This window comes from Wolffia australiana, chromosome 1, assembly GCF_029677425.1.
Source record: "Wolffia australiana isolate 7733 chromosome 1, ASM2967742v1".
NCBI lineage: Eukaryota > Viridiplantae > Streptophyta > Magnoliopsida > Alismatales > Araceae > Wolffia > Wolffia australiana.
The window spans coordinates 17,345,662-17,417,750 of record NC_135835.1 but is presented as its reverse complement, the minus strand read 5'-3'; the positions used below and the strand labels follow the sequence as shown (position 1 = coordinate 17,417,750).

Genomic DNA, 72,089 nt, shown 5'->3' with positions numbered 1-72,089 from the left:
GTTTCAAGAAAATCAAATCAAATCTGACGGCAGTGGAAGAATCCTCGCAGAACACTGGACAAAGAACACTCGACACCAAAGAGTTCAGGCGTACCTCAGCACCGTAGTGCATGATGAGACTGCGGGAAATTCAGGTCATGACGTGACTGGGTGATCCGCGCGTTGTATGGCCCACTAGACGAAATATCTGGATGTTCTGGGCATTGAGCGGCCCTGGCAATGAATTGACCGAGCGGGCCGCCATGAGCAGGACGGCCGGCGCTGGGCGCTTGGCACGGGCGGCTCTGAGCGGGGCTACCGATGCTAGGCGGCTGATGCTGGTGGCCCTGAGCAGGCGGCCGAAACTGGGTGCTTGGTGCGGGCGGCCCTAAGCGGGGCGGCCGGCGTTGGGCGCGAGTGGCCCTAAGCGGGGCGGCCGGCGTTGGGCGCTGGCACTGGCGGCCCTGAGTGGGGCAGCCGGCCCTGGGCGCTAGGCGCTGGCAGCCTGAGTGGCGATGGCGCTGGCGCTAGGCGCTGGCGGCCTTGAGCGGGGCAGCTGGCGCTGGGCGCTTGCGGCCTTGAGCGGGGCAGTTGGCGCTGGGCGCTAGGCATTGGCGGCCCTAAGTGGGGCGGCCGGCGCTGGGCGCCAAGCGCTGGCGGCCCTGAGCGGGGCGGCCGGCGTTGGGCACTGGTGGCCTTAAGCAGGGCAGTTGGCGCTAGGCGCTGGGCGCGGGTGGCCCGCAGCGGGTGGCCGGTGTTGGGCGCTATGCAATGGCGGCCTTGAGTGGGGCAACCGGCGCTGGGCGCTAGGCGTGGGCGGCCTTGAGCGTGGCGGCCGGTGCTGGGCGCTAGGCACTGGTGGCCCTGAGTGGGGCAACCGGTGCTGGGCGCTTGGCGCGGGCGGCCTGAGAGGGGCGGTTGGCGCTGGGCATTTGGCGCGGGTGGCCCGAGAGGGGCGACCAATGCTGGGCATCCTGGTGCGGGAGAGAGAGAGAGAGAGAGAGAGAGAGAGAGAGAGAGAGAGAGAGAGAGAGAGAGAGAGAGAGAGAGAGAGAGAGAGAGAGAGAGAGAGAGAGAGAGAGAGAGACGCAGAGAGAGATACAAAGAGAGAGAGACGCAGAGAGAGAGAGAGATACAAAGAGAGAGAGAGAGAGAGAGAGAGAGAGAGAGAGAGAGAGAGAGAGAGAGAGAGAGAGAGAAAGAGAGAGAGAGAGAGAGAGAGAGAGAGAGAGAGAGAGAGAGAGAGAGAGAGAGAGAGAGAGAGAGAGAGAGAGAGAGAGAGAGAGAGAGAGAGAGAGAGAGAGGGAGAGAGAGAGAGAGAGAGGGAGAGAGAGAGAGAGAGAGAGAGAGAGAAGGCTAGGGCAAGTCCTCCAAGAAGAGTTAAAAGAAAACTCAATTATTGAATTATGACTTGCCTAACTGTTTCTTGGAACATTGGCCTATACATATATGCCTTGGAGGAAAGAGAAAATACAATTCATAAAAATAAAAATAAAGACGAGCGACGTGATGAGCGACGTGATGAGCGACGTGGTTTCGTGTCACGTCAAGGGGTAGTTCTGGATCTGCTTTGGCGACGTGTCAGGACGCGTGAAGGGGCGTGTGTGGGTGGAGACGTGCCTGATGCTGGCGTGTGGACTTGGTACGGTGACGATGGCGGCGTGTCCTTGGCAGTGGCGTTGACTTCGAATGATGGTGGCGGCACTTCTGGTGTCGATGCGTTGACACTGTCGCCACTAGAGTGACATCCCAAACTATTTAGGTTTTGGTTGTTTTAGTCATGCACCCAACATATACACCACTATTGTAGCAATCATGGACGAGCTCAGGGCGCTCGCAAGTGTGTGCCGTGGTGGCATTGTGCATTGCAGTGAGGTGCTGACTAGGAACTCCTAGAGGCATCCCACAAATATGGGGCATCTTTCTGGTAGTCCCTAGAGCAGCAATGCAATCTCTTGGTGGTGGTGGTGACCAACATTTGGCTTCATGCGTTACATGTCAACGTGTGTGCTTGATTTGTGCTAGTAACAAGGGACACGCCATAACCAATGATTGGCATGTGCAACTGATGCACATGATGGAAATATATGATGTCAGACGTCATTGATGGTGTCGTCTGATGGGTAAATCACTATAGCGAATGTAACTACGTAAGTGTCAATGACCTAGGTGGAATGTACGCGCATGCCCCGACTCGTGGGGATTTACCGAGCTCCAATCTCTGGATTGGGCAATCGGGGATGGCGACGATGACCTTCTGACCCTCGTCGGAGTGATGACGGTGACTAAGGCGCCGAATGGAAGATTCCCTTAAGCCTGGCACATAACGGATGGGCTCGACCCGTACCTAAGTAGACACAACTCGTAGTTTTCTCGATAATTTCTCTCACATGAACTAACCCGAGTGCGGTGGAGTGTAGTCAAAAATATACTGTAGAAAGTACTATAACGGACAAGCAAGGGGTACGATGTACCTCATCAGTAGCGGTGTTTGTTGTCAGTGTCTTTGACGGTGCACAGGCCAGTGCAAGCAGGTAGGGGTGGCATGTCGTTGGCGAAGGGCACAGTGAGGCTCAATTGGCAGCGTTGTCGTGATGCAGAAGAAGTAGTCAGAGGTAAGACGAGGTCAAGGATGAGGGGGACACCGGGTGGTGAAGCGGCTCAGGCGAATGATCGAGCCTAATGGAGCGACCATTGGATGGTCGGCCCAACGAGTACGGATGCTGTGAGCAATGGCCTCGACAACACAGAGTGCGGGTGGCGTGGTGGAACAAGAGCTGTAGTGCTGATTTGGTTGGCACGATAGTGCTAGAACTTCGGCACAATGCCGGAGGCAAGTGCGGTGTGAAGAGCCCTACACGATGGTGACATTGAGGGGCAACCACAGTCACACCTAGAGGGCATGAACCGTCGGTAGAACTGTCGATCAGTGTCCCTTGGATAACCGACGACCGGTGGATTTTTTAAGAAATTTTTAAAGTGTTAAAATCATTCAAAATGCATTACATTAATTTTATGGGTTTTTTATTTAAAATTATTGCTATAGTTCCTCTGTTACCAAATACTTCAACTTTCAACGGGATCCGTCGAACAATGCTGAAGTTTGATGCTGGAGTCTACCGGACGATGCATGAGCACGTTGGTGACAGGTGTAGAGTCCATGTGTCGGTGATAAGCCAGAAGGGTGAACAACGACGAAGACCGCACATATGGATCACCGATGTAGCAGGAGGACCAATCGCGGATGGTACACTTCAATCTAAGGCGTCGCGCAGGTGCAACGAATCGATCAAGGTGTCGATCGACAACGGTGGAAATTTGAGGTATCTCTAATTGTGCGAGGAGCAATTTACGTGAAGATCGTCCCTTGGCGTCGGTTGGGCGATGATGCAATCGAGGGTTGATGACTCTCAAGGATCAACAAGAGTGACTTGTGCGGGTCACCAATGCAGCGGGGTGACTTAGCCGGTGGCACCAATGACTTTCGGTGGTGCGACATGCTTGACCAGATGCTCAAAATGACTCATGGAATAGAGCAATCACGATGGCTTAGCAATCGTCACGGGCGGTCCACGATGGAGTCGTTAGACGATGCAAACACACGTCAAGGCGTTTGTCAGTGATGCAACATCGACAAAGAAATACAAGATGAGTAGATGGTGGCGTAACCGCTGGCAGAGCAAGATATCGACGAGCGGTGGTGTTCGACGGGGCGGGAAAGGACCCGGCTGTGGCAATGGCAAGATCTCTGCTTTTCTCCTACTCTTCCTTTCTGCTTCCTTCTTCTCCCTCTCCTTCTTCCTCTTCCTCCTCTTCCTCTCGTTTCTCTAGTTGAGATCTGAGAATGAACAAAACATAACTGCTACACACAAATCCCAGATCTAGTCTGATGTCATGATGGGCCTTATATAGGGCCATGATGGGCCCCTTACAATGGGTCCAACAAGGGTGAGCTGATGTCGTATGTCGTTGGGGACATCATTTGGTCAGCACCGAGTATGATGGCTCAGTATGGGTGATAGATGGTAATATCGAGCGTCGACGGTGTCGTCATCCGATGGATGAAACCCTAACAGATTGATGTAACTACAACGTGATGAAGATTCGTCCTACGTGCATGCTCCGACTCGAGGGAGGCGCCGAGCTCCGAGCTTGGACAGGGTTTCCGTCTGACGGCAATGGTGGCCTGTCAAACCCGGTCGGAGCGACGAAGGCATCTACGGCCGAACATAATCAATCTGTAGGGCTCGCACATAGCGGACGGACTCGTCCGTATCAGTAAGATATTCCTGACATCGTAGTTTCTCTCAAATTGCCTCTCTCACCCACCTAGCCCGAGCGGTGGAGTCAAGACGAAATTATAATGCAAACAATAATTAAATGAGCAGCAGGAGAAGACGGCATACCTCGTTGGCGCGTGACTCGTCGTGCAAAATTGTCGACAATCGGTGGCAGACAAAGAGGGTGAGGCAAAGAGGCGTCAGCGAGCTTACGGCGGCTTGACTGGCAATGAGTTGCCAGAGTACAGGTAAAGGTTGGAGGAGTTGAGGAAGGAGAGAGACACGGAGAGCAATGGGTGCCGGCTCCAGAAGAGGCTGAATCCGCGGTGCACTCCAAGGCGAATATGCACGGCAGAGTCAGACCAACATGCGAGCAACGGTGAACGGTGGTTGGGAGGCGTAGGTAGATCCCACGGCTATCGCTAGGGGTGGCGTTGACCGATGCTGTGATCAACGTCAGGGAGGAAAGTCCCAGTTCTATGGAGAAATTTGATCAAATACTTGGCGCGGTTTGGCGTGGGGGAGTCTCTAGCCAACCTGGGCACAGTAGTGACGGTTTTGATCGCAGGGCTGATGGAGTCAGCAAGCATTTATGGCAGATCCACCGGTAGATGGCTGTCAGGCCACATGGACAGGGGACTCGCGACCAAGGACTCCGTCAATGTGGGTGGAATCAACCAGCACAGGCTCAAGATGGTCAACCAGTCAAGAAGAGACATGAATCTCGTCTCAACTCGTTAGCTTGCCGATTGAAATGTGACGGCCTCTGAAACAACATCAAGCCCTTTCTTCGTTGGCAGAATTGATCACGACAAGTTGAAGCTGAATCAGTCATCAAGAAGGGACGAGAAATCTGCCCCTGCTCGTCAGCTCGCCGACAGAATGCAGTATCTTCTGGATTGTTAGTGGGGCCTTTCTCCATTAACAGAATCATCCAACGCAAGTCGATATCAATTCAGCCAGTCAGGACGAGATGGAGACTCTGTCTCTGCCCATCAGCTCGCCGACAGGATGCATCAACCTCTAAATTGTCGAATGTGAGGGTGACTTTGGCTTGTGGTAATGACCGTGGAGACCACCAGATGCAGTGCGGCAGGGGCCACCGAGAATGGGAAATTTTGAGTCCAATTTTGGTGAGCGCGCCGAGCGACGTGGTGCCGAGAAATTGGCTCAGAATTTGGCAATTGGAGGATCTTTCCACCGTCCCTGTTCTATCTTTTTCCTTGCTTCACTGTCTCTCTTCTCCTTCAACTCCTCCTCCCTCTTTCTTCTTCTCTAAACGAGGGATGGAGACCAAGACAGAACAAAACACACGTAAATTCCTCTTCTTCCTGGTCTAAGGGGCTAGGGCATCCCCCTCTTCCCTTATAAGGAGGGAAGAGGTCAATTGGCCCCCCCTTAGTCGGTCAACAAAAGAGACAATTCAGGTCCATGAGGGGCCCTTATAGATTGGGCCCCCATTACACATAGAAGGGGGAAAATTAAAAATTAAAAGAGAAAAAGGGGGAAAGGACTGGATGGCCTTTCTCATGGCGATGAAAATTCGTGCACGGTATGCATCGCGGAGCGACAAAAATAGGGCGAATACAAAGAAAACACAAATTATGACTAGAAGAAAAATGATGAAATCAAAAGGCAATAACAAGGATCTTCATTCAGTTTTCGATGACGGTGGCAGGTGGCGCTGACGGCGTCCTCGATGAACTGTGATGGTGTGCACCATCAAGAGCCCAATAAGAGACCCCCCTATAACAACACAAATAAAGAAAATATTAGATAAAATGCATGAGAATAAAATGGTACAGATTGATACAAAAACACTGTGATACGAACGCGTCACGACGAATAGGGTGCACTCATTGTGACGAACACAAAACAGAAATTAAACGACTGAAAACAGATAATTAAAATGAGAACACATGCGTGACCGTGCTCTACCCGGGGTATTTTAACCCGAGCGTCTTCACGGATGCTTTGGCGTGCCGGTCAAGCTGGACACGGACCGACGGTGATGCTGATGACATCGATGACGACTCTGATGACGTTTCGTAGATGTCGTTTGGTCACGCTCCATCAATATATGTGGTTGGAAAGTCAATCGTACATTCTGTATCTCGTTCCATGTTCATTTATACTATAGATTCATTATAGTGCATGTGTGATGCTTATAATAAAGTTTATGAATACATGATCAGACTTAGTTAATTATGATGAGGTCGTAATACAAAGATCACTAGTATTTGAGCATGCATTTTAAGTATTTATGTTCGAAGGATACTCAAGAAGCACATCAAAATATTCGGATAGAATAACACTATCTAGACTCACTCATATGATGAGTATGGTTCTTCCTATAGCCATTTGTGTGAAGACACTAAGGATAGATAGTAGGTGCTCTTTGGCAAAAATAGTTCACTAAGATGATTCCTATAAATCCCTGGATGGTATTATACAAAACTATCAATCAGGTTGACTCACGTCATGTTTATGTGAGTGTTCCTTAGACCTGAGACACCAAAGGCATCTTATGGAAGGAAAATTGTATTTTTACTATGACCTGTAAGTTCAAAATCATGGAATTCTAAAGAGTCTTAGTTCAAGTGCATCGAGAAGTTCAAGAAGACAAGTACATGATTGAGATGGGATCATCCACCCTTGATATAAGAGGAGACATCTCATGGAAAGTTGGAGAAGAGTTTTTTGATGATTTTTTAACATATCACTACTAACTTGGATGACAGATTAGGTTTGATAGTTGACCATACCCTATGTTTTCTCTAGGAATGTCATGTAGATTAGGGAATATAGATGGTGGCATGGACGCCAACACATCGACACCGGACGCGCCGCCATCGTCAACCGAAGTCAACGTCTCTGCCACAGACACACCGCAACCATCATCGGACAAATTCAACATACTGGCGTTACACACGTCTCCATGCACGCACACTCCTTCACGCATCATGACACGTCGCCAACGCCAGATCCACAATTGCCACTTGGCATGATATGAAGCACGTCTTGCGTCTTTAATTTCTCATCTTTAAGTTGTATTTTCTCTTTCCTCGAAGGCCTATAAGTATAGGCCATTGTTTCAAGAAACAGTTAGGCAATAATTATTCAAGAATCGAGTTTTTGTTTAACTATTCTTGGAGGACTGCCCAGCCTCCCTATCCTTCCATCAACCCTAGCGCCGCCGCCGCCGTCGCCATATTGCGGCGCCATCCTCCCCCCCTCCTTCCCTCCCACTCCCTCTCTCTCTCTCCCTCTCTTTCTCTCCCCCTCTCTCTCTCTCTCTCTCGCCTTCCCAGGGCTGCCGCCCAGGGAGACCGCCCAAGACTGCCCAAGATAGCCGCCCACGGCAACCTGCCCTAGGCCGCCGCCCAAGCCGCCCAGGGCCGCCACCCCAGGCCGCCCAAGGCAGCTGCCCTAGGCCGCCCAGGGCAACCCGCCTTAGGCCGCCCAAGGCAGCCACCCCAGGCCGCCCAAGGCAGCTGCCCTAGGCCGCCCAAGGCGCCACCCCAGGCCGCCCAGGGCAGCCGCCCTAGGCCGCCCAAGGCGCCACCCCAGGCCGCCCAAGGCGCCATCCCAGGCCGCCCAGGGCAGCCCGCCCTAGGCTGCCCAAGGCAGCCATCTCAGACCGCCCAAGACGGTGTCCGCGCCTACTTACTCCGTCCGTGCCTGTTTTTCCGTCTCGCTCTCCGTCAGGGCCGTACAACGCCCAGAACGCCCAGTCTTCTCGTCTAGTGGGTCGCTCAACGCCCGGATTCGCCCAGACTTGTCACGATAAGAATTTCCCGCAGCCTCTTCACGCACTACGGTGCCGAGGTACGCCTGAACTCTTTGGTGTCGAAGTGTTCTCCATCCAGTATTCCACGAGAAGTCTCCACTGTCATCAGATTTATTTTGATTTGGATTTTCCTACCATTCTCTTCGAGAGTTTCTATCGACACGTGAATTCGAGTATTGATTTTGGTGCTTCGGCATCGTCGCGGCGGGTGAAGACAGTACTTCCGCCCTCGATGAGGATCGGAGCTGCACCACCAGTATTTTATCTGCTTTAAACTCCGAATTCAACCGTGTGGATTTATGTGGTCTGTTTGATCCCTCCCTTACCCAATCTATCCATTACCTTCCACCCGTCCTTATCATTTCTCCGTCCCTCTAGTCGTCCATTTCCTAGTCGTCCTACATCAATAGATATATAGAACTTGATGATGTACATGTTCCATGAGCAGGTCGACACACACTTTATATATTTCAGAGAACAAGGCATAGCTTGACACCGTACGGGTTGGAGACTTGACTTATCATTTGGGTTAAATCGATCCAACATGAATTCATCTACATGATGGTATAATTAATTAATTTGGAAGGTGAATAAAGGTTATTAATCCACTAAAGTTATATTGATGCATGGGCCTATAAGGTCACACGCAAATGGTCTTTTGGATGTTAGGATATATACTTATAGTAAGGGGTTTTTCATGAAAAATACCCTACTTGGTAACAATAAGAGAAAATGTTGAATGGAAATCACCCAGACCAAAAATTTTCAAGGCTCTTCCTCTTCATCTCCCTTTTTGCTTTAGCTCCTGTTCATTCTTGATGCAATCAAGACGACATAACAATGACAATTGCATATAAATGGGGGTTTTAAAGACAAAAGAGAAGATTAAATGTGCTAGGAATTGCATGGATACATCTAGAGGCTGGACACTCTAGCATTTCAACACGTCTCACTTGAGGATCACGATAACCGAAAATTTGGTTTAATAATTCTTTTAAAGGCTCTGATGCGTGCAACAATATTTATAAAATTTTTTGTACTTAAAATTGTGCAAGGGTCAAATCCATAAGGAGCAGGTAATAGGAGAAGTAAATTCAAATTAAAATATATTTGAAAATAAAATTTTACATGATTTTATATTTTTATGTTTTTTTATCTATTTCCTAAAGAATAAATCAACGAAATAAAAGAAAACCAGTCAAACATGTTTTAAATAAATAAATAATTTTTCATGTTGTTTCTAATAAGTTATAATAATTTATTATTATTTTATGAATATTTTTTTATTTTTTAAGGCAAGAAATAAATTGGACAAATTGAACATTTTACCGCACTTCCATCGGTTAAATTGTGGTAGAGATGGGTAGTGGACCAAAAAGGCTGTAACTTTTGCTTCAAGAGGAACCTTTTAGTATCGTTTTATGCGATGGAAAGCTTCAAGTCTAGGTTGTTATCTTGAATGTTTATCTAAAGAAAATAGGAAAAATTTTAAAATTAATATTGAGGATATCACACAAACCTTGTTGACACTTACCCCAAGGGCCAAGTGGTGCTCTTTCTCCAAGAATCTTGATCACCCTTAAACTATTTTATCCCACAGTCATCCAAGAAAAAAAAAAGATCAAAGAAATATGATGCACTAGGCATCCAATAAAAATTTTTCAGCATAAATCCCGTATGAGATATGTGGAAAGGAGAAGAGGGATTGATTTAGTTTTTTTTTTGAAAGGAAGGGATACATGCCCTTATATAGGGCTGAGAGAGAGAGGATGCGTGATTTATCCCATGTGGGACTAAGAGAGATAACCCTTAGTGGGCTAAGGGTCTAGTGGGCCTAACAGGCCATGCCACCTACTTTCTAACAAGGTACAAAGAGAGGAGAGAAAAGATTCAATAGAAGTGCCTTAGCTTTCCAGCCATTAGATTTAATTTTAAGGGTTTGGATGGCAGGGATTAGTTTATTTCCAGCTTGGATGCACATTCCTTGCTTCCCAGATTTTAAAACAAGCCAATTAAAATCTTTGTGGGTAAGTTCAACAATTTTTGCATTTAGCCGACTCGATTCTGAAGTAGTTTTGAATGAGCTTCTAGAGTAGGCTTATTGTGTATTTGGCCTCTTCTTATTATCTGTGAGATGGCTTGGGTTTCTGATGTAGCCAAAAGCCCACTTTATGAGGCCCATTAGCAACTAGAAGTCTAAGAAGGAGATTCTTCTAGAGCTGACAAGATCTACAGAAAAGTACATAGAGCCCCTCGAAATCCTCTGACAGATTTTATCAGACATGATTTTCTCTGATAGGATTCACTAACAGATTCATATCTGACAGAATCCTCTAACATATTCTTCTTCTACCAGGATCTGTAGAATATCTCTGCTCTAACTTGTCAGAGTTGCATATCTTCTGTTTCGTCTCATCAAGACCTTCTTATTCCATACAAATATCTCCTTGCAGCTTTTATAAGCCCCAAAATCTGTTGAATATATTTTCTCAGGCATGTTAGGCTTCTTATCCTTTGTTTTAGCTTGTTAGAGTTATTTTTCTCAATATTTTGAGTTATCCTTTCATGGGTAGAGTCATCATGGACAACCTTGCACTTGTTGTGTCCTATATAAGCAACCCAATGTACCCTTTAAGGATCATCATTGAAGTCTATTATTTTGTTTAAACTCTTGTTTCTCCCTTTTGAGTGTTCTCTTTGCTAGAAAGTGCTTTAGTGCTTGTGGATTCAAGCACAACCCCTTGTGGATTTGGCTACTTCAAGTAGAACAAGGTGTATGGATTCGAGTCCTCTTCCTACACTGTTAGTGTCTAAGGCTGTGTTAGTTTCTCCTTCCTCCCATTTGCATTCCATATTCACCATTGTATTTACCTAAGTACTGTTTTCAAATAAAACTCCAAGAAGATGTGAGAAAACTGCTTGACTATATGAAGTCGAGTGGGATTATTCTCAAAAATCAATACTATATATAAAAATATAGCTTAGGAAAATAAATCATCATTTTCTCATTTTATCTATAAATGTTGAATACTTCAAGTGCAAATCTAAAAATATGCGATAAAATAGAAGTATAAAATCATAATTTTATTGATCTAATTTGATGATTTTATACTTCTTTTTTATCCATGATTCCTAAAAAATCACCATGGATACAATTTGTGCCCATGCGATCTGATTATTCATTTTTTTTAGGCCTCTAGAATTTCCATTTCAAGTCTTCTACTATAGTGATAACACCCTAAATTCGGTCTTTATTTCATGCTATTAGCACAATTTTATGCATTTAAAGAGCTTAAAATGGGGTTGTTATCATCTATTTACATGAAAATACTATTTTCAAGTGATTTCTGATTTTTCCCTAATTTTCTGTTAATTCTATGAATTTTAAGGGATTTATTTGAGCTTGAAATAATTATTTTTGAATGAAAATGGCAAGTTTAATATTTAATTTCGAGATTTATCAGTACAAGAATGAATCGGTGAATTTTATAGAATTTTCTAGGATTTTTTATGATTTTTCTGAGATTTATTTGAAGAAGAAATGCATTTTTTCTAAGAAAAAAAGTATATTTATAAGGAAAAAATGAGTATTAAGATTATTTTCGAACTTTGGAGGGCCTTTTTGTAAAATTTTGTTGCAATGATACACTCAAAACAGCTCTCGGTCGTGGTTGCAGGCGTAAAGATATTATTTAAAATATTCTAGGGTTTTATTGCAATTATTTAATATTTGTTTTAATGTTTTTAGGAGAAACCAGAGGAGAGAGAGTGCGCAAGGGGCATATACACAATTACTTTTGGGCGGCGTCCTACAGCAATTCCAGGATTTTTAAGGACTTTTATGCAAAAAGGAGAATTCAAAATGCGCTAGCCAATGAGAGAGCGACACGTCATGGCGTGTTTAAAAAAGAAATGAATAAATAAATCAATTTAAATCCAATGGATTAAATTGGTTTAAAATTGATTTATTAATAATTTTTGATCCTGAAGTCCGATTGAGATGATTTTTTATGGATCTGTTCGTCTTGATCCCCTCTTTGTATCTGTATGGTTGGATCATTCAGATCCAGCCTACATTGATAGATAAACATTAATTACTAAACGGGGGTAAAATGGTGATTTTTACCATGTAACCTAAGTATAAAAGCTAAATTTCGAGAGGGGGAGCTCATTCTTGATGGTGCTCTATCACAGATGCAAGGCAGAGAGGAGCTCCAGCTTTGATCAACCTATTTGGTACTTTTTCCTTCATTGTATTTGAATTTTTTGGTGTATTTTGGATGTTGTTAGTTGAATCTCGTAATCGTTCTTCTTAATTTCTTTCTGAACTTCTAAATCGCTTGGCTTGAGAGGCATGTACAAGCCCTGACTAGGATTGAGAGGAGAAATTGAGAGATTTACCTGGCTATTCAATTGCATTTCAAGAAAACTATAAAAAAACATAAAAAGGGTTAACTTTCTAGGAGATTGAATTTCCCATTCCATTATTCAATAGAGTAGTTGTTCCTGAATTATCAAATCTACAGAATCAACCAAAACACATCTAAATATTCTTCTTAATCTCTCTAATTGACTTCTTTGATCCTTTCAATTGGATCAATTAATTCAATTTAGAGCCCCTTATTTCTTCTACTTCTCTCATCTATTCTACCCCCCTTTCCAAATTTCTCATCTAATTAGGGTGACTTAATCTCTGTTGAAGGTTAAAATAACCCCAATTAGGTTCAAATTATTCAAGAAGAATATCAATTGGATTCCTTACTAGCTTCCCTTGGAAGACACTCGTACTTATCACTACACATCTTAAGTAGATTTTTTATAAACTTTATTGTATAAGCTAAAATTGACAACGACAAGGGTTTAAAATTGCATAAAATTTACCCCTATAATTGGCTTATCATATAGGAATCACTTTTTTTATTCATCCAGATCAAGGCGAGAGAACCCAACGTCATGTGCCTAGTGAACATCTTGGTCTGAGGTGGCGACTACATAAAGTTGATGCTAATCTTTGTGTGCATTCAACTCAAGTAGTTATCTAAAATAAACATACGTATTATTTATCATTTTTATGGATTTGTTAAAAAACCCCTAAATAAATACTCTAATGGAACATATTTACATTTTTCTTTCGATTTTTATCACCGTCTGTGTTTTTTTGCAGCTTTCTTTAAGATGACGCACGATAACACCCTAAATTCGGTGTTTATTTCATGCTATTAGCACAATTTTATGCATTTAAAGAGCTTAAAATGGGTTTTTATCATATATTTACATAAATTTAATGTTTCCAAGTGATTTTTCATTTTCCCCTAATTTTCTGTTAATTTTATGAATTTCTGAGATTTATTTGAGCTTGAAATAATTATTTTTAAATGAAAATGGCAGGTTTAAAATTTAATTTCGAGCTTAATTATTATGGGGATGAAATACTGAATTTTATAGAAATTTCTAGAATTTATTTAGGATTTAATTGGATTTTCAAGATTTATTTAAGTTAGAAATGAATTTTTTAAGAGGAAAAGGATATATTTATAATGAGAAAATGAGTTTAAAAGCAATTTTTACTCTTCTAGGGGCTTTTCGTAAATTTTAATTGCAATTATACCCTAAAAAACAGCTCTCTGTCGTGTATGCAGCGTAAAGATATTATTTAAACAGTTACAGGGTTTTATTGCAATTACTTAGTATTTTTTTAATGGTTTTTATGAGAAATCAAAGGAGAGAGAATGCGCAAGGGGCATATACACAATTACTTTTGGGCGGCGTTCAGGAGTAATTCCAGGCTTTCTGAAGGAATTTTTTGCAAAAAAGAGAATTCAAAATGCGCCCGCCAATGAGAGGGCGACACAGCATGGTGTGTTAAAAAAAAAGAAACGAATAAATAAATAAATTTAAATCCAATGGCTTAAATTGGTTTAAACTTCATTTATTAATAACTTTTGATCCTGAAGTCCGATTGAGATGATTTTTTTATGGATTTTCTCGTCTTGATCCCTTCTTTCTATCTATATAATTGGATTATTGAGATAAAGCCTACATTGATAGATAAAAATTAATTACTAATTAGGGGTAAAATGGTAATTTTTACCATTTTACCTAGGTATAAAAGCCGAATTTCGAGAGAAGGGGGTCATTCTTGATGGTGCTCTATCAGAGCTGTAAGACAGAGAGGAGCTCCAGCTTGGATCAACCTATTTGGTACTGTTTCCTTATTTGTATTTGAACTTTTTGTGTATTTTGGATGTTGTTAGTTGAATTTCTTAATCTTTCTTCTTGATCCCTGTCTGAACTTCTAAATCGCTTGGCTTGAGCGGAATGTACAAGCCCTGACTAGGATTTAGAGGGGAAATCGAGAGATTTCCTAGCTATTCCAAGTGCATATAAAAGAAAACTATAAAAAAAAACTTATAAAAGGGTTAACATTCTAGGATATTAAATTTTCCATTTCATTATATCCAATAGAGTAGTTATTACTGAATTTTTAAACCTAAGGAACCAACCAAAACACTTCTAAATTTTCTTCTTAATCTCTCTAATTGAATTCTTTGATCCTTTCAATTGGATCAATTAATTCAACTTAGGGCCCCTTATTTCATCTACTCCTCTCATCTCTTCTACCCCCCTTTCCAAATCTCTCATCTAATTAGGGTGATTTAATCTCTGTTGAAGATTAAATTAACCCCAATTAGGTTCAAACTATTCAAGAAGAACATCAATTGGATTCCTTACTAGCTTCCCTTGGACGACACTCGTACTTATCACTGCACATCTTAAGTAGAGTGTTTACAAATTTTATTGTATAAGCTAAAATTGACAACGACAAGGGTTTAAAATTGCATAAAATTTACCCCTATTTTTGGCTTATCAATGCACGCCATCAAGGTTCATTGAAGACGCCGTCCGGCCCAACTGCCCCCGTCATGGAAGACCGGATGAAGATGCTCGTTATCGTTTTTGATTTCCATCATTTCTTTGTCATGTTTTGTGTTTTTCGTATTCGTCGTTTTGCTTTCATCGCATTCGCGACGCGTCATGTATGTTCTTCTTCGTCGTCATGGGAAGGGGCCCCTAGTTCTTTCCACTTTCCATTTCTTTTTATATTTTCAATTTTCCCTTTTTATTTCTTTGTAATGGGGGCCCATTCTTTAAGGGCCCCTAATGGATCAGTCTCCCCCCCTCCCCCCCCTGTTAACCCACTTAGGGGGCCCAATTCCCCTTCCCCTTTATAAGGGAAGAGGGGGCGCCCTAGGTCCTCAGAACAGGAATTAAAGAAGAAGAACATTGTGTTAGTGTCTTGGTCTCACCCCCCCTCCATCGAGAGAAATCAACAAAGGAGGGGGGGAGGGGGAAGAGAGGAGATCTTTGAAGACACTGGGTAAGGAAGATCTGCCGGGAGGAGACAAGGGGTAAGGGATCTGTCGACCTTCTCCCTCATCACTCACCACTCTTCCACCCCAGGATCCTTCTACCTAGGAAGAATCCTCACCCAAACGCAGCAAATTTGGCTGCTCTGCCCGTAATTAGCCGGTCCATGGTGAGCTCACCACCGTCGATTTGCGAACTCTAACGAATTGTGATCCAAATTGGATCTCTTCCTAGGGTCTGAGGATACCTAAGGGGTGAATATCCAGGTCGTGCGCTGCCCAGGATCTCGAATCGTCACCCGGTACCGCCATCGCCAGGATTTCTGTTGGTTGCCATGAATATGAAATTTACCGAACGGGAACCCATCAATGGTGAATTCTATTGGCCAGAATTCATCTGGGTCAATATATCGCCTGGTCAGAGTCGAGTGGTTGGGGAATTTTTCTTGATCAGGAGACACCCCCCCCGCCCCATTGTGAATTCCATTGTACGGGAGTCTGTCACTAGGGGCTGCCCTGATCGTGAAGCCAACTGAACAGGAACCAGGGAATCAGCACATCCTCTTGAACGGGAATCAGTGAACGTGGATAAGTGCTGCAACCGATCGGGAATCCGTGAAGCAGCCACTCGTGAAGTAGCACGTTCTCTTGACTGAATTCTCTTGTCTAGAGGGCCCTCCTCGGCCATGAAATAACTGACCCGGGCCCTGGTCAAAACCTCTCTTGATCAGGACTGGCATTGGACGTGAACACCTTGACCAAGAGCTCCCTCCTGACCGCGTCGCTGAAGCAACGGTCCTGCCCTCGCCTTATGCCGGCTCGTGAAGGCCAAGCCCGCCATCGGTTACCGGCTGTTGTCCGGATTCGCGCCCCTGCCTGGAAGGAACATTGCCGCTCGCACCCTCTGCACGCCTCGTTCGGACTGGCTAGCACACGTTAGCCCCAACGAGCCCAACGAAGTTGCTCAAGCCATGTCACCACTGTGGTCGTTTCTCGACTCTTCTCTTCCTCCGACCTTTACACATAGCTCCGACATCATCATTCGCTCGTCAAGCCACCGTCGGCTCTCCAGCGCCTCTCCACCCCACTCGCTTCGACCGCAGCCAACCGTCGATGAATTCTGGACCACGAGCCACGCCGACGAGGTATGCCATCCTCTCCCGTCACTCGTTTAATAATCGCTTACAGTATAGTTTCGTCTTGACTCCATCCTGCTCGGGCTAGGTAGGTGAGAGAGGTTTTGAGAGAAACTACGACATATTTGAATGTCTTACCAGTACAAATGAGACCGTCGTTACATGCGGAGCCCTACGGTTTGACTCTGTTCGGCTGTAGATGCCTTCGTCACTCCGACAAGGTTCGAGAGGTCACCGTCGCCATCACCCGACGACCCCGTCCAAGCTTGGAGCTCGGCGCCTCCCTCGAGTCCAAGCCTGCATGTACGACACGTAGGACATTCATTTATTTGCATCGTAGTCACATCGACCCGTTAGGGTTCACCTGTCAAACGACGACACCGTCGATGTTTGATATCACTACCTATTATCGATACCGAGCCATCATACTCGGTGCTGATCGGACGACGTCCCCGATGATATCTGACATCACTTTGTCTGTAGACTATGTAGTATGATTCAAAAACTACGCTGATAGAACTATTTGGACCTACCATTGTCAAGGATATTTTTAGCATGAAATATACCAAAGATTTATTGTCAACTTAGCCAAAAATCTACGTTTACACGTAGCTTGGTCTTAAACGGCTGAGAAATTAGCCTTTTATGATTATAATGATAATACTACAGCAAACGGAGGACTATTTTGAGCGAGCTCAATGGACAACGGGGATTGAATGTATATTGGAGGGCATCCTTTGTTGAAGGTCTACATGCACGTTGTGTGCATGGTGGGATCGACTATGGGCACACACTTCTGTTGCAAGGGTGGAGCCATAAAATTGACATGCTAGTCGTAGGTCGGGGGAGATGACTAGGAAGGTTAGGTGCGAATCTTTCCTTCCATAACTGATGTAACTATTGAGTGCCAGTTTACTTGAGATTGTGGAATTGAGAAAAAACCTGTGAATACTACTATCCAGAGAATTCTATGCCTAAAATATAAGGTGGAGATGATCTGGGGAAAATACAATGGACTATATTCCTGAATTTAAGAAGATGAAGCAATTACAGAGGAGTGGGACACCTCTTGTGCAAAGGAGAACACACAATTGTGTGAGATGATGTTTAACCTCTTCGTAGAGGTGGAGGAGCTAAAAAATTCCTTAAAAGAGGCACTTAAAAGAGTGCGATTGGCATTGAGTGCCAAAAACGATCTCTTTTAGTGTCCTGCAAAAGGAAAATGAGGTCAGAAACTGTCTACGACATGAAGAGGTACTTTTGAAGGTCCCCTACCTTGGTAGATGAGATGCTAAATGTGTGAATATACTTCCTTTTAAATGACACCAAGCTTTGATGGTTCTAGTGTTCAAACGATGCAAGATGTCCGCCACTAGAATCTTGAGACATGTTCATGTAAGAACTCAAAGAGAACTTCATGTCCTCCAATGACTACAAGAGTTTTAGAAAGGAGGTAAACCACCATTGACAGATGATAACATGCATATTTAGTATGTTAATATGATCATATTTACATGTTTATTTGCATTAGTTTGCTCATACTTGCATCTTATCAAGCATAAAATGATTAAATGTATTTTTAGAATAAATTTCTGAATTGTCTACATTTTGTGTATTTTTTGGAAATTTTTTGACAATAAATTCTAAAAGAATATAATTTTTGAGACGGAATATGAATTTTCTGGGATTTTTTGACATTAAATTAAAGATATGATTTTCATAAGTCAAAATATATATTTATATGTATTTTTGGGATTATACTTAAATTAATATATATTTTTAAGTATATTTTTAATACCTTTTATTCATGTTGCCACATGTTGCCATTTTTGTTACGTCTGCCTCGAGAAAGAGTCTTTCTTTCTTCCTTTTTTATTTATTATTTCACCCTTTCCTTTTTGTATTTTTGTTTTTTCTAGGTGCACGTGGACTCCAAAAAGCGCACACATGGAACACGAAAAGTGCGAAATCTCAAGCGCTTTGACTTCTTAACGGAAATGGAAAATGAGAACGCTGATGAGGAGAGAGAAGGAAATCAAGGGCTAGGATTGGCTCAATTTCAAACGACCATATTTTTTAATCCACAACTCCGACTGAGCTGAAATTTTCAGCATTGCTTCGACTTCCTCTCTCCTCTCCATCCATAATCCGAACCTCAAATTTTACTTCTTTATATCCTCTTATCTTGTCTCTCTATCCTCTCCATCATAACATTCTACATTCAACCACTACCATCATTCATACCATCGACCATCATCGTGTCCTTCACGTTCACTTACTCTTTTCATTTAAGTAAAATTAACATATAAATTACATCTTTTTTACTCGATATCACTAGCTCACATAATATACTCTCATCTTCATATCTTTTTGCGTTGATCATCACTATCATAAGAAATTAATTCCTTTATCATCGTTCCCTGTGGAGACGATCCGTACTCATCACTAACTAAATATTCATCATTAAGTATGGTTAAATATATTTTTATTGAATAATCTCAATTACCAAGATGAATTAAAACACCCTTTAATTGAGGTTATTAACAGACGAGAATGGTAAGGGACTACATGAAGAAATTTGTGTATCTCTTATTGAAAATTATAGAGATGTCAGATGCAAAAAAGCTTCACAAATTCATGGTGGGCCTCTTGCCTTGGGCGCAAGCCAAGTTGAATTTAGCCATTGTGAAAAAATCCAGGTGGCTTACGCTGTTGTGGACAACTTGGTGGATTACTGAGCAAAAAGACCGTCAAACCTAGGGAGAGTGCTGGTAGCCGTGATGGTGCCCACTTGGATCCCCCCAAGTATTCTGGTCAAGTCGGAAATAACTAGAAGGGTTGTGGAAGCAACGGTCACGACAATGGGAAGACAATCACCAAATCAGCAATAGTGACCTTGAGTGATCCACCCAAGTGAGAGTTCTTTGAGTATGATAGGCCTCACTGCATGGCAGACTGCCCCCATAGCAAAGCCAATGCTATGGTCAGCCCGTAGGAAGTCCATGAGTATTCTTGGGTTGAGGGAGCTCACTTGAAAGCTAGAGAGCAATTTTCTTAGCATCAAAAGTTGAAAATGATTCCAAATTGATCTCTAAAACACATCCAACATTACATACATTGTGAGGAATGTGTTTCACCCTTTACTTAATCCCTTGGAGAGTGTGTTGAAGACCTTCACATGTCTAACCTCTAGAAGTATCCATGCAACCAAGGTGCACTTAGATCTCCACTTCTTGTTCTCCAACTCTTTCGGAAGCTTTCATCGATCATCTCACCATGAAACACTCTTCTTGGTTGAAGGGAGAAAATGAGACGGGTATGGGTATCCTGAGTACCTAAAATGGTTACCCCTTCTCCATCCCCTATATTTCCATAATATCCATGAATGCCCCTATATCTTGTGCGTGTGACCCTCTAGGTCCATATATTATTCCAGCCAATAAATTGAACAGCCCAATAACAATTATTAGCCAACATTATTAATTAACTATATATAGATATTAATTAACTAAGTATTGATTTAACCCAATCAATAAGCTAAGTTTCTAGCATGTGGGGTGCCAAGCTACATCTTGTGCTCTAGAAGATACACAATCATATTTGAACTCTTATGGAATCTTTAGAATCATTGGTTACCATATATTTTTAATCCTTCATTTATGTGAGACTCCCAAAAAACATAAGGTACTGCTAATCGTTAAACCCTAGCCTGTCATTTAGCTAGTAATGATGTATAAGGGAGTTCATTGGAGAATGCCTTTTCCAATATCCTCACTACCCTTTATAGGGATTAACTGTATCATCTTCCTTGAGTCACTCTCCTCCTATATTAAGTCATGTATTGACTACTAAATCACCTCCTTGTACTTCTTACAACATCATATCTAAGATTTATTTGAATCCCATAATTGGACACTGGTAAGTCGAAGCCAAAATATAATTGTCCATCCACAATATGTTCTTGGTGTCTTAGGTCAATAGATCACTTATAACATTGTGACATGAATAAACCTGACTGATGTTTACTAATAATACATTTCAATATTTATAAAAATAAATTCAGTAAACTATATCTCTAAAAGGCGTCCAACATTTGTCCTCAATGTCCCCACACTAACACCAGCATGATTAGGCATACTTATGATATGAATGGAATCAAATAGTGTTGTTCTATAATATAATTTGACTTTTGTCTTGATTATCCATTGAATAGGAATATTTAGAATAAATTTTAAACACTAGTGATCACTATAGTGAAAACTTCATTATAAACATTAGAAGGGAAAATAATGAATAATTATTTCTTTCAATGAACTCAAACAAAACATAGTGGTGTGATTGGGCCACATAATATCTATTAGCTGCACCCTAGTGGGGTTTGGTCCAATGCCCCCAAACATAATCGATAAATGAGGTCAAGGTCCTCAGTGCTAATTTGTGTAGGGGCTGGCATAGATTGCAGCTGAATGGAATTATTTGGCCCAAAGGTAAAGAGATTACTGAATTCATCCTTATAAATCTTCGTGTATCATACCAAATTATTAATTAGGCTGGTTCACAACACGATTGTATGAGTGGTTCTCATACTTGAGACACCAAAGACGTCTTGTGCGTGGACAATTGTACTTTTAATATGAATTATTTGTTCCCATTCATGGAATCCCAAAAAGTCTTGACTTGGTTGTAGTAAAAAGTTCACAAAGATGACTAAGTGATCCATATGGGATTTTGATGGGGGACCATCGCGACGACATCCACACGAGAAGAGTTTAACCGTGCCGCGCTGCTCAAGCTGATGTCCGTAATTCCAGTTTCAAGTATTTGGCATGATGTAGGACAACGTCAGGGACGATGTTCGGCCGTCACCAAGGTGGTTGGCCTCGGTGTCATAATCGACGATATCGGACAACGACCAGGGGATGTCGTCCAACAATGGATCCTAATGGTAAAGACCTACGATGCGATGCAATGGGCGTGAGTGTTTAGTACATGCGACTGCTGACAAGCAAAGTGTTCCGACTTCCAGGACGTCGATAGAGTCGCTCGGTGATGGTTGATAGACCTCCTGAACCTCGTCCAGGGGACGAGGATGCTACGGTGCCGAACGAGAAATTTCCCGCCGGGTAGTGCTTGCACGGAGGGGCGGACCTGACTCGTACCAAACAGGTAAGACGCTAAAATTGCGGCATGTTTTCACTCAACCTTTCACGCTCACCTATGTCTAACCCGAGTGTGGAGGCAGCAATCAAAAATGCACTACAAGAAATAAGAGACGGGGACAGAATGGCGTACCTCGTCGATGTCTAGAGAATAATCGTCTTAGTCTCGTGCGAAGTTCGGATGCTGCGTCGTCGGCGACAAGGGACGCTGGCGGGCAAACGACGGGTACGGTGCGCGGGTAGGCACCAGGCGTCGTTGGACACGGCGGGCGCCTTAGATGACCTGAGTGCGCACGGCGGTGTCGCAGGATCAGGTCAGAGTGGCTGCGCGGGCAGTGGTGGCTTCGGCTGCTGTCGCACAAGCGAAGCGCACGACGCGGCACGACGAGCGCACGAGCGAGGCATGCGGCATGACGGCGTGGCGCGGCATGAGTGCGGCGGGCGGCGGTCATAGGCGGCAGCGGCGTTGCGATGGCAAAAGCGCGGGCACGGCGCGAGGTGTGGACGATTGCAGACGGCGGGGGCGATGGTGGGGTTGGCCGGCACGACGGTCGGCGGCCGAGCGGCTGCGGCGGCTGCGGCGGTTGGCGGCTCAACGGCTATGGCGGCGTCCCCGACGCGAGGACGGGGGGTGACGCCCTAGCATCAAAGGGGAGGTAGCTGGTTGGGGCGACGGAGGATGGGGGCGCCAGTGCAGCGGGGCAACCGTCCGTCGGTGGCGTGCGGGCACACGCGATCAGCGTGGGCGGCGGTAGTGGCAAGCCAGAAGCGGCGGCAGCGTGCGTGCGTGCGCGCGTGCACACGTGCGTGAGCAACACGGGCAGGCGGCGGCGGCGGTCCTGAGACGGCGGCAATGGCGGGAACCTCCGGTCTTCTTCCTCCTTCTCTTCCTCTCCTCCCTTCCCTTCTTCTCTTCATGGGTGACCCCCTTAAACACACAACAAAAGGAAAATTCAGAAGGGGGGAAAGATGTGGAGCGAGATTCTTATAGAACGAATCTCCCTCGCTACGTATGGCCTTGACGGGGACCAAAAGAGCGAATGACGAAGGTCAAAACAGCGAACGATGAACTAGGAACCAAAACAGCGAACGAAAATGATAAGCATAAAAGCGAAGATACTGTGCCTGTTACCCAGAATACTTGAATCCGGTCGTTTGTACTGTCGCCTTGGCTTGCCGGGCATGCTGAACGCGTACCGGTGGTGATATCGGTGGCGACGGTGACGTTTTCAAAGACGCTTACGTGGTTGCGGGTTGTGCTGCGCCATCACGGCATAATCCTCATCCGTAAGTGTCACATGATATTTCTTTGTATTTTTAAAATTTCGTCAAATGATCGGATTGAGCCATTATGTTTGGGCCTCGTTCGTTATTTTTCTTTCATCTGTGTAATATCCGTTTAAGGGAACATCGTCTCGCGATGGTTTTACCCTCATTGTCGGCCACTTGGGCATCTTCCCTTCCTATATAAAGGGGTGGCATGCTGATAAGCCAAAAATAGGGGTAGTTTTTAAACCCTTGTCGTTGTCAATTTTAGCTTATACAATAAAATTTGTAAAAACTCTACTTAAGATGTGCAGTGATAAGTACGAGTGTCGTCCAAGGGAAGCTAGTAAGGAATCCAATTGATGTTCTTCTTGAATAGTTTGAACCTAATTGGGGTTAATTTAATCTTCAACAGAGATTAAATCACCCTAATTAGATGAGAGATTTGGAAAGGGGGGTAGAAGAGATGAGAGGAGTAGATGAAATAAGGGGCCCTAAGTTGAATTAATTGATCCAATTGAAAGGATCAAAGAATTCAATTAGAGAGATTAAGAAGAAAATTTAGAAGTGTTTTGGTTGGTTCTTTAGGTTTAAAAATTCAGTAATAACTACTCTATTGGATAATGAAATGGAAAATTTAATATCCTAGAATGTTAACCCTTTTTATAAGTTTTTTTTATAGTTTTCTTTTATATGCACTTGGAATAGCTAGGAAATCTCTCGATTTCCACTCTAAATCCTAGTCAGGGCTTGTACATTTTGCTCAAGCCAAGCGATTTAGAAGTTCAGACAGGGATCAAGAAGAAAGATTAAGAAATTCAACTACATTGATAGATAAAAATTAATTACTAATTATGGGTAAAATGGTAATTTTTTCCATTTTACCTAGGTATAAAAGCCGAATTTCGATCATCTCTATCGGACTTCAGGATCAAAAGTTATGAATAAATGAATTTAAACTAATATTACCCATTAGATTTAAATCATTTATTTATAATTTTTTTCTTTTAACCGCTCGCTGAGGTGTCGTCCTCTCATTGGCAGCGACCTTTCAACTTCTTCAGGCGGGTGCATTCTCGTTGCACCACGTACCCCCTGGCGAAAATAAAAAAAGAAAGAGAAAAGGTGAGAAAAATCAGCGCCGTAAATTTCGCCAAGCACCTAAGGTGCGTTTGTTCACTGCGATATCCATTCGCAGCTCGCCACGTTACCGCCCGTGTGTGCGCTTTGTATGCGCCGCACGGTAAACTTATCGCCTAGTGGCCGCTATCACTACCCGCCGTAGGATTCTCATCCGACGACTGTGATGAGGCCACATCGTCGCCAACGAGGGTCGCACTGTCATTTTACATATCAATCCTTTTTAAAACATAAAATTGCCACCCGATGCCACCAAAAAATAATTGTGTATATACCCCTTGCGCATTCTCTCTCCTCTGGTTTTTCCTAAAAACATTAAAACAAATATTAAATAATTGCAATAAAACCCTAGAATAATTTAAATGATATCTTTACGCCTGCAACCAGGACCGAGAGCTGTTTTTGAGGGCATCATTGTAATAAAAATTTATGAAAAGCCCTTCAAAGATCAAAAATAATTTTAATACTCATTTTTTCCTTATAAATATATCTTTTTTTCTTAAAAAATGCATTTCTTCCTCAAATAAATCTCAGAAAAATCCTAGAAAATCCTGAAAAATCCTAGAAAATTCTAGAAAATTCACTGATTCATCCCCGTACTAATAAATCTCGAAATTACATATGAAACTTGCCATTTTCATTCAAAAATAATTATTTCAAGCTCAAATAAACCCCCTAAAATTCATAGAATTAACAAAAAAATTAGGGAAAAATCAGAAATCACTTGAATACAGTATTTTCATGTAAATACATGATAATTGTGCTAATAGCATGAAATAAAGATCGAATTTAGGGTGTTATCACATGCCCAAAAACAAGCAGGTTAACATCTTTGAAAATTGAAAAGTTTCTTTCATCTTTAGAGTTAGCATTTTCCCTCTAGAAAGAGTATTGGTAATTGTAGATCTATGACGAAGTGAGATCGTGGAGTCTTTGCCGTTTGCACCTGCCTACCCACGTCGAGACAACTCCGTGGAGAGGATCACCAACAACGATGTCTCTTCCCCGCTATTTGGCTCTTGGAAGTTTTTCAAGAACTCGAACTCGTGGGCGGTAGCTGATCAAGAAATATCAAGAAAAGCTTCTGGCCCTCATTCTTGAGGATCACCAGCATCTTTATCGCCAACATCAACGTTGATATTGGCTCTAGCGTCATCACACCCTCAGCCGAAGGCACGGCCGCGCCTCCATGGCCCTGCTTCCTTCACGCCCCATTACCTCCAATGCCGTCGCCATCGTCTTTGTGGTCGACGTTTCTGCCTAAATTGTTCGCATCTCTGCACGCCAAGATCGCACGCCCCATCTTGAGTGTGGTTCCCGCTGTGCCACACTCTCGACGCGATCACCGCTTGGAACGTGTGTTGGAAGCCTGACATCTGCACCATCTTTTCCCCTCTCATTATGTGTAGCGCTCGGCTGCACACGCTACCAGTCGTGTGTTCCTAGACGACAGCACATCAATTCATCCCGGGCGGATTATTGTCGTCAATGCTCCTCTCTTACTGCGCGTGTCATTTGCAACAGCTATCGAGCCACCTTTTGCCGACCTCCACCGGGTACAATACGTATCATATCGTGCTCGTGGTAATCAGTTTCACTAGAGTTCCTCTACGACGGTGGGATATATCTCCGATTGTTTCAACCATGCCAGGTTTGCTTCGTTTCCCCTTCTTTTTGCCAGTATTATTACCTCTTGCAGTGACGTCTCCTGCTATCTGTTCCTCTGCGGCGTTTGAAATATCTGCATATAGGCTAGCCACCTTGTAGGATATTCTTGTGTAGAAACTAGTCACTTGATAACAAACATTGTTGACATAATTGGGCTGACAAGCTCCTCGTGTCATAGGTATCTAGATAGTGTCACGGATCATTGGGAGTCTAATTGTGATAATTTTCTTCTCAGAACTTTAGTGGATCTCTTCCCTGGTTTATCAGTTGCCTTATTTACTCGTCAAGAGTTATATTCCAACGCGCATTCATATCATTTAATCATCGTTTCCTTATTTATCTGTGTTGTTACACGTGCCGCTCGATCACGGCAACCATGTGTTACAACAGATTTTTTGTGCACAGTATACGAGGATCCATCTTAAGGAAGACGATGCAATAAATTATTTTTATGGTCCTATATTTTATTTTTTTCCTGAAGAATCAGATAAGTTCTACCTCAATCAAGGCCATAAAGCACAACATTAGTGCTGATTAAACAAAAGTTACGGAAAATTACAGCATTTAAGGCCCTCTAGCTCATGCACAAAAAATATAATTTTCTGTATGAGCATAGAGCAAGTAAGGGTTGCACCCATAGGGTACAAATGTTGGAAATTGAAATTAAAATTATATATATGGAATTAAATATAAATTAATAAATTCAAAGAAGTGAAATTTTATTAAAAAATTAAAATTTTTGGAAAATAATTTTTCTTATTAACATGATTTATTCAAACTTTATAAAATAATTTTGAGAAAATTTACATAAATTTATAATTATAAATACTAACTAGTTTTAACTATTATACCTAAGCCCACTCTTTGGTAGTGGTAGTGATCGCTGATGACGACGAATGTGAGTGAAGTGGAGCACATAAAAGAAATAATGTTGTTGATTGGGATAAAGATGGTCACATATAGGCGCTAGAAAGTGGTGGAGAAAGATGGGTACATGCCAACTAGCGACGGAGTGGGAGGTAACATGTGAGATGGTGAAAACCTAGGTTATCTGTGATGATAACCTAGGAAAAATGATGAAGACGTGAGTTAGAAAAATATGAAGATCACGTTGAGTTTGTTGTCACATGCCTAATGGGCCTTTCGGTACTTTCTCTTCATGAGTATTGATCTGAACGTCATCCCTTCAATCACGCACTATTGGAATGTAAGAATGAACACAAAAAAGATCCAGTAGTGTTTTTTATAAGGGTGGGAGAGTCTATCTATAGATCCAAGATTGTGAATGAATACAGGAGGTAAAGATTGAACTACCCTAAAATATTCAGCTTAAAACTTATTCTGAGCTGTCATTTGAAGTTCGAGTAATCTGAACCATCTAATTTTCCCTATGCTCCAATTTTCTCTCACCTTATATCCATGAGAGTAATCTTTCAATTATCCATGAGGGTTAGGAATAATTGAAAGATTCAAAAAACCCATTAAAATATTCAAATAAAATTTTTATTATATTTTATAACGTACAAAATATTTTCTTTATGAATGTAATGTAGGACAATTCTATAAAATACCAGTAAGTTAAGAGAGTTCAGAATTTCATCCATAAAATATTTTTGAGTTTTAAAAATCTTTTATTTCTTAAATTTGTGGCATACTTTCTGTTAAAATCCAGTCATAGGCAGCAAGTGCCAAATGCCAACCAATCACGTCGGCTTCGTAGAGACCAAAGCTAGCTAAAGCCCAGCTTAGTGCAGACCCAGTCGAATGCTGATGGCCTGACCTAAAGAGAATTATATTTTATTCATTCCACTAATAGTATGACCCACCTATAGCTGGGAGGTGCCACTTGGTGCAGCTCATCTTAAACCCAAGCTGTTTTAGGCAGTCCTGCACAAGTTGAAACATGGGCCTAGGTGGTGGGGTCAGATGGGCGACAAGGCCTACATAGATGGTGGACAATGTGAAACTAAAAAGTACCCATGTGTGTAACATTTGGGAGGGAAACTGTTTGGAGTTAAACAAGTCAGGGGTCAGTCTCAATATGGAACAAAATCTAACTGCATGCTCAATTCCATGGCAATCCTGGTAGGGAATTGAATCTGCATTGGGCTGTGGGAATATGTGGGAGAGATAAGATCAAGCTTCCCATGGTCAAAGTTACAGTTAAAGAACTACCGCACCTTGAGCCCCGTGAAGCTACTCATCACACCCCAAGGACCTTTAATAAAGGAAAATGCCAGAGAAATCACAACGTGCATGTCGACAAGCAAGGTGACATGATGAATGATGGTAACGAAAAATCTCATTACCGTCTGTTTTGATAAAATTTTAAATAAGCCACACCTAAATAAATTTTTATCATCCTTTATAAAATTTACACAAAATCAATGTTGGACTTTATGTGACATTCCCCTCTTATTTCCATGTCTACCAAATCTCTCTCTATTCCTTTGTCACATATCATCTTTAGACATGGTATCATCGCACATCAATGGAGGTAGTGTGTCTATTGAGTGCACTCTGGTACCTGGAAAGATATCCTCACCCAATAAATATTGCTTCTAGTTTATCGTCAGCCATTTCTACACTCTTCAATGTTGATCAGGTTTAGTATGAGCAACAATCTTCTTTAGAATATCTAGATCACTTTGCTCTTCCTCCTCCTATTGAAGAACTTAATGAAATAAAAGAAACTACTCTATGAAATACATGAAATACAAGTGATCGACATGTACTTTCTATTATCATTAACTAAACTTTTGATGATCTCCTTTCCATGATATCATGCTGCCTTAATGTGAGAGTGGTCTAGTCAAAACTTGCTGCCAAATTTTGTTCTGCCTCCAAATCTTGCTTCATGGAACTAACCCCAAAGTTCTATTATATCAGGAAAGGTATAATAGAAAAATATTGTAAAAGTTTACAATGCCTAGAGAATCCGAGTTTATAATGAACATAATAAACTTTCTCTAAGAGGATTATAGTCAAAATTTTGAGTTTTTCATAAAGAGACCACAACTAAAAACGAGAGGATATCCTTTAATGATCTAATTTCCACACTGAGATATAAGTTTCACTCGATAAATTTGATAGTCATGATGAAGCAAAAGAATCTACAGCCACAGAAAAGGTTGATAATTAGATTAAGTTGTTAGATTGAACAAACTCTCCCCAAAATATGTTTAGAACTGGCTAGAACTCTAGAAGGTTTGGTGGTCATTTTGGAGGCCTTGGCACAAGGTTGTGTCAGATGTTTCATACATCATTGTCAAATTTTCCCTAAGCAAGACCACAGGGAACTAGCATGCAGGTTGGTCGCTAAAAATGGTAAAAATATTTCAACATTGTTTTGTTTCTTTTAGCATGACCACCATCACAAGCCTACACTTCTGTGGTTGGGGATCTTATGCTTAAACCACTATGACACCCCTCTACCTGTAGAATCATTCATAAAACGTCATTTTAGGTTATCCAAACAGTAGTGCAACCCATTGCGAAGGATCTGAATGCCTTGATGTTGGAGATGGCTGAGGTTTGCCCATTTTCAAAATCTTGTGGATATGCTTCATTCTTTTTCAATTAAAAATATCTTATGTGAACCTAAGATTTGTAAGACATACTTTCTCTTTAAAAATTAAATCTTATAATGATTTCTCTATGGTATTTCATCCTTAACCTTTTTTGATGAAGGATGACATGATTAAGGAGCTCCTCCTGATGGGAACAATCAGTGATGGGCTCTATTGGAAGACTGTTGGCCTATTGATGTTTGGAATTTCAGAAAAGGCACACAAGTCTTTGTGTCCTCAACCAAAAAAGTGCATTTTGTACTTTCTTAAGTCAGGCTTTAAAAACTTTTATTAAATCAACTTATTTTTTGGGTAAATTTGACAATTTTTTTTTGTAATCCTAGAAAACATGGTTCTATTAAATCATTCCAAATTATTCACTCTAACTTTCAGGGAACAGCACCAATCAATTCATATATTATATTCTCACCATTTTATTGATGAATTTATTTTTCATGGTTGGCTTTACATACTTATAGAAATAAGCGAAGATTGACATACCGTCCAACAGTTCGACAAGCTGGTTGGAAGATAATCCTCTACCAAAACGAAGAATATTAAACCTGATAGGGGAGATCAGTTCAAAGCTCTATGTAGATGCTTACATCATTTCAGTATTACATTGTACGTATACCACCCACACAAGCTAGATATGGATTTCTAAGAGGAAGCCATGTTATGGAGATTAACTTAATTATGTTGCATCAATCTTCAATACCACTGAATTTTTGGGAAAAAAAAGTAGCAATGGCAACAATATCATCAATCACCTGATTTCACCTATTTTAGGTAAGAATAACCATTTGAAGTAGTTCTTTTTAATACCATTAAATGATCACTTGCTTAAAGTCTTGGGTTGTCTTTTTTTTCCTAACCCTGACAATAAGGAACTGCTAAAAATTTCCCCTGAATTATAATGATGTGTGTTTGTCAGATATAGACCTTATCATATTTTTTTTCTTCCTTTAACTAGCCTGCCATCGATTTTATATTTCTAGGAATGTTGTATTTGATGAAAAGTGTTTTCCTATTTCTTCCTTAAATTCTTCTCCTATGTTCATTAAATGGATTTTGGAACCACCACCCATTCAATTCCCATTCATTTTACTCTTCAATTTAGTTTTTGTTCATTACCCACATATTGAAACTTTGTACCTCAAATCGTCTTATTTAGTGCCATAAACAACTCCTTCGAATACAACTTAATCTCTTTCAAACTAATATGTCATTTTGAAGAATTTCCACCTATGCATAACAATAACTCATCAATTACAGCATATTTAAGATCATCTTGACATTCCTCAATCCACTCCTGAGCATGCATATATTCTTCCCTCTATCCTCACACTCAACAGTGAGGTTAATTAGAAGATGATTATAAATATTTAGCTAATGCTACTTCTGATATCCTATTGGTGGAATATTTACGTAAATAACTTTAGGTTCAGCTTGAAATGTATCCTACATTCTTGTGCGATAACTTATGTGTCACATATCTTGCTAAAAATCCAGTTTTTCATGATCATATTAAACGTTTAGAAATTGACTTTCATTTTTTCTCTGACCTATTAACTCTAGCAAATAAAAAATATTTTATATTTTTGCTTGAGATCTATAAACTGACATTTTCATCTAACCTTTACCTAAGGAACATTTGATCTTGCTTTGTTCAAAACTAGATATAGAACCTATAAAGTTCTGAGCCCAGGATTGGAGTGAAAATTAAAAAATTCTCAAAACAGAATACATAAATAATGGAATCACAAAACACTTAAAACTATATAATCAAATCCCTTTTGCGCAGATTAGATCTGTAATTTCAAAGCTCCTCAAACGAGACATGTTGATTGTTCACGTTTCTAGACTCTAGATTAGTCCACGTTATCGCAACAAGTAAAAAATCCTCCATCTCAATTAGCCATGTTTTGATATACCATTGTCACTTCACCATTTTAATTCCATCAGGAGTGCATGGTACCAAAGGATGGAATGGAGAAGAACGATGGGCACCTGAATAATTCTGGGATAAATGAATTTTGTCTAGCGATTTCACCTATTTATACTTAGCATGATTTTTTCATAAAAAACCTAAAATTTACATATATATACATATATTAAGAGGTCCAAAAGACTTAGTCTACTTAAACTCTAGTGGGACAATAACCTTTTTTCTCAAACCTAGTCAATTGTCTTTTTCACCAAAGAGATTAATTAAATATGGGTCAATTTAACCAATTGATAAATTAAATTCACAGCCAGTGGGGTATCAAGCTATGACTAGTGCTCAAGTGTTGGTTTCTAGAGGCCTAGATCTGGATGAAGAAATCATAACGACACCCAGCGGAAGACTTTTGCGAAATCGAACGACATCAAAACTATGAAACAAAGTACCTTTACATGGATTGCATCCGTGATTTCTCAGATCCTAGAGTGAGACGAGTCAAGCTACACAAATGTACAGCCTCTAGATGTATCCACGCAATCCTCGACACGTTGGATCTCCTCCTTCTAATTGACGAGCCCTGTTCTACCTCCATCATCGTTGTTACGCCGTCCCGATCACATCGGACATGGAAAGGGTGTGAGGAAAGAAGGGAGAAGAAGGGGGAAGGCCCCCCCTGACCAATTTTTGCCTGGGTAAATTTCGTTCAGGTGTTAGCAACTGCGAAGCGAACCGGCGGCGACTTGGCGACGCTATGACGGCCGGCAGCGGTTCTTCCTTCTCTTCCCCTTTTTCCTTCTTCTTCCTCTTCTTCCTCTTCTTCTCCCTCTCTCTCTCTCGAACATGGAGTGGTAGGTCCCCTTTTCAAAATAAAACCTGAATTTGACCAAGGAATTAGAGTGCCCACTCCATCGAGGATGGTAATGGGCCGCTTGAAAGAGGTCCAACAAGGGGAGCCCATTAGACCTAGGGGCCCCCTTAAAAACCAAAAAAACAAAAGGAAAAAAAAACACAAACAAAAATAGAAACAGGAGTCGAAAGGAAGGGCCATGCGGGTGGATATGGCCCAAAACACGTTAAACCTTATGCGCATGAGCGTGTCTATACCTTCGCCTTAACGTGCTAAGGCTGGGTTCGAACCGGCGTCGTTGATGGAGTGTAGCTGCTCGCTCCATCAGATTCACATTATGGGTGTGTAAGTGGTCCTTAGACCTGAGACACCAAAGACATTGTGTGGATGGATGATTGTACTTTTACTATGGCCACGATTTCCTAATTATGGAATTCTAAATAATTTTAGTTCGGGTTCTGAGAGAAGTTCATGAAGATGATTGAATGATCAAGATGGGATCATCTGCCCTCATTACAATAGGATAAATATCAAGGAAAAAAATGAAGTCATTGGCCAATGTAGTGGAATATCAACAAAGATGATTTCTGAATACATTAGTACTAACTCGCATGACTGATTAGGGTTTGAAAGTTTAACATATCCTAAGTGATAAATGATCCGCATCCTCATAAATAAGGGCATTTCTGATCAAATAAATAAACCCAATAAAGCCCTTCATGGGGACAGTATTATCCTGTCCCTAGCCGTCCAAGCATCCATGGATGAGTTTTGTCTTTTCCTCTTATCCTACACCCTAAGTCTTATAAGAGAGTCATTAACTTATACTGAAAAAGTTATAAGAAAAAAGTAATGAGATAAAAAATTCAACTCACATGAACTCTCATACTAGAAAATTTATCCTACTCAAAATTTCGCTGTCCATTATTATTAATTCATCCCACTAGGCAGCAATCATCTTTGATCTTTGTTAATATTTAGCACTAACTACTTTCTTAGTTGATAGAATCCATCACTTACTTTCAACTCAAACCCTCTACAATGTTGAACATTCAATTCAAGCTTAACGGGACCAAATTAATCTACTCAAATTATGTAAAACATAAAATTAATACAACTCTATCTGAAAATCTCAAGTCATCAATGTATGCCAATCTTTAAATATCTAGTCAGAGAAATCCAGAAGAATAAGTATCCAATCTCTTTTCTATTTATTTGAGTAACCAGCTCAAGTTAATTTAATGTAATTCCGTTCAATGAACTATATTCCAAGTTCAATTTATGCTTAGTTTTGAATTACATCTCAAGGAATCAGACAAATTCTAATTAAAATAGTACAGTTCAATAAAATTATAATTTCAAATTATTTTGAGTTTTTGTCTGATCTCAAGCAATCAATGTACAGACTGTTCAATTCAATCACATATGATTATTTAGAGTCTAGATAAAGCAGGAGAGTCTTTTGTCCGTGGAGAAGAATGATGTTAGATTAAAGGTAGACATGTGAGAATAAGTACATAACATATCAGCTGATTGTCCTCAGTCACTGGGATTGGGACCTAGAGTCAATGAAGAAGTTAGTACCTGGAGTGCACAACACATTGTGAGTAGTCACAAACCTGAAATAAAACACATCTTCAACTGCTTTCAAGCTTGATCCATGTATGGAGTGGAGGAGGCAAGTGCCAATGCAGAGTCAAGTTTGTCAAAAAATTCATAGAATTGGGGATGCAAGTGTTCACATGGAGGGAACTTCCCTTCAGGAGAGAAAGGTTATGTAATTTCAAGTCAAAGACTTAAATTACTAATACGTTGATGCAACATCACATGCCTAATAACTAACATGAACCCATGAAAAGCTTAGCCACAAATCAATGACTAATAATACTTTTCGAGCGAATAATGATGCAGCAACATATCCAAGGCTACGGGACATGGAATTTTCGTATTTCAAAAATCTAGGACCTTGTGTTTATATCGGTTAAACATCCACGAGTATATGTGCTACATCTCATCTCTAGCAGACAAAGAATATAAATTATTTTCTCAATATATTTATCTAATAAAAAATCTGTTATTCTACGCATAATCCAAAATGGCTGTTTTGTGGGGGATAGTCAGTTTCCCAAACTTTCTGAAGTAATATTTGTCCCAAAAAATTATTCATGGTTTGGAAAAGAAGTCAAACTAATATTTTAAGCAAAAAATATTAACAATTCAAGCCGCTCATATCCCAGAAGTTGACTTCTAGCTGCAGAACTCTTTGGAAAACAGCCTCTGCATTGAGAAGAGAAATATCCTGTGCCTTGTCTAAGCACCTCTCAGCTATTCTCCTGAGTGAGGCACAGTAGATCTTGAAACTGGGGCTGCCCCATCTTAGGCAGGTCTCCAGTAGCTCCGGTGGAGTCTTTGAACCTGTTCCTAAACACAGAGAGAAGCTCTCCTGGTACACAGTTTCCATAGTCCAGAAGGCCACCATTGCCATGGCATAGTTGACCTCTGGTTCTTCCAGACCCTTAAGAAACCTAAAACCACAATTAGCATCTCACGCAAGAAAAAATGAATGATATTCAAGATAAAATTCATAAAATTAGAACTGTTTCTGTAGGATGAAATGCTACATACACATTGAGGAAATCTACGTAGTAAATCCAACATACAAGTTAAAAAATGTAATGATCACTTGTTGACTGAGTGGTGCTAAAAGAATACCCCACATTAGTGTCCACGAACGGATTACTGCCGTGTCAAAAAATAGTAAATGTCATGGATGAAGCATGAACATATTCCTAAATTTGGCCCATAATGTGCTATAATAAATCATTTCTTTTTAGCTTTAACAAGTATTTTAAAAATAGTATGGTTTGATACTTTTGGATGGACGGATGACGTGTCACGTGCCGTCCAAAACACTATACCACATCACATAACATTGAGGCCATGAGAGTTTTTAGAATTTAGTTACCTGCAGTACTCCTGGGTCGCACTTAGGGGGATAATATTCCCCAAGAGTAGATCCCATTTTGCGGCTTCGGTCTTGAACCACCTCAGCTCCTCATGGAGCGCAGCCATGCCGCCTAGGATAATCTCCACGTCTTCTTCCTCGTTTGATTCCCTGCTGGCCTTAAGCAGAAGGCTAGCCACAAAGGGCACAAATGCCCTCACAAATATATAATCTTGTTCCTGTTCATCACATTCGAGAGAAAAAATGAAGGTCATGGTCAAAAAATAAAATCACTCCTCCCCAAATTCAAATTCACATAGCCCAGAGAGAAGCACCAAGAATTGAGAACTTAGATTGAAATTGACTTTTTGGTAATCCATTTTCTCCCCTAATGAAAAATGTTTGACAAGAGGGTCTGATTCTGTAGCAATCAGGTCAACACAATGCATGTTATAACAAAAAAGACAAGCCAGCTATCTTTAAATCTGGGCCCCAAACGATTAAAAAGAAAATCCGTTATATTGAGAGACAACAGAAATTAGGTCTAGAAAAATGCATTAATTCAGCCAGAGATGGGACAATAAAGAACCATTTTAATGGTAGACCAAAAAATTGAATGGACTGAAATATAATACGATGACTACAATGGACTAGAAGCTATAAAAAAATGAACAAATGAACCAATTATGGAGAATGTTCAAGCTTTGAGCACTAAGGATCAAACTTCCTTCACGCAACTGAAAACAATATATGAAGTAAAATCGGACTCGGAATTTTTTTTACCCACCAGCCATCGTTTGAAAGAGGACACATCAATCGTCCCATCGCGAATGTTGAGGATAAATGGATGAGCCGTCGCCCGATCATACATCCCCCGGTGCTCGTCGATCCACCCTGCGAGAAACTCTTGACCGCGGCCGGCCTTCGTTGAATCTGATCCGTCCATTTTCCTCGCTCCCCCTACATAGAACATCAACGCTGATCTATCGGTTAACGAGTCGCCAACAAGCTTCCTCACCCTCGAGCTGCTGATCGCCACCTGCCATGACGAGCTCGCGATCTTGCTCTACTTTCCAAGTTCTAACGAGTATGAAGGTGAAGGTAACCCAACAATAATTCTAGTAATTAGTTGCCCAACGAAAATTATAAATACAGTTGACGATGACGGACTGTTCTTTCAGTCATCCGTTCAGAGGATTCATTGTCGTCTCAATCATCGTCATTCAGTCATCAGAATAGTTGCAGATCGTCCGGGACGTGGACGATGGACTCGACAGGACAAAGATTGTCCTGTCCGACGTCCGGAATCAGTGCAGGGACGATGACGGGACAGTTTTTTCGTCCGAGACCTCCGGACAGGACGATTTTTTTGACCCGTACGGATGAAAAAACCGTCCCGTCCGCCTCCTTGCGCTACTATAGTTCAGGATCGTCCAGGACATGGACGGGACGAGACAAAGATTGGCCCGTCTGACGTCCGGAATCAGTGTAGGGACGTTGACGGGATGTTTTTTCGTCTGAGACCTCTAGGCGAGACAGTTTTTTCATCCAAGTGGACAAAAACCATCCCGTTCTGAGGTCTCGGGATGAATTTCCGTCCCGATTTTCATCCAACCTCGCGGACTGGACGATTTTTTTGTCCTGGGACGAAAAAACCGTCCCGTCTGCGTCCCTGCACTATATAGTCATCAGTCCCATGCAAGGGGGATTACATGGCCTGCACTTGTACTCACTCTCTCTTCTTCATTTGGTAGGACCCACCTAGCGAAGCACGATGCATCCAATTGCATTGAGGGCCCATGACGTGCCAGCCATTTGCTCCCGATGCATCCTCATCCCGACGGTCATTGTGAGTGGTGAACTACGTGGGATGTACTTAGTGATGGGAACCCCCTTATGACATATGAGGCCTACTTAGTGATATAGATATGACTATTGTATGCCTTTTCTTCCTTTAGTGTGTGTGGGTGTGCGGGGTCTGTGTGTATATTGTAGACGTGATAGTCCTATTCTTTTTGTGCGAATTGTTCGTTCCGTTCGGTTTTCCGAACAGAACAGAAACGAATTTGCACAGAAAATCGCACAGACCTGTGTGCGGTTTGGATTGTGCGAATTGTGTGAATTTTTTATTTAGTTTTTAAAAAAGACGAGACACGATTTTTCCCTACTCCCTCGTACTCTCGTAGTTGTCGATCTCTCTGTCTCCCAGATAGACATGGTCGTTCTGTTCTGTTCGTTTAAAACAAAAAAAAAAATTCGCACAAAAGAACCGCACCGGGCCTTGTTCTTTGTTCTGTTATTTTTCTTTTTCAAAAACGAACAAAATTCGCACATTTGCACGAATTCGCACATTCATACAAAATTAGACTAAAATTGGCAAAAAACAAAAAGAAGGACCACACAAGGGTCTGTGCGATGTTCTGTTCGAATTCGTTTTTTTTCTGTCTGGAAAACCGAATAGAACGAACAATTCGCACAAAGTCGCACAAAAAGAATAGAACGACCATGTCTACTCCCAGACTCCCATTCCCCTCTCTCTTTGTCTCTCTACTGTGTCGCGGCCGTCAGTCTCGCTGCTCCAACCGCCAGATCAGTTCCGTCCCGTCGCATGACTTGATCAAGCTTGTCCAAGCGACGTCCGCTCTCCGCCGTCCGTTCGAGCGATTGGTGGTGGAGCAATCTGAATTGTGTAAATAAAAGTTTTCGTGGAGCAATCTGAATCGTCCGTTCTATAATTTATATTCTCTCTCTTCCCTTCCATAGACAGGCGTCAAGGTGTTTATCAGAGAATCATCAAATTCCTCAAAAATTGGTATTTTTTAAAAGAATGACAGAACCTATGATTGGACATGTTCATCTGAGTCACACTAAAAAAATTATGGAATCAGAAAACGAACATAATGGCTATCATTATGTTCGTATTCTGATTCCCTAATTTTGAAGGAGCTACCAAAACTTTTGTTTTGATATACCAATCGGAGCGAAGGCCCAAGAATGGTCTACCACTTGCATCGGGTGGTGCACGTGCGGATTCAAATAAATTAAGGCGGACTTGAAGTCTATAAATATTGAGGAGGAGTCATTTCCAGACTCAAGAAATCAGTTTACAAATAGACTCTCTATCAAGAGACAGGTCAATGCGGCCATATCTCTTCATTCTTTGTCATTTCATTTGATCTTCACTGGACCATTGGTTGTTCATTGTATTCTACAGTGGTGACATACCACCAAATTCCAGTTTGTTGTATGATTACCAAGAATACGAGTCTATTTGACTAACGTCCAACACTTCGACTCTACATACAAAGTGCGGTGTAGATCACCACACTTTTCTCATTAATATTTATAGTGAGCGCAGGACTTGGGGTCAGAGAAAATAGTGCGTAAGTTCAACGGAGTCGTTCTATTCGTACGAGAAGTGTCTACACTGGTCGTCCAAAGGAAGAACTGGAAGAAGATTGACTCGCACTGTCATAACATTATTTAGATTAAACGATAAAAGTTTGGTGAACCGTTGAACTTAGGAAAAGGGGAGATTTTTTGGCTAACTAAAAGTTTCATAATCATAAATCAATCATATTAAATATCTTGTGTTCTACATATCAATCATTTTAACATCCATTTTTATTTCTACCCATTGACATCCTATCGATTTATCTATTTAGTATTATGTCCGTACGTTCAGAAATTCACTTAGATTTGCTTTCATGCTTCATGATGTATTGTTTTATTTTAATGATTTTTGCATTGATGGTAAGGAGTTTTATGGATTCCCAACTATGTTCAGCTCTTATGTCTATATTTTTTAAAAAATATGTTTTATTGATTTCGGATGGTCACGTCTGGGCTAGAATCCAACAAGAACAGAGGAGCTCCTTGTTGAGCTTTCGCGCACTAATATTATTGTGTGATCGGAATTGCATGAATTATGTTTCGTCTGTCTGACGAGTCCCATGTAAAGAAGAAGCCGTTAAACCAGAAACCACTTGTCCCATTCAATCCAGGGATTTCTCTTTGATCATCCAGCAGGAAAGGTTAACTTCATGTAGATTTTTTACATGACTTTGCATTAATGAATTCTCTAAATTATACCCTGTAATCAAAGTTCAACTCTTTGTTCTTGGCGAGTAATTCAGCAACAATACTCGAATTTCTCAAATGGTGGCTGGGGAACCACAATAGTGAATGGTGCTGCCAAATCAAAGTTTTGTTTCAGCTCAAAAAACCGTCTCTTGCATACTCTTTGTTACTAACCATATGATTATCGAGTCGACCAAATTCGACTTCGATCCCCAAATTTATTTATTTTCCTTAATTATTTTTCAGGATAATGGCTGTTAGGCTTGGGCTATTATTTCTTCTTTTCCTGACCATTAAGTTTATCAACGCCGACGTCAAAGGCGTACAAAATTTGGCTATCTCCGATAAAATTTCATCTAACATCTATTTCTCACCAGAATTTCACAGGCAAGTATCATCATTCGACGTGATATCATAATAATATTTCCGCTGAACAAATTGCAGTTTCTCTGGAAGGCAAAGCGAAAAACGATAATCTCTTCACACTATGCGAAGAGTATGCATCTCAAGCATTGGACTATTTCAACTCCAACAAGACCCAAGAAGAGATCATTGAGAGGCTGAACCATGCTTGCTCTCAGTTGCATCATTTGAAGAGCAGGTTCTCCAATAATCTAATATTTCATGTGGTAATCAAAACTTTATTGAAATAATTTTTTATTATTCTCTTTCCAAAGTGCATTTTACTGGTGGACTACTACACCCCCCTCTTCTTCGTGGAAGTCGGCTCAGTCCAGCTAAAAGCGTTCTGCAAACAGGTAGATCTTTGTGGAGCCCAGATGGCTGTTCCGATAACTAAGGGAGAGGACATCTGCTCTACTTGCTAGCGGACCATCATAGAAGTTTTTACCAAGTTAAAGGACCCTGAGACACAGGTCCACTTCAGAATCAGAAATAATGAAGTTAAATATTACCTAAACTTACTCAAGTCTAATTTAAATTTATCATGGGTTAAGCTGGATATAATCCAAGTGCTTCTGAAGGCATGCAACAAGGTGGAACAGTACAAGCAGCAGGTTTGCGCTCTGCAGTGACATTATTTTATTCTGAAATTTGTTTGTCGTGAGGTTCTTATAGTTTTTTAATTATTTATTAGTGCAAGATGCTTGTTTTCGAGTATGGGCCGCTGATCCTGGTCAACGCTGAGAAGTTTCTGGGGACGACGGATCTCTGTGTGGCTATTCGCGCTCGCTGGTCGTCAAACGCGGAGATCGCTTCTCAGTGAGATTGTGGAACACTAATAATAAGACACTCATGTTTATACAAATGTGTATTTCATACTTTGGTAAATCAGACGTGTATATGTCAAATTGCGTCTTCATTTTTACCTTCAATCTTATAAACATTTTTCCCCAGTGAATTAGTGTGAATTATGCAAATTCAGTGCAATTTTGTAGCAGTTTGTACAGATTTTAATAATTGTGCGGATTTTGACGCATTGTGCGAATTCTGTTCTCTTTGTGCAAATTTTGTTTGGACTGTGTAAATTGCTCTAATTGTGCAAATTTTGTTCAGATTGTGAGAATTTTACCACATGCACAAATTTTGTACGAATTGTGCAAAATTTGTTCGGATTGTGAAAATTGTTCGAACATCTGTTCTTATTTTCGCACAAAAAGAGAACAGAACAACGAACAGGGCCTTGTGCAGTTCTTTTGTGCGAATTTTTTGTTCATTTTAAATGAATAGAACATAACACCCATGTCTAGTTTATTGGGATATTTATGCTTACCCCGTGTCTACAAACTGTTGTAAAATTAAACCTTAACACATATAAATTCCCGTGGCGGCACCATCTCACTCTAATCCCCTCTTTTGCTTTCCATTATCCCTCAGTCATTCTCCATCATCAACCATCAATCAAATGATGACTAAAGACTAATGACTTTGTACAATCATCCGTCCACTAGGGCGGCATATGATGTATGCTGGATGCCGACGTAACTGACAATGATCCATTACAAAGTCCCTTTGTAAGATCTTAAATGTGGGCTCTCATATATCATACTTTCATCAATGGTTTTTGTATTTTTAGTCATCCCATCAAATGTGATTTTATAAGAATTGGGTTTAAGGCATTATTCGCTATACTGTGGTGTATAAATGTGTAGAAACAAAGTTAGTTTCATAATGATAATGGGTAGTTCTGTAAATATGAAATGTACATGTGTGTCTATATACCGTCAAGTCCCCTATTTGCCTTTGAGGAACAAGTCTCCACTGATGTGATTTAGAAGATCCACCCCCGTCCATCTCATAAGATGGATTTTGGTATTCGGAATAGAACAGAACTGAAGCCTCCATGACTCTCGTTATAGAGCTGTTCACTAATGAAAACTGATGACGTTTTCGAACGGACGGAATGGGACTGAATGGACTTTCCTTCCGTTATCCTTCTGTTGAATTTTTTTTGTCATTTTTGTCATTCGTCACGGATTTGTCATCGTCATTAGACCGACATTTGTCCGTCCCATCACTCGTCCATTGAAAAAATGAAACAGAACGGACGTTCAGATGACGGAACATTCGTCGGCTTTTCTGCCGGCTGCTTGTGGACCTTCTCCTCTGCCGGCCAGGCGGCGCTGCCGCATCTCCTCCACAGCCTGCACCGTCCCGCCCCCCTCTCTTTCAATGGACGAGTGACGCCAGTGGCCACTCCGGTAGAGCTCGTCCCCCCACCCCCCCTTCCTCTCCATCTTTTCTCTTGCTCTCTCTTCTCTCTTCATCTTCTCTCTTGCTCTCCCCGTCCTCCGCTCTCTATCCTCTCTCTCTCTCTCTACCTTCTCCCTTCTCTTCGTATCTCTGCGCCAGCGACCTCTCTCTACCCAGATCCAAAGGACGACCCGAGAAAGCTGTGATCTTGGCAAAGACGACGCTGAGCCTCTGAAGCCTTCCTCCATCCGGCTCTCCTCCGCCCCGCCGTTCCTCTTCCTCTCTTCCTCCTTCGTCATCAGAAAAAAGTCATCCGTCATTTTCGTCATCCGTCATTCGTCACGGACGACGAATGACTAATGACGAATAGCCCTCCGTTAGGTCTTCCGTCCGTCACTCTAGACGATAACGGATGACGAAATGTTATCCGTCATCCAGCTCTACCTGTTCGTCATCGGGTACCGTGGCCACAAACGGTTAGTTAAGGTTTATATATAAATGCAGTGCTTTTTGCTGCCATTGGGCAGTGGGTTGGCTCCCAATCTGATCTTGTCGTCAGCTTATGAACATTAACGGCTGGTGAAGAATGCTGCTCAGAGTTTCTCACCGATTCTCGATTCTTCATCCGAAGCTCGGCGCCGTCTTCCACCCCCGATCGTCGCCGCGGTTGCGCCGAGCAAATCACTCTCTTCCGATGTCAGCTCGTCTTCGTTGCCTCGCTTCTTTGATCGGTCCAGCCGCTGAAAACGATGGCTCCGCTCCCAACGGATTTCTACCCCCAACCCCCTCTACGAACGAAGAAGAAGGTTCGATTTAACCTGGATTGCTCGAATCTTGAAGCAATTCTCGTTTTTTTGGGCTAATTTTTTGATATTTTACTCCGGATTGGATGGTTTTGTGATTTTTTTTTCAGATTTGACGCTTGCGGGAGGATACCGCTTCCCGCCGAAGGAAATTAGAGACATTGTCGATGCGCCGCCGGTTCCGGCGCTATCGTTTTCGCCTCTGAGAGATAAAATCTTGTTCCTAAAACGTCGCGCGCTTCCCCCGCTGTCGGATTTCGCTAAACCGGAGGAAAAGCTTGCTGGATTGAGAATTGATGGGAGCTGCCACTCTCGCAGTCGCATGTGAGCTGCCGGATCAATTTGCCTGTTCTTGTGTTCTTGAAACATTGGGAAATAATTCTGGGTCAATTTATTTTTTTCTCTTTAGGTCGTTCTATACTGGGATTGTGATTCACAAGCTGGAGCAAGATGGATCGTTGGGCCCTGAGATGGAGGTGCACGGATTTCCTGAAGGCTCTAAAATCAACTTTATTAGCTGGTAATCTCATCATCCGAGAGTTTTTCTTCATCAAACTTGCGTGCTTATATTTTAACATACCTGGGTAATTAACATGTAAGAATCAAATCTTGATCTAATACAGGTCAAGTGATGGCCGGCACTTGTCCTTCAGCATCCGAGGCGACGAGGTAATTAATCACTTGACAGAGATATCTCGAGATCAAACATTGCTAATATCATTTAACTTTTAATTCAATAAATTAGGATGGGGCTGATGGCAACAAACTGAAGCTCTGGGTCGCGGACACTGAAACAGGAAAGGCCAGGCCTTTGTTTCAATCTCCAAATATCTACCTAAACACTATTTTTGACAAGTGGGTATTTTCTTTTCTATGATTTTTATGGTTTCTATGATTTCTATGACAAGTGGGTATTATCAATGTGTTCCTCAACTAAATGGCCCTGTTTGCTTTCCTTGCAGCTACGTTTGGGTTGATAATTCTACTTTATTAGTGTGTACAATTACCAATTCTCTTGGGAAGCCGCCGAAGAAGCCGTTGGTTCCGTCTGGTCCCAAGATCCAATCCAACGAAGGACAGAACATCATCCAATTAAGAACATTCCAAGATCTTCTGAAAGATGAATACGACGCTAATCTATTCGATTACTACGCCACTAGCCAGCTTGTCTTGGTCTCACTCGACGGAGTGGTTAAACCCGTCGGGCCTCCGGCAATTTACACATCGATCGATCCTTCCCCTGATCAGAAATTTATTTTGGTTTCTCAAATTCATCGGCCGTATTCTTTTACTGTTCCCTGCGGAAGATTCCCGAAGAAAGTAGATTTGTGGACTGCAGATGGGAAATTTGTTAGAGAAATCTGTGATCTGCCTCTCGCAGAGGACATCCCGATTACCTCCAACAGCGTGCGAAAGGGGAAGCGTTCGATCAACTGGAGACCCGACAAACCTTCCACTATCTACTGGTTAGGATTTCAGTTCTTTGTTCTGCGCATGATCGCGATTCTTATTTTCTTATTCCGATTTATATCGGAAAGGAAAACAGCGTTTGGTAGGAGAAAAGATCGGTTATGGTGGTTTCTTATGCATTATTTAACATGTTCATCGTGGTGGCTTTCTCCAGGGTTGAAACGCAAGACGGTGGAGATGCAAAGGTTGAAGTTTCTCCACGTGATATAGTTTACACTGAGCCTGCTGAGCTGGCAGATGGCGCAGAGCGAGAGGTCTTATTCAATCTTGATCTTCGCTACGGGTATGTTGCCAAATATTTCTTCTTTATGCAATTTGTGCTCTTGAAATTTACGGTTTCTCATAATTTATTTTTCTCAGTGGCATCTCATGGTGTGACGAATCCCTGGCGCTGGTATATGAATCTTGGTACAAGACAAGAAAAGTAAGAACATGGGTCATCGCTCCGGACAACAAGGAGGTGAAACCACGGATACTGTTCGATAGATCGTCTGAAGACGTCTACTCTGACCCTGGTTCCCCCATGTTGAGGAGAACAGCAGATGGAACCTATGTTATTGCTAAAATTAGAAAAGATAATCATGCAAGTGATGAAACTTACGTCCTTTTAAGTGGAGCTGGTGCGACTCCTCAAGGGAACATCCCGTTTCTCGACTTGTTCAACATGTAAGTCCATTCTCTCCTGTAATTTTTCATTCCGGGAATATTAGTACATTTGAAAAATATTGTTTCTCTTTTCTAGTGATACGGGAGCTAAAGAAAGAATATGGGAGAGTGATAAAGACAAGTATTATGAATCCATTGTAGCATTGATGTGCGATCAGACAGACAGTGATCTACGGCTGGATGAACTGAAAATACTGACGTCCAAGGAATCTAAGAATGAGAATACTCAGTACAATCTACTGACATGGCCAGAGAAGAAGTCTGTCCGGATAACACAGTTCCCACATCCATATCCTCAATTGAAATTGCTGCGAAAAGAATTAATCAAGTACCAGAGGAAGGACGGCGTTCAGCTGACGGCAACCCTTTACTTACCTCCTAATTATGACCCTGAAATTAATGGGCCCCTGCCCTGTTTATTCTGGTCATATCCTGGAGAATTTAAGAGCAAGGAGGCTGCCGGTCAAGTTCGTGGGTCTCCCAATGAGTTTGCTGGGATCGGTCCAACATCGGCCCTTCTTTGGCTCGCAAGAGGGTACTTTTAAAATTTTTCCTAGTCTGACTAAAATGAATTGTAGTTAAGATTTTAATATGATGTTTTCCAGTCTCAGTTTTCTTACTGTCACATTTCTTGGAATTCCGAATTCTAGTTCATATATTCGGGCAGGCCCTGAGTTTTTATTTCAAGAAGACATTTCTTAATTTTATTAAAAAAATGACAGGCCTACATTATTGCTGATCTAGTTTGTTTTATTTTGTTCTAGAGTTGTTGCTTCTGTCGATACCTTTTTGAGGTTTATATTAGTTATCCTCGATTTCTAATTTCTATATGAGATACTCAATAGTCGTTCAGTATTATTTCAATTTCAGGTTTTAAATTTCTATTTCGTGCACAGATTTTTTCCCTATTTTTTTAAATTTGAAGGCTAGTTCATTACTTCTGTTTTTTTGGTTTATGTTAGTGACCAGTATAATGTCTTCCACATGTGATGCCAAATGTGATGGCCCGATACTATGAATTTTTTAATTGTAAGTAAATAATTATTTCGAATTTTTATATTTTCTCTGATAGATAACCAGGTCAAATACTGTAGTTTTAACTATTGCCATCTCATATTTTCAAAACTGCCTCATCATGGCAGTCAACATTTTTCACGAACTTTTGGGAAATTAATTTATACTTTTTCATTTTCATTGTATGGATCTTTTTAGCCAGGTTTTTTTTTGTAAACTGTTTGTCTGCCCTCTTATGTGATGCAGATTTGCGATTTTATCCGGACCAACAATACCTATCATTGGCGAAGGTGATGAAGAAGCGAATGACAGGTGATCACATTTGGATTAAAGCAATGAATTCTGGGTGGAAACATGGTCTTAAATGACTATCACATGAAAGTGCCGTAGGGTTATCAGGATTATATTTGTGGTTTTATTTTATGATGTGTTTTTTTGAATTTTGTCAATTGATTTGACATTGCGAGTCTCTAAATTAGGTACGTGGAACAGTTGGTCTCTAGTGCCGAAGCTGCAGTCGAGGAAGTTGTTCGCAGAGGGGTAAGCTGCCCATTTATCTTTCCTGAAGCTTTACCATCTTAATAAATCATAAACACTAAAAGAACAGGATCTCTTGTACTAGCCGTGCTCAAGAAAAGAATCTGACTATGAAATGATGAAAATAGAAAAGAATGCTGGTCAAAAGTGTCCGATCCTTTTTCAAAATAACCGCAAAATTATATTCACGTTCAGTCCGGGAACAATTCATTAATGTTAAGTTTGCATTGAATTGAATTATTTCAAATTTAATAAAAAATAAAAAATTATGTCATTTTTGTTTTTTTGAGAATCTTCTTTACTCAAAAAACATAAATTATTATAATGCAATTTTTTTTGCTAGTATTGATATTTATCATTGTATATCTTCTATCAGGTTGCTGATCCAAATAAGATTGCTGTCGGAGGCCATTCTTACGGGGCATTCATGACAGCCAACCTTCTTGCACATGCACCACATCTTTTTTGTTGTGGAATTGCTCGTTCTGGAGCTTACAACAGGACACTCACTCCATTCGGTTTTCAGGTAAAAATTTCGTTATTTTTTCTTCTAAAAATGACTTATGAATATTCTCATCAAATGCATCTAACTCTAATCACGTTTGGTGATAGAATGAGGACAGAACACTTTGGGAAGCTACAAACACTTATATTGAGATGAGCCCCTTTATGTTGGCAAATAAAATCAAGAAGCCTCTCCTTCTCATCCATGGCGAGGAGGACAACAATTCGGGGACTCTAACAATGCAGGTGAAGTTTTTTACAAAATTGATTTCGGAGGTTCGTACTTGGAAAAACCTCATCTTTTTTTGTTCTGTTGGTTTATATGATTACAGTCGGAACGATTCTTCAACGCTCTTAAAGGCCATGGTGCGCTGTGCCGGCTAGTACTTCTTCCCTTTGAAAGCCATGGCTACAGTGCGAGGGAGAGCATAATGCATGTTCTTTGGGAATCTGACACGTGGCTTCAGAAGTTCTGTGTCGCCGGCGGTGGTGACAAACTTGGAGATGCTAACTCAGCTAAAACAAATGACAATTGTGAAAGTAAGGTGCTTTCAGCTTCAGGAAGCAGCAAGGAAGGACTTGAGCAGGAAAATCCACAGTCAACGTGGAGATCATCCCTATAAACGGAGGTCAGGCATTCTGCTGAACAGTTCCTTTCATGCCTTACTAACGAAGCTTTTGAAAATCAAGTGGGAAATAGACGGTGGGGATTTCTTCAACCAGTAGCATATTATTCTTATGCTGCTGCGTCCTATTCTTTCAGAATAAAGTTTGGGAAAAAGCTTTGGATTTGGCGAGCTTTATTGGATGCAAGAAACTAAGGGAAAATCAGGGTCAGTACTCGAAAATTTAAATTTGTTTAGCTCTGTTTTATTTGCTGCTTATTATTAGTGGCAGCATTTATTATTGAAAGAGATCTCAATCTAGAATCCAATGAAAAAAAACATAATCTGCTTGCTCCCTACCTCTCTCTCAAGGTCTCTCTTCCACAATAGACGTCTCTTGCATGACGGATGCCCAGACTGCTCTAGAATATCAAAAAATCAATGACAAACCAACGTCCTAATCTTCCAAACAGGCATCATCAAAACCTTTTGCATCAGCAGGAATAAACCTGTTCTTCTCAACTAGTAACTCATTTTATTTCTAGTCCTTTACAAAGTTTACCCAAAATGTTTGTCAAAAGTCTTTGATTACTATAGTGCTTAAAAACTTAGAGTTTAAACCCCTCCCATTCCTCTTCCAAACATAATTTCATAGTATATTCCATCATGAAAATACATGTTATATCAATGCTGAAAAGACATGCGTGGAGTGAGAGATGGGCTCCTACGATGACAGCGTCCTCATAGGAACTGTCTATAATGTGGAGCTCCTATGATGATACTCCACGACGGGGATGAGAACACCCACTTCTCATTCGTGGACCGACACTTGTGGGGAGAAGACTGCTCGTGACGTCCTATGCAAACTTGGTGACCTGCAAATGTATGACTGTTGTTTACATTTCGTTTTTGTAGTTGGCATGGACGAGAGGGATCCGTGTGTAAATTGGGACATTCACGCTCTCAACACGCGTGCAAATTCTATCAAACACAAATTTTACGTGTATGAAATCTTCTGGGTGGCGTTTAAGGCATTGCTGGATCAGCCGTGCCTGGCATTGTGTTTCTTGGGAAAAAAGGTTGCATATACGCAAAGCAGTCATCACATGTGAGGTTTGCTGTAATTGACATGATAGTTATACAGCACTACAACATCTTCATCCAAAGAGGAATGATGAACCTGAAATATTACTACTTATGATGCCAATCTTAATATTTTGATGCATTTTCTAAGTTAGTTGCCTTGAGAAATAAATAAATGAACTAGTCAAGCTTTGTGCAAAACAGTCTGACGTAAGTAAACGAATGACCGTAAATTATGTTGTCGAAAAACTTCTGAGACAAAATCTAGTGAAGTAAGAAACTAGTCCAGGGTTAAATGCATTTAGTTTCTAGTACCTTCATGAAAATAATTGACCTTTGACAGGATGGTCCACAGATGAAACCTGAAAGTTTGGACCTGAAGTTTTTAAGATATGCTTTCTCATCTGTTCTGTGTGATTCATCAGTACGGTAGAGAGGAAGTGACATAAAATTATGGAATATTGTGTATGGTTATTTCCGTATAGAGTTATCTAATTATTATACTGAACACAAGATACTGGGTGAAAAAATTAATTCTTAAAATGAGAATGAATAAATATCTTAGACGGGCACATGATGTTGTCAAATTTTATGCGGCCAAATTTATGGAGTTATTATTTGCTTTACTGATAATCACAAAGAACTTGCTGTTTTTAAATGTACCTTCAAGTATTTCATGTGCATGTTTTTATTGAAATGATAATAAATGCCCGTTAGCAAGCTCAAAAGAAGATTGATTTTTTCTCAATTTATGGTATTTTAACAGAAGTTTCTGAAAGTAATTTCGAAAAAAATCAATTAAGAAGTTATAATATATATTTTGTTGATATATTTAATTATTAGGGGTTCATTGAATTCATAAGTAAACTTTCCCATTTTTTGATATTTTTTGTGGAATTTTTTTACATTAAATTCATATTAAAATAATTTGCAATTCAAAGTAGAAATTTTAGATTTATTGAATATTTTTAAGTATTATATTCATAGAATGATATCATGACTTTCTCTATTTTCTAATATTTTATGGAATTTTCTGACATTAAATTCACAAGAAAAATAATTTTATAAATGTGAATATATAATTTTGCATTTTCAATATTTTATGAAGTTTCCTTACTCTTTCCCATCTTCCTAATTTTTTTTCTCATGGTAGCAATCTGCCTTATGGATCAAGGAAGAGAGAGAAATCAGAGGGTTGAGAATGATTCAACTTAAAATTGTGTTATATAATGAGACATTAGTTTTGGGACGAAATTTTGAGGGTAGCTTCATCTCTCTTACCTCTATTCATCCATACCATCTAATCTACAAATAGAACCACCCATCTTTTAAATCAAGTAACTTTTGGATTTAGCTCCTAATTATCATGAGTATAGTATTTTTCTCATTCAAAATCTTGTTTGGATCCATTTTAGTATTCCAAGAGTGATGGATTTAAGGAGTGAATATCTGATCAAGACTCATGAAGAGAAAGCAACTCACCCCGTTGTCAACTTGACAACAAAGTTAGTATAATCTGTCATTTTTCCCAAGTTATCATTGTTGATATCTTAGGTTTTCACTAGCACACACAACACCAGTACCTTTGCTGATCCCTCGCGCATTATTGCCTCCATTCTTGTTGCCACTAGTGCATAAATATGTACCACTCACCCGCTCTACCACTCATCGGCTCCTATTCACCACCATCACTATCAAAATCAGAGGCTTCACTCCATTTGTGCCAATCGCACTTCCGTTTCAATTTTAAAATCATTGAATAAAATAGTTCTTCATGTTTAGGGTCATGTGATGTTCATTATGAAGCCCCTGAATATGTACAATAAATTACTGAATTAAGATGTGATCATAATACAACGATTAGTACTCTCTAACATGTATTATAAGTATTTATATTCGATAGATACTTGAGATTGACATCAAAATATTGGAGAAGAACATCACTATCTAATCTTACTTATATGATAAGTATGGCTGATCCTATTACCATTAGTGTAGAGACACCAAAGATAAGTGGTGGATGTTGTTTAAAAAAATAGTTTATTGAATTGATCTATACAAATACTTTAATGGTATTTTATCTAAACGTCAATTGTGTTGATTCATATCATGGTAGTATAAGTTGTCCGTAGGCCTGAGACACCAAAGACATAATGTGGATGGATGGCTATATTTTGGGTATGACATATGAGTCCCTGATCACGAGATTCAAATAAGTCAGCTCACATGTAATAAGTTCATCAAAGTGATGGGATGGTGGAGATGGGATCGTCTGAACTTGGTATACGAAGAGCTTGTCACATGTAAAAAGTACCTTGGTATACGAGGAGCTTCAAATTTTCAAAATATTTTTGTCCTCATATTTCTTGTTTTCCTTATCTCTTATAAATAGTTCTCACCTGAAATTTATTCAAGAATCCTTAAAATACATTCAGTATTATCAAAAATTGTTTTCAGGGTAAGAAAATGGAAAAGTATACCAATAATTTAAAATTTTATGAGATTTTTGAAAGACATCATTGTAAAATTCTTGACAAATGAAGACAACAAGCATGCCTAATATCTGATTCCTCTATAAAGGTAAATCTAATACCTTAATGATATATAATCATAAATTAAGAAAAAGAAGGAAAATGGAAGAATAATTTATCATATAGTTAATGATATACAATCATAAATAATTGATCTAAACTCAAAGTTTTGATCCAATGGACCATATGATCAAAGTTTGTCTTGTTGATTTTAAATAACTCACACATACTTCTATTGACCTTGCCACCTCAAAGTTCTTATGAAATCTTATCAATATAAAATCTAAGCAGTGATCAAATACATCCTGTTATTAATGTCTTTTCGCTTCTAAACTGAAAGTTTTGATCCATTGACCATATGATCAAAGTTCATCTTATTTTATAAAAAAATCTTAAAATAATCAAATTTAACTTTGACTGGATATTTTATTCATTTGTTGAATTCATAATGCAGTTTTAACTTTGAGTGGATATTTTCTGAATCTATATAAACTTAATTGATAAATTATTGAGCAATTCATTAAGGACTCATAAATTTATATTTCATAAAAAGAAATAATTTAGATATTTTAACCAATTTCCTTGCATCTGATATTTAATGCAGTTAAATGAATATTTCTTTCAGTAATGAATTTACCAAAATCATATTAGCATCTTAGAACTTAATATATATATATATATATATATATATATATATATATATATATATATATATATATATATATATATTAAATCCAATATCAAGTTGTTAGATTTTAATTTTTCTCATTTAAATACAAGATATTGGATACAAATCTATTTAATCTAAGTTAAAGAGTACTTTAATTCAAATACCATATCTTAACTCGGTAAAAAATGGTCCTGTCAGAAATTAAATTTTTAGCTGAAATCTTCCACTCTATAAGTTCAAATCTATGGCTGGTGTCTTCTCTCATAAAATTTGTCTCAGTTCACCAATTAACAAATACTAACTAAAAAAATAGAAAATAAATATATGATCAGACTCAACATCAGTTCTCAATCAAATGCATGGAAACATCTTATACTTACATTATTTATTTTTCCATGTTAAATAAAAATAAATAGGATTTAAATTGAATTATTATTCTGTATTCAATATTGAATTAAATTTCCTTATAATTCAGTACTGAATTAAACTCAATTGAATATTACAAAAAATCAAGCTGAAATAAAATAGCCATATACTTTTGATATTTCCCTGTTACATCTGATACCAAATCAGATAATTTTCTTTGAACATCTTACTTATGATCAAATTGCTATCATATTAAAAATAATATTATTATAAATCCTGAAATTTGAAATTTCATTCTACATCATTCAATGTTCAATACCTTCGTCATTTCGTTCATATTCTTATTTTACCTTATTATGAATGACTTTCCCTGTTTCAAGCTTCAGCGAATGGCCCTCCTGAAAATAAATTATTTGTTAACAAGGGGATAGAGTAATGAACTATCATTCTCCTATTTATCTGTTCTTCCTCCTCCTTCTCACTTACTTTTTCTTCCATTTATTCATTATTTTTCTTATATTTATTTGATATTATATTTTTATTTTTATTTTATATTTTGTTTCTCGTTTTATTTATAGTTTATTTCTCCTTCTTTCTGATATTATTTCCACCTGAGAGTCAAATTACGGTTTAATTAACACAAATATAGCCACAAAAATAGAAAAAAACATATATTATATAATACAGGTATAAAAATAATCCATTTTTAATGAATGTTTAAGCTCTTCTAAAACGTTAGCCATATCTCTGATAACTTTGATGATTAATCTCATGAATATATGAATTTAAAATTTTCCTTTATTTTGATGTTTTCACACAAATTCTTGTGGTGAACTCCCATTGATATGGATTCATTAATTGGAAACACATATTTTACACAAGTGCTAAACATTGGACGCCAGTCCAATGATTGGTGCTTTTTTGTATTTGACATTTCCATGATTTTATGTGGGCGTAGGGAACAAGAAGTCAACTGGAACATATGTCTTGTTGTAATCAGATCAAATGGAGGAGTGAAAGAATTTCAGCTATTTGGAGGACATTAATCATAACTGAAATAGATACATAGATCAAGGTAAATATGGCAACATCATACGGATGAGACAAGTCGGTCACCCATATCAAATCTAAGGCGGATGGAATTGCCATTAATTCCTCTAATTCTTCTGTTTTAATCCCCATCGAAGATTAAAACTCAGTGCATGTTAGTAAAATGTATAATTATGTTTTGATGAATGTTCAAAATGGATAACGCAAAACCAACCCTTCATCAATTGATTTACTTTAGTTCAGACATGTTTATTCATAGAAGGAACTATGCATACGAAGATAACCAGCTTTGTGGTTCAAACTATGCAGCTTGCACATGCATTAGCTGACTATCTTCATGTAAATAAAGACACGATGTTTGACGATTTGGTCAAGGGGATAACTCATCAAGTTAGGCCTCAATATTTTTATGAATGTTGCTAACCAAGTCTTATGTTGCTGGTCAAATACTTATGTGAATCAGACGCCATTTGACTAGTGAACTCTGAAAATACAATAAAACTGTATGGTTTATCATCAATTATAAGTCTTAACATATTAATTCTTAATATGTATGGTTTAATCTCATTGGCATCGGACGAGACTGATGTGGCGCATAAAATTACTCAAAGTGCCTGAACAATCACACAACTATAGATGGTTGCCTTGCATGGGACATCCCACTGATTACCAAAATATTAAGTACAATTAATGCCAAAAAAGTTCATTTTTAACAAATAAAACTGCCCATTTACTTCACCCTAGATCACGGCAATTGGCGAGGACAATGCTTATGTTCAAAATGCTTGTGATCTGATCATCCCTATCTAGATTACATCTATATTATACACCATAAAAGCCTAGAATACACCAAAAAATATAATATTGGGGGGGGGGGTCTAGTTTCATGGCCACGTGGCGGTTTGACCGTTAGTAGGTTCTGTTCGCGGTAGATGACGATCAAAAAGATTATCGGACGGTTACGATTGGCGGGAGGAGTCAAATAAAAAAAAAAGAAAATAAAAAGAAAGGGTTGGCGGACGGGGCATGCATCTCCTCGTCCGAGATCAAGGCCATCCCTCGTCCGACGGCGTCGATTCTTCGGCAGTAGAACTGTTTAATGAAGTTTGTGTTGTGAATTTCTCTGAAACGTGACTAATTGTTCATTTCGTTGATGAGATTTGTGATTGTGCAGAGTCTGGAAGGTCCGGAGATAGACATGCTGGACTCCCAGATTATTGAGCTGAAGAAGCGGATCGAAGCGTCGAGAATTTCGTCGATTAGAGTGAGCAGCTATGGGATATTGAAAACAATCATTAAATTTTGTTTTTATTTCACGATTGCATTCGAGTTCATTCGACGGTAATCTTTAGTTATGTCTCTGGCACTAACTGTACGTGGCCGCCGAAGCGTTCTGTGCGCTCCGCGGAGTTCTATGTATCGTGTAGTTGTTGGATATGGTATAATTGTTTAAGATATGAATATTTCCTGAAGAAACTATTTTTTGAAGTTTCAAAGATGTTTGGTTTGCATGTGAACAGTTTGATCAGAGAAGGTTCATTCCTACGGTATTTTTCTCTATATTATGCTTCAAATTTTATGCTAATCACGGATCGTTTTTTCCCCTGAGAATTATTTTTTTTCTTGTCATCTATATAAAATTGATTGCCTTTTATAACTTTTAAACTCATTTGGATCGACCAAATTGATGGAATACCACACAGACGGAAATTGTGGTTTAATCTTACTCCACGTTGTAGAGGATTTAATTCTTTTTTGTTGTGCATTTGACGGACAAAAAGTACTAGATTATCTCATCAGAAATTCGATCTTAATTCCCCCCTATTCCGCATTGCCAAGTTTTTCTCTGAACTCAAGTTTGTTGAAAATCTTTTCTGGAGCGGATTATTTGAGTTGATGAGGTCCTCAAAAATCTAACTGAAAACCTTTCAAGGTGAAATAAAGTATGATATCTTAACTTCTAGAATTCTTTATGCTTCGTTAGATGTGGGAAAATTCTGAATTTTTTTTTCAAACTATGTGTAAGATCTCAAATCAAGATAAACTTTGGATTTAACCCTAATTTAGGAGTAAATGGTACCTGATGGGTCTTATCTCTCTAGACCTCATGGCGAACTTTTACTCTTGAAACTTTTACTAGTGGGGTTTACTCAGGAATTATTTAAGAAACATGAATGGATGTCATACCGGAGGATTATAATTCGGTTCCTAGAGTCCATGATTTAAAGAGGTTCTTACTCTATGTGCCAGTCTTATTTTCATGACATATGTAGAATGGGGTCACTCCGTGAAATTCCTCTTGGTCCCAGTAACCTCATGGAGAAATTTCTCTTAACATTCTAGCTATCTCAGAAGAGTCTAACATATTTATATGGATTTGTCGACGTCTCAATTTACTTCTTGAATAAGGAAAGAAAATATGATTTGTAGATTATTTACACTTGACTGATACTTAATTTTTTACACTAAGGCGTTGGTTTTCTCAGGAAAAAATTGAAGAAAATGCCCGAGCCTTAGACGCCAACACTTATCATCTGCATGCATTGGCAAAGTCAAAGAGTGATGCTTCCATCATGGACACGAGCGAGGCCAGGAGCAAGAGCGTGAGAAACTCTAGTGTCTGGACTGAATCTTGCGTCTTTGATGGGTCAGAATCCGGTTTCCCAGATAAAGATGTCACCAACTTTCTGGAAGAAAATCCGTCATCAGGAATTTTGAGTGGGCATCACAAAAACGGAAAGAGCATTGTCAAACTTCTCAAGCTTCCTCGAATCGAAAAACTTCCCCCGTATACGACATGGATTTTCTTAGACAAGTAATCCTGATATTGAATAAGTTTTAATTTTCAATTTACTAACATTTCTATCATTAGTACCCTGGTCCTTATAAGTCATTTTTAACATTTTCGGACTAAAATCATTGATGGAGTACACATCTGACTTATTTGAATAGTTCTAGTTAATGTAATTTCTGCTTTATGAGAATTTCATGCATTCTTATTTGTATCTCCGCAAAATTTAAGGTTTATGTTATTCAGTTTATTATTTTTTAACTTTAACACAGTGAACAGTTTTCTGAAGGCCTCAAGCCTTCTCCTTGGAATCCCATTTGGTCAGTTTTAAATTAGCATACAAAACTAGCCCAAACCTGCACCCGTTCTTATTTACTGTCAAGAGAGACCAGCTGCCCCAAACTGCTGTATCGTTTCTTCTTTCAAGGCCAATCAATAACTCAATATCAGATGAACCATTGATAGGTACCCGTGAGTTCCTACTGGCGAGAGGACGGTAAGGGCAGAGAAGACAGTGAACTGATCATCGACGGACGGACAGAGGATTCCGGAGCAATAATTGGCGAGAGGAGAGGCCCTCTGGTGGAATGGACACCACTCAGGGAGGGATCACTGATGAGATGGGCAGTGCACCGGGGAGACAGAGAAACCAAGTTGATGATACTTCCTTGTATGCTCTCCTATAGGGAGGGCTGATCTATTTAAATGGGAATGCAAGCACATTGGAAAAATGACTAAAATACCCCTACTGGGCCAAGAAAACTAAACTAGTCCTAGATACGATGGGGAGATGAGATTGTACAAGAAGCCTCCATAACTTTGCTCCTTTCCTAACAGACCGTTCTTTGAGTCAATTGGACTGTTTTCCATTTTTTATTTGACTTACGGTCATGAACTACATTTATAATGTTTGTACCTTTTGTTATGATGAGTTAATTTTCGAGTCTACTCCGAGATTTAAGTATCTAACCAAAATTTATGGAGATTTAAGTATCCAACCAAAACAAGATTTAGGAACTCACACAAAGTAATAGTGTATCTCATGCCTTAACCAGTTTACAGGATTTTCTTTCGTCCCTTGGTAGATGGTACGAACCTTGATCTATGCTCGTATCGGAGGGACGGTAGAGGGCGAGGTAAGGTAGAAGTTCCCAGGGTAGAGAGGAGAACGGGAATGGTCGGGGGAAGGCCAAGCTGAGGGGGTAGGGATCGGCCGGGGACGAGCCGCCTGAGGACGCAGTGAAGTGGAGACGATTGCGAGGACGGGGATCGTAGAAGGGGAGAGGGAAACCAGACCTAGACGAGGAGAGGGGCAGGACAAGAACACTTCTTCTAACTTCTTCGTCTTTCTTGGCCGCCCTCCTAAAGGGAGGGCATCCCTATTTAAAGGGAAATACATAATAGCAAATGACTAAAATGCCCCCTAAGGGCTAAATGACGAAAGTACCCCTAGATAGGTTTAGGATCCTCTCAAGGATCCTATCAGTAGACTATTGACTTTTGTACACATAATTTCTTTTGGAAATGTTTAAGCTTGTGCGATGGTGTTCCATTGTCCAGCCCATTATTAAGCACAGAACCCCATAACTTGTTACAATTTAGCAAACCTTTTTTGAATTTCAAATAATCAAATGAGTTTCAATTGAGATTTGAGACGTTTTTCAAGTACCTTTCGTTGGTTTTTTTCATCATTTTACATTCTGTTTTTGAAATGTGGAGGCAGAAGGAAGGAATATGGATTTGGAGAAATTTGGATTCCATGATATTTTTTTTCCTTCTTATTAATGTATACTTACACAAAATCCTTACACAAACAGGAACCAAATGATGTCTGAAGACCAGTCAGTTCTCGGTAGAAGGCAGATCTACTATGATCCCTGCGGGAATGAGACATTGATCTGCAGCGACAGCGAGGAAGATAATCCAGAGCTGGTCGAAGAAAAGCACATGTTCTCAGAAACAGAAGATAATTTTCTCTGGTGAGTGTGGTAAAACTTATAATATAATGTAATAGGATACACTTTTTTTGAATTGCTTTCATATAATATTTTTTGGGGGAGGTAGTTTCGTTTTCTCTTTTGATGATTTATGCATATTCCCTGGATTGCATGCATGAGTTAATCACATTTTCGAATTTTAGTTCTTTTGATGCAAAATGCTTGTTGGAAAAAATATATTTATAAACCAACATGTTCGCTTCTTTCCGTTTCTTTGTATTGAAATATTTTTTTCACAGAACAGGTATGATTATCCTCCATAGGTTTCAGCTTTGCGCTGAAAAGATTCATCAAATTTGAACTATAGTCTCCCATTCATTTAATCATCATCATCATCTAGTTTCTTGTCCTCTTCTCAAGAATTCCATTAAAACTGTCTCACGTCGTTGTCTCAGGGAAATCATTCAGAACCATGGTCTGGAGGACGAAGTTCTGAACCAACTTTGCCGTTACATCAATGCAAAATCCTCCGAAATTCGGGTAACAAGACCATCTTGAATGTCGGGATCCATTTATAAGATTTGAATGTATTATTTTAATTTACCTATTTTGGAAAATGATTTCCAGGAAAGATATGAAAATCTACAGGAGAAATTCAGTGGAGGAAAGGAAAAATCAGAAACTGTTGGACTCAAAGAACCCAAGAAAAAATATTTTTCTTACGAGACACTCAATGCAGCCTTGGATTCTTTCGACAGCATCTTCTGTCGCCGTTGCCTGGTAGCGATTCCATCTGAGAAGTGCTTTAATTTTCTTTATCTGAGTATCAAGTTCTTCAGTCATCACAAAATTGGTTACCAAGAAATTATTTTTCCTATGGTATCACAGATCTTTGATTGCCGTCGCCATGGATGTCCTCAAACTCCAGTCATCTCTGTAAGCCATGTTATCTGATCTTTATTTCCGAATTATATTTCAGTCCATGTAATTGAATGAGAAACGGTCAACCAGAGTGAGAAGCTATACTCTAAACCTGACGAAATTATGAAGCCATGTGGGGAACAATGCTACATGAAGGTATCAAATTGAATGAATGCCCGCCTTCATATTTTATCAAAATCCTGCTTTCTCCCTGTGAAATAAACAAGGGGTTGACTTGATTTCAGTTATGTTGCAGATAAAAGGTGCAATGGAACCTCACGCTGCCCTTGAACCTGAGGTCAGATCTTTATACATTCCAGGTGAATTTTTAACCCCGCATGAGTCAGATTTAACGTGATCTAAATTTGCAAAGAAATTTCTCTCCATTCTTATCCAGGCCAAGAGTTGACATCAGGAAAAATGTTATACAAGCGCAAAAAGAGCAGAGATATCGTAATAGAATCTGCAGAAATACCTGAGAAGGATATTCCAGGATATTCTGGAAAGAAGCAAAAAATGGAGTCGGTGTCAGATATAGTTTCTTTGTCATGCGAAAATGTTAAAATCTTAAGCCTTGCTGACAGAACAGCCACCGAAAGCTCTTCATCCAAGTCCTGCAACCCTGGAGAAGAAAATACAGTCACAATTGGAGTGAATGACGGTGAAGGAAGTCCTTCCTTGAAACCATGCATCAAGGGGCGAGGCTTACAGAACTGGTCTACAATGGAGAAGGATCTGTATTTGAAGGGAAGAGAAATATTCGGAAAGAACAGGTCTATATGATCCCTGTTATAATATTCTACAGTCATATATTATTTATCCAGTGAAAGCAATAGCAAAACTCACATCAGGAAACCCCATTTGATAATTATAACTTTCTTCTGGAAATTGTAGTAAACTTCACCGAACTTGTGAAGACCTTGTCTTACCTTGGATATACTTTCTGTGTTACCCAGCTGCCTTATTGCTGGAAACTTGCTACCCGGTCTAAAGACATGCACAGAAGTGGCGGACTACATTATATACAGTGATGAAGCTGTCACACAAACAAAGCCTTCCGCAAATTCAAGCAACAATGATATGGAATCTGATCCTGAATACACTGTCAGTCTGCCTATTAATCGTCATTAATAATACCTAAACCATTGCAACTGGAAGAAAATTAACAGAAATTGTCAGTCAACAGATAAAAACACCAAGAGCAATAGGAGTTGAACATTCCGTGTTTTGAATTTCAGGAGCAAGAAAGGCCTGAAAGCACACGGATCTGGAACCGAAAATGCCGATCACGTAAGCTCAAATACACGTGGAAATCTGCGGGCCATCCGTCTACACGTAATCGCCGTGTGGATGGCAAAAAACAGTCTTGCAAGCAATACACACCTTGTGCGTGTCAGCCAACCTGTGGGAAGGAATGTCCTTGTGTTCTCAATGGAACTTGTTGCGAAAAGTATTGTGGGTAAGGCACACTAAATTCATCAGTTCTTAGCATTCTTATGTTGATGACAACAACCTTCGTACAAAAATGTGAGAACTAACTTTGCACCTTAGCTATCAGCTGTACCTGTTAGCTGATAGCAACAGCTAACAGGTATATAATTTGATCCTTATCATGGTATCAGAGGCCCGGATGAGGGTCGGCTCCTAGGAACTATGCGCAATATTAGAAGCAGGAGTTGAGTGGGAATGTAGAAGACAAAACAATGCCTACAGAATTTGGAGTAGAAAATTAGCACCTTTGCTGTTAGCTAGAACTTTCAGCACACTCGCAGTTACTTAAATCTTAACAACATGGATTAGTCAATTAACTTAACTTTATTTCTTCTTCTTCCTTGTTTTCACAGCTGCTTGAAGTGCTGCAAGAACCGATTCAGGGGCTGCCACTGCGCAAAGAGCCAGTGCAGGAGTCGGCAGTGCCCATGTTTTGCTGGTGGCCGCGAGTGCGATCCGGACGTCTGCCGAAACTGTTGGGTCAGGTGGATCGTCTTCTCCAAGAATTTTGATCAATATTGCTTGTAGTTTTCTCTGAATCCATAAAATTACTAAATTTCAGCTGCGGGGATGGCTCTTCGGGGAGGCCACCGCTGAGGGGCGACAGCTACGAGTGCGGCAACATGAATCTCCTCCTGAAGCAGAAGCAGCGAGTGAGCAAGAATTTCATTTATATTCACCTTCACTGGATAAATACTGTTTTTATTTGCAACTTAACTGACAAAAAAGTAAACGGATAAAATAAAAAAGGTCTGGGCTTAACCGATTCAATGACAATTCATGATTCCATATTGATAAATCTGTCATCTGTATTCATTCTCTGCCAGATACTCTTATCGAGGTCAGACGTTGCTGGATGGGGAGCATTCATAAAGGTTAACTAACATCGGCAATCATCTGAATCAAATTTTTTAGTCAGTCTGATTTTCTCTTTATTTGGTTTCAGAGTCCTGTGAACAAGAATGATTACCTCGGGGAATATACGGGCGAGTTGATCTCCCACAGAGAAGCGGACAAGCGTGGAAAGATCTATGACCGCGCGAACTCATCCTTCCTCTTTGATTTGAATGATGAGGTGGTATTTATAGTTCATATCATATTCGACTAAAAAGAAATCTTGATTCTTGCCCTCTCTGTGTAGTACGTTCTTGATGCCTTTCGGAAGGGGGACAAGCTGAAATTTGCCAACCATTCTTCGAATCCCAACTGCTACGCGAAGGTATACACTATATAAGTTCGATCGGTTGATCAATTGGGCGAGGTAATTGAGTTGGTCGATCAATCAAGTAAGTTTAATCGATTAATCAACTGGCAGATTGATCAAGTGGTCAAGGTAATTGAGTTGTTGCATCTGTCAAGTTCAATCGATTGATCAATTGGGTTGATCGATCAACTGGTAGATTGATCAACTGGTCGAGGTGTTTGAGTTGGTCAATTAATGAAGTAACTTCGATTGATCGATCGATCTATTGGCCTAATTGATCAATTGAGTAAGTTTGATCGATTGATCAATTGGAAGATTTGATCGCTTGGTCGAGGTATTGGGTTGGTTGAAGTAATTGAAGTGGTCGATCAATCAAGTAAGTTCGATTGGTTGATCAATTGGTAGTTTTGATCGATTGGTCTAGGAGATTGAGTTGGTCAACCAATCAAGTTTTATGGATTGATCAATTAGTAGATTGACCAATTGGTTGAGGTGATTGGGTTGGTTGATCAATCAAGTTTGATCGATTGATCAATTGGGTCGATCAATCAGTTGGTAGATTTTATTAATTGGTCCACCAATCAAGTTTTATGGATTGATCAATCTATTGGAAGATTGATTAATTGGTCAAGGCGATTGAGTTGGTCGATCAATAAATTTGGTTGGATCTTGATCGTGCTCTTGGGACACGTATCATCAAATGGAGAATTTCCATGTGTCCAGGATGGACATTGAAAATCCATTACTGGACAGGCCATTGTAGAAGGTGCTCAATTGGATCTTGAATTGTTTCTTTCGAGGCAGGTGGTGCTGGTTGCCGGTGATCATCGGGTGGGAATTTTCGCCAAGGAGCGAATTGACGTGGGCGAGGAGCTCTTCTATGACTACCGCTACGGCCCAGACCAGGCTCCTGCTTGGGCGAGGAAGCCTGAGGAATTGAAGAGGGATGAGTCGTCTTCTTCCCATGGTCGTGCGCAGAAAATTGCCTGATCGGTAATCTCACTATCCATTGAGATGACTACTCATCATCATCATCATCATCATCATCATCATCACCTGTTCACAACGATGCTCCAGATGCCTTGTGGAGGGGGAAAGCCTGGCTGGGCTCATTGCGGTAGTAGAATACTGGATAAGTGACTGCATTGTTAATTTAAGGAGGGTTTATATCTAGTAAATAAATTGTTTAAATGGGGATAGTTGATGAGGATTAGATTTACGGTGTGTAATTTGACCTGACTTTGGGGTTGTTTGAAGGTAAAAAGATTGATATTGTTTCTTAGCTTCAATGCTTGGCTCCCATCCTACTTCGTTCCATGAAATGGTGTGGAACACTATCATGAAATCAGCCAAGTGTTGGTTTATAACTAACATATAATCCTGCCCTTAGTTTATTCAATCACTGATTTAGTTAAAACTATAATTTTGGACATGCCTGATTAAATGTTGAACGTATTTAGTTGAAGAAGTCAAGGTCAAAAGGCAAACCTCTAATTTTCATTGTGTTATGTAGTTATTTTGACAATCAATTATTTTGAAATCATCCATTCAACTATTTGTTCAAGCATAATCCATCTGCCACCCACCCATTTAATCATCTATTGGCGCAACCATTTGCCAACTAAAATTTATTCATCCACTATCCATCCATTATCCATATGGCATTAATTCATCCATCCACCATCAATATACACAGCATGATTGCATGCATGTAAATAGAAGTTATTTTTATCACAAATTAAAATATAAAACTTTAAAGCATATAGAATGAACACAAGTTACTAATAGAGTTTCTATAGTTCTAAATCTGAGGTGAACTAATAATTCAAACATTTCAAGGTCATGAAGATTGGTACATTTTTTGGACTAGTTTTCATCTCTTTTTTCGTGATCCTTTTTTCAGGATAACAAAATATGATTTGAAGGAAAATCATTGCACAAATCGGACAGGCTCCTTTCCAAATGCTAAGCATATTTTCTGATCCAATATTGTGACACCATTCTATGGAGTCATCAAAGATTAAATCCAAGAAAAATTCAATCAAATAACAAATTTTGTAAATAACATTAATTTATTGTGAAATTTAACCCTGAGGAGTTCCCAAAATTTCTTGCATAAACTAAATAATATTTTTAGTTATTATCCAACTAACATATGCTTATTTATTAATTTATTTCTCCATTGAATATTTAAATAATTTGGAATAAAATTTACCAAATCAAGCGTACAGATGTTGATCATGTGCTTTGACGAACTAGATTGCTACGAACTGTGCTTCCATATAAGTTTCAAACTGGGAAGATAGTGGGTGAGCGAGAGAGCTATGGGGAGGAAGAAGGTACTTTTAGGGCAGAGATGACAGACATAAGAAGGAAAAAGGCATACTACTATTTCACTTGATAGAAGAATATATAATGGTGCATGCACAATAGCTAGTTTTGTATCTCAGTGGGCGTATCAAGTGATAGACACACAATACGCCATAAACCGCCACACAAGCTGGATAATAAATATTATCCATGCCACTTGGAAAAAAGGTAGTGTGCTGCAGCTTGGTCAAGCCCTGTGTTAGCAAATCATCCAGTTGGCGCTTGGTAGGAACATATTGGATTTTAAGAGTCTACTGCTCAATATGTTGTTTGATGAAGTAATGATGAAGACCCATTTATGCTTGGTTCGTTCATGTTTAACATGATCATGAACAAGAATGATTGCAGAATTATTGTCACATAAAAGGGTGGCAGGTTGTTCAAGACGCAGCTTGAATTCTTGAAGGAGGTTCTGAATCCAAAGTATCTCACAGATGCCCTTGATTGACTAAGGCACACAATTCACCTTCAGTGTTGGAGATGGAGATCACTTATTGCTTCAGTGATAGGCATGCATGCCCTTGACCAAGTGATTAAGTTGCCACATAGGAAAGAACAATACTCAGAAGTAGATTTATGATCAACCTGTGAATGAGCAAATATAGCATCAGTATATACTTGAAGACTTGGAGACTTTCCTTGTTGAAAGGTCAGCCAGAGACCAATTTTTCCCTTCCAGTAATGCAGCACGCAATTTAGAACCTGTACATAAGATAATTTAGGGCATGCCATGAATTGACTAAATATTTTAACAATATATAAAATATATGCTATAAATATAAGTTTTCGCGTATGTGTTTGATAAACTAGAATGTTAGTACAAGGTCCTTAAACCACATAGGTGAGCTTCAGATTGACCTCCATAGGAGTTAACAGGGGTTGACATTTAGGCATCATGTTTCATTTAGGATATCCTGAATATAATTTTGTTGGGAGAATCAGATTTACAAATATGAATGTTGAAATGGCATGTAGAGCCTCCATCTCATTGTTTGAATGTAGAGCCTCCATCTCATCGTTCATAGTGGTTGGCCATTGTGAATGAGTGATAAACTCAAAATTGGAGTAAAACTACATCATTGTGCAATTGAGTTTAATCAATAATATTTATAACCTTTACTTGTAAAATAATGTAGTTAGTTAGTGATAAGGGCCATCTCCACACGCTGCAAATATTATGGAAAGAGCTCACCTTAACGGGTGAATTCACTAAGTTGAGAAGGATTACATATAGTGTTAGAAGTAGTAGTGATTTGAGAAGATGAAATGAGTATTGAATCAGTGATAAGTTGTGATAAATTGAGCCGGAGCTAGAGGGTAAGAAGGCATGAAACGGTGATGTGAGATGAGATTAGAGTTAACGATAAGAAGTAGCTACTTTAGGGTTAATAATTAAGGTTTAATAGAATATGTGAGTATGGAGAGATGAGATAGGATGAAGATGATAGTGTAAGATATGGTGAAAGGGGTAGTGAGAATGGTGTGTCAAATGGAATAATGCTATTTAACTTTCTTTAATGAACAAAAATCTCATTCTCTCTCTTCTTGCTTTTTTTCCTCCTCTCAGCAGCAAACTACCAGAAGGAACTAGAGAAGATCAAGGCCCGTTCCAACATTGGTTGATGCTCAGGAGCATTGTGGAAGAGTTTTCAGGTGAGGATCATCTTCAGAGCAAGCTTCCCATCACCCGATCTAGGACGAACATCACTATAGGGTTTGTGTGAAAGTTTGGATGTTTGTTTTCCTTATCTATAAATCTTATGTGGGTAAGTAGATGGGTTTGATTTTTTTTTATCATAGTTTTGATATTTAGACATGTTCGATACCCATAACATTTCATTTTTCCTATCCATTTACTCTAGGAAATCGTTCTCACGCTAAAATCATCTACTCAGCAACCCATTGCTCTTGTTTAATTCCAAATATAAATATATATTAAAGAATGAATCCAAAGACCATATCGTCATTTAAGATCACATTTTTCTCTCATCCTATCATAAATCCCTTGCCTAGATCTATTAGTCATGTTCCCTTTTTCATAATTTAGAAGTAATCTAGTCTTGTTCCTTTGCTCCTTGAGGTTCGACCCTTACTTAAGCCCTGTACTAAGTGATGTAACATAAATTTTATTGTGTGAAATCGATTCATATCAACGATATTTATCGCCATCAATCAAGTTCATCAGTCATATTCAAATGAAAACATAAGTCTGAAAACATGTCTTCCCTAACAGAAAATTACGGTTGTTCTAAATGCCAATGGGGGAGACAAATGTTCATCCAGAGTAGTTCCTGCGACTGAGCCTTGGAAATGCCCCCTTGCTCCCTTATGGCTGGCACAAGTGGTGGAGTCCTTCTAAGATTCTAGCTAGCCCATACTTTAGGCCCATCGCCTTGGCACAAATGAAATACATCAATGCCAGAAACAATTATCTTCTAAGATGACAGTGAAGCAATAGATTGCTCAGAAAGTAAATTGACACATTGTTTTGGAAGAGGAAGAATATAGGTCATGATCCCTATAGATGCAACCTTGATGCTACCAGTGCCAGCTATAGGTAGGATGGTACCATCTGCTGTCTGAAAATTTTGACTACTAGTGTAGAGTTCATAGGTCTTAAAAAAGATCTACAGGTGGAGTAGTAAGATGAGTGAATCTCGAGTCAAGGATCCATACATTAGGCAGATGAAATAGTGCTCTAGTAAGGGTGTAGCAAAGATAGTTATCTGAGTGAGAAAGGGATGTTAATCTAATAATGTCAGTCATGGACTTCAAGAGGTTCTTGAATTGGATAAGTTCCTCTCTATTAAAGATTAATGCTTTGTTTTTGAAGTCTAATGGCTCATGGACTTTTAGGTCCTTCTCTTGTCTAGATAACATTATGACCTTGGTTAACTTGATTTGCTGCCCATGCCATATAACCATGTATATTCCAATATGTATGCTTACTATGACATCAATGTCCAAAGTGTCTGCACTGTAGGTGATCCTTATCATCCCCTCACGGTTGTTTTGGTTGACATCCACCTAAAGGGCCAGCACCAAACTGTGTTTTTTTCTGTAGATGTTGTACACTTTGATGTTGTGTCATAGTTCCGACATGGGTTGGCTTAAAAATCCAAGTTGTACTATCTGCAGTTACATGAGTGTCCCCTGTGGGTATACCTAGTTGACCTTCTTTGCATGCTTGAATCACAATATCTTCCAAATTCTGTTTATTGTCTCAGTTGCAAAATTTGGCGCGAGTGGATTCGAACTCCAGCCTTAGACCTTTTAGACAACAACAGATTCAGTGATGTACGAGATAGATATGATCCATTAATTTGTTCGTAGGGGGCCCGATAGAATCTGATCTTATTCCATAGTGTCTGAAGTTCATTATCATAAACTAAGGTAGTCCAATGTTCTTGCGTAAGTCACATGGAATGAGCTCCTAGATCTCCAATATGTGATTCATTTTCACACATTGAGTAGAATTTCTGAAAATTATCCCACACATTTTTGATTGCGGCAAAGCCCATATATTGTCGACTCAAACCAATGGACATAGAGTCTAATCAGTAGGTAAACATAACGTCTTCCTCATAGGGTCATTTCTAATATGATTTATCAGATTCTGTGGTTTGGATATTTGTAAGGTGATAGAGTAGCCCATGAGGTCTGAAAATGAGCTAAATATACTTGGTCAATTGATATAATTTGTGTCTCGTGAATATGTTATGAGACACCGTGATACAGAGGTGAGTGTACCATGTGATGGAAACATATGTGGCCGGCCTTCTAACTTTTTTAATAGCCAAAGATACCTTAACCCACATATCCTAGAAGTGCTCAAAAATGAAATCCTCAAATGGCTTAAGGAAGATATTATCTATGCCATTTCTGATATTTCATGGGTGATTCCAGTCCACATGGTTCCTAAAAAAATGGGAATTACAGTTGAAAATAATTAAGACAGAGAAGAGGTGCAAACTTGGTTAGCAACTAGCTGGCGAGTATGCAAAGATTATCAGAATCTAAACTTAGTTACCAAGAAGGACCACTATCCCTTATTGTTTATTGATAATATCTTAGAGAAGTTAGCTGGAAAAATACTTCTGTTTTCTTGAAGGGTATTCAGGATATAATCAAATTAATATTTACCATGATGATCAAGAAAAAATAACTTTTACATGTCCAGTAGGAACATTTATGTTTCGAAGAATGCCTTTTGGATTTTCTTGGCCACACAGGTAAACTCAGAGGGCTTCTTAGCCACAAAGGTTTCTATGAGAGAAACATCAAAGAGTTTGCAAAAAATTCTAAACCCTTAACGAATCTCCAGTCTAATGATGTCAAGTTTGTTTTTAATGATGACGTTAAAAGTGATTTCAATCTTATTAAGGACGATCTCGTAAACGCTCCCATTTTTCAGGCACCAAACTGGAGTGCACCATTTGAGCTTATGTGAGATGCATCTGATTTTGTGGTAGGTGCAATAATTGGACAAAGAATTGACACAAAGCTGGTGGCCATTATTACTCTAGTAAGACCTTGGTGTATGATAATCTCAAATTTAGGAGTTTTAATTTGTGGTTGGTAATTTAGATTATTCAATAAAAAATATAATTAACCATACTTACGAATATTTAGCTAGTAATGAGTACGGATTGTCTCCACAGGGAATGATGATTAAGGAATTAATTTCTTATTATAGTGATGATCAACATGAGAAGAGATGAAGATGAGAGTAGAATGTGTGAGCTATTGAGTAAAAGGACGTAATAGTTATATTTTAATTTAACTTAGTAAAGAGAGGAGTAAGTGAACATAGAATTTTTCATACCGATATGTAGATGAGATAGAGAATGGAATGATACGATAGTGGTTGAATGCAGAATGGTGTGATGGAAAGGCTAGAGATGAGATAAGAGGAATGTAAGGAGGTGATATGATAGTAAAAAGTGGATAGTAATCCCTAACTAGGCAAACTATGATGTCGGGAAAAGAGCAACGCGCGGCAAAGGTGCTTACCGTAGATCCTTACCTTCCGCCAAGATCACAATGATTTGCAAGTTCCGGTAAGCTCCACCTCTTCTCTAATGCTTCCCCCACACACAGGACACCAAGAACACACTTGATGGACCTTAAAACTCACTATCTTTCAATCATCCCACACAAGTAGGAGGCAAGTTCAAGATGAATTTCACAGTGATTGAGGCCTCTATTTATAGATTAAAGGGTATGGATGGAAAGAGGAGGGGAGACAAAGCATTATAGAAAATTTCAGCTCAATCAGAGCTGTAGATAATGAGATATCACAGTTTGAAGTTGGAGCAATCCTAACCATTGATTTTTCTCTCTCCTCATGATCGTCTCTGACACTTCCTCTTTTTCTGTTTCCGTTTAACTGTCAAATTGTTCAAGATTTCATGTCTTCTCGTCTTCCATGCATGCACTTTTCAGAGTCGCCGCGTGCACTTGTAGGGGGGGAAAAGACAAAAAAAACAAGAAGCATTCTATTTATATTACTAAAAAAAGGATTCACTTTATTCTTCTCGTGGCTGACGTGGTGGCGCGTCAGCGTGCACCGCATCAGTTTTTTTTGTTTTTATTCAGTTAGCGACGGACCTGTGTGCGCCACGTGTACGCATATGTGCATGTGGCGTCGTGTCGTGTGGCCACATTGCCTGTCGCTATTTGAAAGAAAAAGAAAAAAAACAAAGGGAAAAAGTTAGGTTTTGTCATTTTCTCTCTCAGCCCACACACACACTTATTGCTAAAAAATAGCTTCTTTTTTTGTTTCGTCCACATCGCCCCTGCGTCAGAGAATTCAAAATTTTGATTTGTCAGTCATAATGGCAATCATTGCTTCGTGAATCGCGAAGCCATGATTGCTTGGTGAAATGATTGGATGACGCCAATCATCAGCACTAGTTGTGATTCGTCGCCGTTTGACGAATCGAACAGTGACACTTGGTGGCGTGAGAAAATAGGGCTGAAAAATATTTTAAAATTTATATTAAATATAATAAAAGCCCAAAAATACATAAAATAAATATTTTACTTAGAAAAATTATGTCTTTCCTAATTTAATGTTGAAAAATTCCAGAAAAGTCATTTTCCGTCTCAAAAAATTATTTTCTTTTAGAATCTATTGTCAGAAAATTCTGAAAAATGCAAAAAATACTGAAAATTCAGATCGTCATTTTAAAAATAAATTTAATCATTTTAAGCTTGATAACATGCGAATAGAAGTAATTAAATGCAAATAAACATGTATAATTATGATTATATAAGGTACTAAAAATGCATGTTATCAGTGGATGCTCAGGTACACTACTCCACCACTGAAAATGAATTAGTAGCTATCATTTTTGCTTTAGAAAGTTTAAATCTTATATGGTAGGAAGTAAAGTATTTATTTAGTCTGATCATGCAACATTAAAATATCTGTTGAAAAAATGGAGGCTAAACCTAGGTTGATTATGTGGATTTTACTTCTGCAAGAATTGTATCTTGATAGTAAGGATAAGCGAGGGAGTGAGAATCTAGTTGCTGACCACGTATCAAGATTTAACATAGATTACCCATTAGCCCTACCCTTTAGAGACTCTTTCCCAAATGAACACACACTAGAGGTCCAAGTTAGGGCAACTCCTCGATATGCACATGCAGTTAACTATCTTATGATAGAGAAAATACCGGATGATTGGGATTATAATGAGAGGAAAAAGTTCTTTAAAACTATACCCCACTACTATTGGGAAGAGCCGGAATTATTCTACTAGGGAGTTGACCAAAATATCAAGAAGATGTGTCCGAGAGGAGGAGCAAACTCAAATTCTAGAAAGGTGTCATTTGTCTTCTTATGGAGGTCATTATTCATCAATAATCACAGAAACTAAAGTTCTCCAATGTGGATTTTATTGGCCAAATATATTTAAAGAGTAACATCATTTCTTCACGAAATGCTTAATTTGACAAGCAGCCATAAATCTTAGAAGTAGAAGTCTTTGATCTATGAGGTATATACTTCATGGGACCATTTCCCAACTCTGAGGGTTATGAATACATCTTGATGACAGTAGACTATGTATCATTTTGGGTTGAAGCTATAACCACTAGAACTAGTGAGGGAAATGTAGTGCTGAAATTTGTTGAGAAGAATATATTCTCAAGGTTTCGGGTGTCTTAGAGCTACTATCCGTGATGTAGGATCTCACTTTAATAATTCTCACTTTAGGACCTTGTTGAAATGATATGGAGTTCAACATAGAGTGAGACACCTTATAACCTTCAAGCCAATGGATGAGTTGAATATTGTAATCAGTTTATTAAGAAAGTTCTCCATAAAGTCTGTAAATTAGGTGGCAAGGACTGGTCGAGGAAAATATATTATGCTATATGGGCCTAGAGAATAGCTTACAAAATCCCTCTAGGCATGTCACCTTACAGATTAATATCCACAAGACCTTTCCATCTTCCTGTAGAATTGGAACATCGTGCATTGGACTATTAAAAAGTTGAATTTATCAATGAATGACATTGGGACAAAAAGAATCCTCAACTTGCATGAGCTACAGAAAATAAGAAATGAGGCATATGAGAATTCCAGAATATTAAACTCGAAAATGAAAGCAGTCCATGAGAAAAATTTAAGGAGAAGAGAATTTCTACATCACTCAAAAAATTTGGCTTCATAATTCTAAACTTAAGCTTTTCCAGGTAAATTTAAATCTAGGTGGGATGTGCCATTTATGTTGATGAAAATTTTGATTGTGGTACTACTATAATCTCTAATCGGAAGACATGCCAGAAAATGAATGTAAAGGGTCAAAGGTTCAAGCCATACATGGAGAGCGAGTCACTCTCACTGGTGATCTGACCCAATCTATGAGCACTGGGTCATAAAGACCATGGCTCCACCATCCTGGCCACTTAAACCTCAGTTGATCTATTAATGGTAGTTTTCTTTCCTTTAAGCATTTGATTTTTTCTTGTGCATTTACTTGGTTTTTCATTTTGTTTAATTTCAGGTCCTAGACTTTGATTTCTCTAACAGGAAAGAATATGCAACTAAGGAATGACATTATAGGAGATGATGGAAAGAATCGGCCCTTCCCACTCTCTCAAGTTATGTACTGTTCACCTGCATTGGGGACTATGCATCATTTAAAGTGGGGGTATGAATCAATGAAATATATAAAATCTTACATTTCATCATTCTAAGTGGGGAGGGGTGTATGTTAACCACCCAACCTTAGATATAACC

General features: G+C 39.7%; 3 protein-coding genes and 1 pseudogene across 3 annotated transcripts; 3 read left to right on the top strand and 1 right to left on the bottom strand.

Moving 5' to 3' along the window:
- Positions 1 to 34,267: 34,267 nt before the first annotated feature.
- Positions 34,268 to 36,179, bottom strand: LOC144709086 (heme oxygenase-like, multi-helical). Its single transcript, XM_078582493.1, has 4 exons — positions 36,109 to 36,179; positions 35,878 to 36,050; positions 35,112 to 35,329; positions 34,268 to 34,671 (listed from the first exon to the last, which is right to left on the bottom strand). Exons 1-4 carry the CDS (start codon positions 36,134 to 36,136, stop codon positions 34,356 to 34,358), a joined length of 735 nt encoding a protein of 244 aa, XP_078438619.1. The 5' UTR covers positions 36,137 to 36,179; the 3' UTR covers positions 34,268 to 34,355.
- Positions 36,180 to 39,420: 3,241 nt separating this feature from the next.
- LOC144704517 (uncharacterized) lies at positions 39,421 to 40,412 on the top strand (annotated as a pseudogene).
- A 1,919-nt stretch (positions 40,413 to 42,331) lies between these two features.
- On the top strand, positions 42,332 to 48,654 carry LOC144709079 (Prolyl oligopeptidase family protein). Its single transcript, XM_078582485.1, has 16 exons — positions 42,332 to 42,628; positions 42,736 to 42,949; positions 43,035 to 43,145; positions 43,249 to 43,294; positions 43,371 to 43,480; positions 43,588 to 44,091; positions 44,250 to 44,378; positions 44,456 to 44,761; positions 44,838 to 45,296; positions 46,022 to 46,087; positions 46,255 to 46,315; positions 46,689 to 46,838; positions 46,925 to 47,062; positions 47,149 to 47,445; positions 47,580 to 47,649; positions 48,337 to 48,654. The coding sequence occupies exons 1-14, from the start codon at positions 42,409 to 42,411 to the stop codon at positions 47,437 to 47,439; spliced, it is 2,805 nt and encodes a 934-aa protein (XP_078438611.1). The 5' UTR covers positions 42,332 to 42,408; the 3' UTR covers positions 47,440 to 47,445; positions 47,580 to 47,649; positions 48,337 to 48,654.
- A 5,430-nt stretch (positions 48,655 to 54,084) lies between these two features.
- SWN (SET domain-containing protein) lies at positions 54,085 to 62,754 on the top strand. Its single transcript, XM_078582480.1, has 18 exons — positions 54,085 to 54,225; positions 54,296 to 54,385; positions 55,608 to 55,936; positions 57,730 to 57,891; positions 58,305 to 58,389; positions 58,477 to 58,629; positions 58,738 to 58,785; positions 58,861 to 58,926; positions 59,027 to 59,090; positions 59,168 to 59,543; positions 59,727 to 59,874; positions 60,009 to 60,229; positions 60,615 to 60,746; positions 60,824 to 60,914; positions 61,089 to 61,136; positions 61,208 to 61,336; positions 61,403 to 61,480; positions 62,270 to 62,754. Exons 1-18 carry the CDS (start codon positions 54,148 to 54,150, stop codon positions 62,453 to 62,455), a joined length of 2,484 nt encoding a protein of 827 aa, XP_078438606.1. The 5' UTR covers positions 54,085 to 54,147; the 3' UTR covers positions 62,456 to 62,754.
- The last annotated feature ends 9,335 nt before the right edge of the window (positions 62,755 to 72,089 follow it).

Bases quoted from the DNA above. Each gene is read 5' to 3' on its own strand.
- LOC144709079 (XM_078582485.1), top strand. From the start codon at position 42,409: ATGCTGCTCAGAGTTTCTCACCGATTCTCGATTCTTCATCCGAAGCTC. The intron at 45,297-46,021 runs GTACTTTTAAAA...TATGTGATGCAG, and splicing joins CTTCTTTGGCTCGCAAGAGG to ATTTGCGATTTTATCCGGAC. The intron at 47,063-47,148 runs GTGAAGTTTTTT...ATATGATTACAG, and splicing joins CGGGGACTCTAACAATGCAG to TCGGAACGATTCTTCAACGC.
- LOC144709086 (XM_078582493.1), bottom strand. From the start codon at position 36,136: ATGGCAGGTGGCGATCAGCAGCTCGAGG. The intron at 35,330-35,877 runs GTGGGTAAAAAA...TGTGATGAACAG, and splicing joins CCTCTTTCAAACGATGGCTG to GAACAAGATTATATATTTGT. The intron at 34,672-35,111 runs GTAACTAAATTC...TTGTGGTTTTAG, and splicing joins GCGACCCAGGAGTACTGCAG to GTTTCTTAAGGGTCTGGAAG.
- SWN (XM_078582480.1), top strand. From the start codon at position 54,148: ATGCATCTCCTCGTCCGAGATCAAGGCCATCCCTCGTCCGACGGCGTC. The intron at 55,937-57,729 runs GTAATCCTGATA...TTACACAAACAG, and splicing joins ACATGGATTTTCTTAGACAA to GAACCAAATGATGTCTGAAG. The intron at 60,747-60,823 runs GTGGATCGTCTT...ACTAAATTTCAG, and splicing joins TGCCGAAACTGTTGGGTCAG to CTGCGGGGATGGCTCTTCGG.